Consider the following 71,328-nt stretch of genomic DNA (forward strand, 5'->3'; position numbering starts at 1 on the left):
CTCAGTTCAATCCGTGACTCAACCCGGGTCTCTCTTTCAAGACTGTCCCCTTGAAGACCATCCCCCTAGTGGGACAAAGTGTCACTTCTCTTTTCAAGCCTGTCTTCTCATTCTTTATTTCCTGTCCCTTCCTTCTCTTTACTGTCCCTCTCTTCTCTCTTTTTTACCAGTTAATAAATGTGGGGGTTTGAAGGAAGATGGACCCCATGAGCTCACAGGTTTGAATTTTGGTTCCAAGTTCAGTGGAGTGTTTTGGAAAGGACTATGAGGTGTGGCTTTGGTGGAGGAGGTGTGTCACTGCAGGTGGGCTTTGAAGTTTCAAAAATCCACACCATTCCCAATGGGCTTTCTCTGCCTCATGGTGGATCAAATACTCAGCTACTGCTCCAGCTCCACCCTTACCTGCCTGCTGCCATGCTCTTAGCCATGATGGTCATAGACACTAACCCTGTGAAACTGTAAGGCTCTATTTTAATCATGGTTTGTATTTCTGCACAAAACATCATAACCGAGAAGCAAGTTGAGGAGGAAAGGGTTTATTCTGCTTACACTTCCACCTTGCTCTTCATCACCAAAGAAGTCCTGACTGGAATTCAAGGAGAGCAGGAAGCAGGAGCTGATGCAGAGGCCATGGAGGGTTGTTACTTACTTGCTTGCTTCCCCTGAGTTGCTCAGCCTACTTTCTTATAAAACCCAGGATTACCAACCCAGAGATGGCACCACCCACAAAGGACCCTCCCACCCTCCATCACTAATTGAGAAAATGCCTTGTATCTGGATCTCATGGAGGTGGCATTTCCTTAAGGGTGGCTTCTTTCTGGGTAATAATCTAGCTTGTGTCAAGTTGACACACAAAAACCATCTACTACAGGCTCTTCTAAAAGTTGCCTTGGTCGTACCAGAGCAATACAAAAGTAACTAACACAACCAATATTTATGGGACTGGAGAGATGGCTCTGCACATAATTATAAGTGTTGCAGTAGGTAATTAATCCTACTTACATCAACCTGGTGTCGGTGGCAGGAGTTCCTCTGTCCAATGTTCTGGGTTCCCAAATGAAAGACACACGCACATCCTTATATTTTAATATGCCTTAAACAGCTCAATTGTTGGGCCACTCTCAAACGCTCACATGGATAGCACCTTTCCTCTGATACTCCGTAGCTATTATTTACTAAAATTTATACTCTACCTTTGCTGCCCTAGGGGCAGTGAGGGGAGGGGAGCTGGGGCCTTGCTTCCCTAGCTCTAACATCTCTTGTATTCTTTCTCTTCTGCACCTTTGAGACTTGAACCTTACTCCTTTTATAGCATTGTAGTTCTAAATCATCCTTCCTCTCTCTTTCTCTAGACTGAGAATCCTAAAGTCCCACCTCTGTTTCTCTGCTCAGTCATTGGCCCTCAGAAACTTTATCTACCTATCTAAACCAACTGGAGGCAAGGGCCCTCAGCATCTTACGTGTGGATACTCATGCATATGTCGGCACCCAATTTACATAATTCCAGCATTAGACCAAATCCATACCATATCAGGAACAGACTTTGGATCCCAATGCTAATGTAGACAGGACATCACATTGTAAATTTGACTCTGAGGGATATGACAGTCTCCACTGGCTTCTTTGTGCAAAGATTTGCACAGACACACACACACACACACACACACACACACACAGACCCCAAATATTAGCAGTAGGTTAGAATCCATGTGAGTCCTTAGATCCCTTGGCTCTGCACTGTTCAGGCATGGTGCTGATGGTACCCAGTACAACACAATGGACTCCTCCAGGGGTGCACATTAAGAGAGTTACCTGTAGTGAGTGCTGCCATCTCACAGACACACACTCAAGCCTCTTAGGGAACAGTACTTAGTTGAGTGTACACCATTCCCATATTCCCAGCTCACATAGCTGGCTGGAGACTACAGGTCAGCTGAGGTTTCCTCTGCATTGAATTCAGGAAGCCAGGGCTTTCCATGAGCTGGTATAGGATGTGAGTGTTTCACAGCCTTTACTTTCTGCCTCAGGATTCCAGATTTAAGAAATGACAAAGCCATCAGCATTTTCATTCCTATGAAACTCTACTGGAAAATCTGGGCTTCCTGGGGACCTGGTAATTCTTGGTTTTGGCTGTCTTTATTTTTGTTTTCTTAAGACAAAGTTTCTTTTTACAGCTCTGGCTGTTCTGGAACTCACTGTGTAGACCAGGCTGGCTTCAAATTCAGAGATCTGCCTGCTTCTGCTTCCTGAGTGCTGAGATTAAAGGCCTGTGCCACCACCACCTGCCATCCAGGTATTTTAAGTATGGTTGAGAAGAACAAGGTCTCAGGCTGCATGAGATCCCAACAATGGACATGAAAGGAAAGGTCACTGCACCTGATGTGTGTGTGTGTGTATGGGTGTAGGCCACAGGTCAAGCTTGGGTCTCATTCCTATGGTGCCTTTACCTTGATGTTTGAGAGGAGGTCTCTCACTGAACCCTGTGACTTTCAGGTTCAGCTAGACTGGAGACCCAGAAAGCTGCTATATTGGTGCTTGGAACTGAATCCCAGGCTTCTGGAAGAACAGTCCATGCTCTTAACTGCTGAGCCCCTGGTTCTCATAATTTTTAGGGTCAGCTCTCTGTTTTGTTTAAGCTGTGATTTTAAAAAATGCAGTACCAGGAATCCAATATCACGGTATAAATGACTGCTTCATAGCCACCCAATCTCCTGTCCCTTCCATTCTTTTCATAACTCCAGCCCCATTATTGCATCCAGGACTACATGTGGCTGTAGTTACCGATTGTGTCTCTAGCTGCATTGTTCACTCGGTCTTCTCACTTAGTCTGCCTGGTACCCATCACTCCCACTTTCAGCATCCTCACTGCCTTCCCATCTCTATCAGATTCTTTATTCACAAAGAAAACAAGTGATTTTCCTTTCCCCACCAAAGTGGATCATTCAGGGTCTATATTTGTGTGAAAGGAAACACTGTAAGAATCCAGCAAGTCCTGTTTACTTATGTTGTAAAGTAAAAATCAATATGTTTTTATCTAATGTGAATCTCTACTTCAAGTGACATTGTTAAATAAGGTGGTACATGCCTGTGATTCCAGTACTCAGGAGGCTGAGACAGGAGGAACATAGGTTTAAGGCCATCCTAGGGCACACAGCAAGTTCAAATCAGCCTAGTTACATTAGCAGATCTTGTCTTGAAAAAATGTAGAAAATGAAAAACATGAATACACACACACAGGGCTGTAGCTGTTGCTCAGTGATAGTATGCATAGGACTTGAGGTTTAATCCCCAGTTCTGCAAACAAACAAAATAAAGCAAAACGCACAACGCACACACACACACACACACACACACACACAGAGAGAGAGAGAGAGAGAGAGAGAGAGAGAGAGAGAGAGAGAGAGAGAGAGAAACATTATCTTAGTTAGGGCTTTACTGCTGTGACCAGACACTATGACCAAGGCAATGCATGTAAAGACAACATTTAATTGGGGTGGGCTTACAGCTTCAGAGATTCAGTTATCATCAAGGTGGAAATACGGTAGCATCAGGCAGACATAGGGCCTAGGAGCTTAGAGATCCACCTCTTATTCTGAAAGCAGCTATGGGAAGACTGATTCCAGGTACCTAGTATGAGGGTCTTAAAACCTATGCCCACAGTGACACACCTACTGCAACAAGGCCACACCTCCTAATAGTTCCATTCCCTGTGCCAAGCATATACAAATCAGCACAAACAAGAATACACAACTGATGAAAATACAAACAGCTTGTTCCCTTCAAAGTTTGCAGCTTCATGTGTTGAAACCCTGAGTCCTGAGTGTACCTAGTGTCTGGGATGTATTGCCACAGGGCTATTAGCTAAAACAAAATGGGGCTATTAGAGCAGATCTTACCCAATTGGAATGGTGTCCATTAAGAAGAGATCAGGGTATGGAGGTGTGCAGAGATAACCACCTGAACTGGGGGAGAAGATGCCACCTGTTGGCCAAGGAGAAGAACTACCTCTGTCCACAAGGCTCTCAGGCTCTTGCCTCCAATCCTCTGTAAGTCAGTCTGACCTTGAACTTGAGGTCCTTCAGTGCTGGATCACAGGTGTGTTCTCCACACCCTGCTCTCCACAGCCACTATTAAAGGATTTACCTGGAAATGCATAACCATCAATAAGGTCCTGTAATAAGTAGGAAGAGCTGAGTGGGAAAAGTCAGCCAAAATGCAGGATATGAGGTCAGCACACCAAGCCAGTGATTTTTTTTCTAGACTGCCAATGAAGAGAAAGAAGAAGTGAAGGCAACAGTTCTTTTTACAATAACTTAAAGAAGTAGACACCTAGGAATAAGTTCAAGGTGCAAGGTGGCACAAGCCTGGGACTTTTAAATCATGAAAGAAATGAAGGCAGCCTAAATAAATGGAAGGGTATTTGAGGCTTAAAAATAGGAAGGGTTTTAAAATTGTGTTTGTTAAGTAATTATTGATTAATTAATAATTTACTCATAATTTATTAATAATATATGTTTATATGCACTCATTCATGTGACAGGTGCACGCATGGAGGTCAAAAGGCAACTTACAGGATTTCTCTTTTACTCTGTGGAACCCAGGGCTCAAACTCAGATCGTCAGTAGGAGAGTGGAAAGTTGAAGGTGATGGTTCGAGGGTAGAGGTTGGAGGATGACAGTGTAACTGAGGAGGTAAAAAAAAAAAATCAGAAGCTTTGTGCTGTTGGAGGGAAAGGAAAATGGGGCAGCTTCTGTGGGGGAATAAAAAACCAATTATTATATCATGAAGTCTGCTTCTACACTCCAAAATATTTGAAAGCAGGGCATTGGCTAGGCAGTCACTCATGAATACAGTCAGTGCATACCTTTGTATGTAGCATCCATAACAAAAGGTGAAGGTTAGCCTAATGCCCATCCCTGGAGGAGTGTATATACATGGTGTGTACACATCAGGTCCACACTTATGCTGTGGCTAGTGAGGTTTGTCCCTCAAAGGTCCGAATGGGAGAAGTTTGGTTCCTGATGCTGGCAGGTGCTGGAACCAGTAAGAGATGAAGCTTGGTAGGAAGGTTAGGTCTTTCAGAGAATTGATTCTTGATTAGCTCTCTTGAATTCTATCTGCAAATGTCCAGCAGACACAACTACTTTGCTCCTGAACCAGCTTAATTATAAGCTAAAAAACAGAACAAACAAAACAAAAACAAGCAAAAAAAAAAAAAAACCAAAAACAAAAACAAAAAAAACTTCTTTCTTTTCATAGCAACACAAAATAGATCAGGACAACATACAATGAGATACTGCCCAGTCATAAGAAGGAAGAAGAATATGGTACACGTAACAGGAGGGACCTTTAGGAAGCTATGGTGAGTCACAAGAAGACAGGCCTGTGCAATGGCAGCTGTAGAAAGGTCTTAGAGGAGTCATGTCCCAAGAACATGGTTGCCAAGTGCTAGGAGATACCTGGAGGCAGTCAGTAGTAATGTTTTTCCCATCCAGGAGGACCTAGTTATTCCATGGGTCGAGGAGAACCGAGGCCTGCAAGAGAAGCAGGCGGAGAAAGGGGATAGAGACCAAGCAAAGAGTTGTCAAGGTCTGTTTAATGAAGGCTAGGAGCCTGATTATAAGCACACAGTGAGAGAAAATAGGGAGGGGTCGAGGGGGCATAATAAAATGCAGAGAAAGGGATGGACATCTGGAGCGAATGCTGATTACAGGCTTCTTGTAGCTTATCTTGGAATGTCGGCCCCCTAACAGTCCCGGACAGCCTTCAAACATTCTGCAGTTTATCTTGGAGTGCCATAAACAGTCCCAGGCACCAAAGGGAGACATGGAGGAGGAGGTGAAGCTGTCTTAATCTAAGCAGTTCTAGGTGCCAAGTGAAGGAGGGAGTGAAGCTGGCAGTCTCAGGCGCCAGGTGGAGGCAATGAAGGAGGGGGTGACATAATTCCCTTCAAAGGGTCAGCGTATCTTCAGGGTGAGAATTACTGAGGGTCTAGTTTCCCACCGTTTGGTCTCTCACAAATGTTGGCACCACAGGGCCAGTGAGCCCATGCCACTGAACTAGACACTTTAATATGGCTTCAAGATGAGTGTTTTGATATGTGTATCTTAGTAAAATTAAGAAAAGACACCTTGAGGAACATGGGACTAGTTACAAACTAGGAAGAGGCATGGAGCTGGCCAGCATCATCAAGTATGGTAGGGTTTCAAGCAAAGAGTCAGTGCAGAGCCGCTTTTTGTCTGCCTGATCAGAGACACTGACAAGTGTTGGAGGAATCCAGATCCCAGGCTGACCTTGAAACTAGTGAGGAATTGTTGGAAAAGGGCCTCACGAGGCAGTATAAAAGTGGGCAGCAACATGGGCATACACACTGCTTTGGGTTGCCCCACCTGTGATGAAAGTGGGGTGCATATAGCTAGAAACAACATCTCTAGTGCTATGGGATCAGCTTAGACATCTGGATTTTGGACCAGCTGGGAGGTTGGGGTTCCAGAGCCCTGTGATGGACATGAAAGAATTTCTGGACATTCTCAGTAAGACTCCAAGAGGGCACTGCTGATCCCACAGAGATAAACCTCTCTCTCCTGGGATCTTACAGCACCCTTCATTCAGGTTACCCTTGCTGTGTCAATCCTGAGGAAATGATGTCCTGTTGGTGCCACCTCCAGAAATGTTCTTTGGGTACAGTATCTTTCTTAAACAGTATAGGGATGCTGAGCCATCTACTTAAGGAGACAGTAGGATTGACAAGAGCTACAGTGTATGTGAGTGGACATAGGTGCCTCAGGCAGACCTTCATGTGGGAGCCAATCTCTTATGGGAAGAAATGTTACCCCTGCCCCTGCCCAGGCCATATAAACTTCTCTATAAGAACTTGCTCTGATCTGGGTGGGCTCTGAAGAAGCCACGCCACTGCCTCCCATTCCCATTCCCCTACCTAGGTTACCATGGATTCTATGCAGAGTATTGTGTTAGTCCTTGGGACAGAGGGCTCTCCACTGCCTGATAACTGAGCATTCAGCCACATATTGCTCACAGTGCTTACTGTGATGCAGGTTCCTGACTTCCACAGGTACAGAGACCCCTTTGGGCTGGTAGCATGACAGTTTTGTCAGATTAGGCCCCTCTGCAGGGTCTCATCTTTAGCTGTGATAAAACACCATGAGCAAAAACATCATGGGAGGAAAGGATTAAGTAAATCCTTAATCTTACAGATTACAGTCCATCATCAGGGGAAGCCAAGGCAGGAACCTGGAGGCAAGAACTGAAACAGAGACCATGGAGGAGTGCTGCTTAGTGACTTGTTCATCAAGGTTTGCTCAGCCTGTTTTCTTATACAACTCAGGATCCTCCCACACCCACCTAGCCTGGGATGGCACCATCCAAGTGGACTGGGCCCTCTCACTTCAGCCACTAAAGAAGAAAATGCCTCAAAGACTTGCTTATGGGCAAATCTAATGGAGGCATTATCTCAAAAGAGGTTACCTCTTTCCCAGATGACTCTGGCTTGTGTCAAATCGAGAAGAAGAAATTCTAACCAGGGCAAGTTCTTATGGAAAATTTATCCCGAGGTTCCTGCCATTTTCATGTCTATGGGACCAATGACAGGACATAAAGGACATCCTCTCTCTAGGGATCTTTCTCATAGAGGACTGATTCCACCACACAGTTCCATTAGAGAGGGGAAGGGATATGATTGAGGGAGGCTCAGCTCCAAACTGAGATGCTGTACCCAACTCAGGGTTCTGAATACTCTGTTGCTAGGGATCCTGTGATACAGGTTCTTGTAGCAGCAGGGAACCTTGATGCTAATGACCTTGAAGGGAGAGTCTCTGGCACAGTTATACATACAGGCCCTGTTGGTGTCCATCATTCTTTCCAGACATGGACACAGGAGGGAGCAGGTCTCTACAGTTTAGACCCTCAGGTCTCTGGATAGGAACAAGTCTTTCTGGAAGGTGATGAAAAGGCAGACATTGAGGCCATAGGGCTGAGGTTCTAGGGTAGGGCATGGTGGGCAGTTACCTGACTCTGCAGGTGTCCTGGGAGAGAGCCTTCAAGAAGGTTGGTCAGTTCTGGCTCCTATGTGTGCCTGCAGGTGGCAGTGACTTCCCAGACCTTAGTGTGTGGCCCCGGGTTGTTCCATCTCTGGCTTGTGTGCACCCACAGGAGCCAACAGAAACCTCTGCCTGAGTCTGTTTACAGGGCCCTCCTGACAAATCAGGAAGAACGACAAGCACAACACAAGGGCCTGTGGGCAGCAGAACTATGAAACTACTGATGGACCTGTCCTGACCCACACTAGCTCTGAGCTGTGGGTGTGGCAGCCATTTAGCACCCTTGAGGACTGCAGGATGCTTTGGGTCCTTCACACAGGTATGTCCATTTCACAAACTGGGGAATGTGTTCTGGGGCTTAGTAAAGACCCCTGTCTGAGACTAACCTTTGTTTTATTATTGCAGAAAGACAACTCCAGCATTCTCTATGAGTGCTGCCATTGGTGAGGGCAAGACTGAGAGGGAAGAGCCAGCCCATGACCCTAGGGTCTGCTCAGGCTCTGACTATGCAGCTGTTCTTCATAGACATCTAGTGCAGGTTGTAGGGTCAGCAGTTGCATAGTCTATCTCCTCTCTACAGTGATATGTTGGGGTATCCACGTGGCTTTTGGCACACACTTGGAGTATAAACAGGGGCCAGTTTATTTCAGAATTAGTCTGTGTTTTATTTCCATTCTTCATGATATCAATGTCAAAGGGCAGCTCTCATCTAGTTTATTCTGAAATCAAACATGAGTGATCATGGCCAAGCATCAGTTTCCAGTTACCCTGAGTACCACCCATGTTCAGTATGGTAACAGTTTCATGGAGGTTTATAATAACCAAACGAGAGAATCATAAACCAAGACTCTTCAAAGTCAGGCAGTGGTGACATATGCCTTCAATCCCAGCACCCAGGAGTCAAAGGCAGGCAGAGTTTGAGGCCAGCCTGGTCTACAGAGTGAGTTCCAGGACATCAGGGTACAGAGAAACCTTGGTTCAAAACATTCTCCTCTATGGTACTCAATAACCCTCCCTCCCCACTCCCCCCTCCAAAAAAAAAAAAACCAAACAAACCCTTTTCAAATATATTGGAGGACACATTGAGCAGGCATGTTAAAGCAAATATGGGAGAAATGTCAGGTTTGGGCTCCAACAGGACCTGATGATATGTTGAGCCTTTTAGTTGATCTGTTTGTACATTCCAAATGATTTTCCAATAGTCAAAAAGATGCTAGGTCACATATAAGAGGTCAATAATAAATGGCTATTAAGGGGTCTCAGAAGCCCAAGAAAATTAATAATTAGGGCCTGGATTTGTAACATTCAAACCTCTCTACAGTCACTGAAGTTCTTATTAATGGGTGATCAATCTGGTAAGCTATATTTTTAGGATTTTTTTGTCCACAATGAGACAAGGGACTCAATTGGCTAGTGGCAAAATGAAAGGTCAGGGTTGTGGAAGAATCCCAACACCATTGCAAACTCCAAGGAGTGTGTCTTGTAAATAAAAGAGGCCTGGGGTTCCTCAGGAACACTGGCAGGTGTGGCAAGACAGGACCTCAGAGTGTCCACGTCCCCAGAGCTGAGCAGCCTGGCAGAGCCGATGTGAGGACGTCACTGCTGCAGGCCCTGGGGACAGCAGGATGAACTGGATGACCCTGGCTCTCAGCGGTGACCACACCCAGTCATTCCAATGTCAGTGAGAACAACATACTTGCTGGAGATAGGAGAAAGGTGGCACCCAGAGGGTGTCCCAGCAAAGCAAGGTGGCTGGGGCACAGCAGAAGTTGCAAACAGGAACCGTGTGGCCCCTGTCTTTCAGCCTTCCTTCAAAACTGCAGGGAAACAGGCCCTCTGGCAGTAGTAGGTCACACAGTCCTTATTCAAAGGGGCTGCCACTGTCATTGTCCACAGCACCAGCCAGCACCCTTAGGTATAGAAACTCTCAGCATCCTTTGTGTTGGGGGTGTCCACATAGTTGTTGGCACTCCTTTGGACTAAATAATCACATTTTTCTTTTTCTTTTATTATTATTATTATTATTATTATTATTATTATTATTATTATTTTTAAATTTCAAATGCAATCCCAAATGTCTCCTATACCCTCAACCTGTGCTGCTCCCCAACCTACCCATGCCTGCTTCCAGGCCCTGGCATTCCCCTGTACTGGGGTATATGATCTTCACAAGACCAAGGGCCTCTCCTCCCATTGAGAGCCGACTAGGGCATCCTTTGCTACATATGCAACTAGATACATAGTTCTGGGGTGGTACTGGCTAGTTCATATTGTTGATCCTCCTATAGGTTTGCAGACCCCTTTAGCTCCTTGGGTACTTCCTCTAGATTCTTCATTAGGGGCCCTGTGTTCCATCCAATAGATGACTGTGAGCATCCACTTCTGTATTTGTCAGTCACTGGAATTGCCTCACAAGTGATAGCTATATCAGGGTCCTGTCAGCAAAATCTTGTTGGCATATGCAATAGTGTCTGGGTTTGGTGGTTGAATATGGGATGGATCCCCGGGTGAGGCTGTCTCTGGATGTCTTTCCTTCTGTCTCATCCCCAAAATTTGTCTCTGTAACTCCTTCTATGGGCATTTTGTTCCCTATTTTAAGAAGGAACGATGTATCCACACCTTGGTCTTCCTTCTTCTTGAATTTCATGTGTTTTGCAAATTTTATCTTGGGTAGTATATGTTTCTGGGCTAATATCTGCTTATCAGTGAGAGCATATCTGTGTGTTCTTTAGTGATTGGGTTACCTCACTTGCCTACAAAGTTCATAAATTCATTTTTTTAAATTGCTGAGTAGTACTCCATTGTGTAAATGTACCACATTTTCTGTATCCATTCCTCTGTTGAGGGATATCTGGGTTCTTTCCAGTGTCTGGCTATTATAAATAAGGCTGCTATCAACATAGTGGAGCACGTGTCCTTATTACAAGTTTGGACATCTGAGTATGTGCCCAGGAGAGGTATTGCTAGATCTTCCAATAGCATTATGTCCAATTTTCTGAGGAAATGCCAGACTGATTTCCAGAGTGGTTGTACCAGCTTGATATCCCACCAACAATGGAGGAATATTCCTCTTTCTCCACATCCTCACCAGCATGTGCTGTCACCTGAATTTTTGATCTTAGCCATTCTGATTGGTGTGAGGTGGAATCTCAGGGTTGTTTTGATCTGCATTTCCCTAATGACTAAGGATGTTGAACATTTTTTGAGGTGCTTCTCAGCCATTCGGTAGTACTAAGTTGAGAATTCTTTGTTTAGCCTTGTACCCCATTTTTTCATAGGGGTATTTGATTTTCTGGAGTCTATCTTCTTGGGTTCTTTATTTATATTGGGTATTAGGCCCCTATCTGATTTAGGATTGGTAAAGATCCTTTCCTAATCTGTTGGTGGCCTTTTTGTCTTATTGACAGTGTCTTCTGCCTTATAGAAGCTTTACAATCTCATGAGGTCCCATTTGTCGACTCTCACTCTTACAGCACATGCCATTGCTCTTCTGTTCAGGAATTTTCCCCTGTGCTCATATATTCTGGACTTCCCCCCACTTTCTCCTCTATAAGTTTCAGTGTCTCTGGTTTTATGTGGAGTTCCTTGATCCACTTAGACTTGAGCTTTGTACAAGTAGATAAGAGCAGATCAATTCCCGTTCTTCTACATGATAAGCGCCAGTTGTGCCAGCACCCTTTGTTGAAAATGCTGTCTTTTTTTCCACTGGATGGTTTTAGCTCCCTTGCCAAAGATCACGTAAACATACCCTTGTGAGTTCATTTCTGGGTGTTTGATTCCATTCCAATGATCTGATGTCTGTCATTGTACCAGTACCATGCAGTTTTTAATCACAATTGCTCTGTAGTACAGCTTGAGGTCAGGCATGGTGATTCCCCCAGAGGTTCTTTTGTTGTTGAGAAGAGTTTTTGCTATTCTAGTTTTTTTTTTTTTTAATCCCAGATGAATTCTCAAATTGCCTTTTCTAACTCAGTGAAGAATTGAGTTGGAATTTTGATGGGGATTGCACTGAATCTGTAGAATGCTTTCAGCAAGAAAACCATTTTTACTATATTAATCCTGCCAATCCATTAGCATGGGAGATCTTTCCATCTTCTGAGATCTTCTTCAATTTCTTTCTTCAGAGACTTGAAGTTCTTATCATATATATCTTTCACTTCCTTAGAGACTCATCAAGGTATTTTATACTATTTGTGACTATTGTGAAGGGTGTTGTTTCCCTAATTTCTTTCTCAGCCTCTTTATCCTTTGTGTAGAGAAAGGCCACTGATTTGAGTTAATTTTATATCCAGCTACTTCACTGAAGCTGTTTATCAGGTTTAGGCGTTCTCTGGTGGAATTTTTAGGGTCATTTATATATACTATCATATCATGTGCAAATAGTGATATTTTGACTTCTTTCTTTCCAATTTGTATCCCCTTGATCTCCGTTGGTGTGTGATTGCTCTGGCTAGGACTTCGAGTACTATATTGAATAGGCAGGGAGAAAGTAGACAGTCTTGTCTAGTCCCTGGTTTTAGTGGGATTGCTTCAAGTTACTCTCCATTTAGTTTGATGTTGGCTACTGGTTTGCTGTATATTGCTTTTAATATACTTAGGTATGGGTCTTGAATTCCTGATCTTTCCAAGATTTTTATCATGAATGGGTGTTGGATTTTGTCAAATGCTTTCACAGCATCTAACGAGATGATCATGTGGTTTTTGTCTTTGAGTTTATTGATAGTGGATTAAGTTGATGGATTTCCAAATATTAAACCATCCCTGCATCCCTGGAAGGAAGCCTACTTGATCATAGTGGACAATGGTTTTGATGTGTTCTTGGATGCGGTTAGCGAGAATTTTATTGAGTATTTTTTCATTGATATTCATAAGGGAAAATTGGTCTGAAGTTCTATTTCGGCGTTGGGTCTTTATGTGGTTTAGGTATCAGGGTAATTATGGCTTCATAGAATGAATTGGGTAGAGTACCTTCTGTTTCTATTTTGCAGAATAGCTTGAGGAGAATTGGAATTAGGTCTTCTTTGAAGGTATGATAGAACTCTGCACAAAACCCATCAGCTCTGGGGTTTTTATTGGTTAGGAGACTATTTATGACTACTTCCATTTCTTTAGGGGATATGGAGCAGTTTACATCATTAATGTGATACAGATTTAATTTTGGTCCCTGGTATCTTTCTAGGAATTTGTCCATTTCATTCTGGTTTTCCAGTTTTGTTGAGTACAGCCAATTGTAGTAGGATCTGATGATGCTTTGGATTTCCTTGTGTTCTGTTGTTATGTGTCCCTTTTCATTTCTGATTTTTAAAATTAGAATGCTGTCCCTGTGCCTTCTAGTTAGTCTGGCTAAGGGTTTATTTATCTTTTTGATTTTTTCAAAGAACCAGCTCCCGGTTCTGTTGATTCTTTGATTAGTTCTTTTTGTTTCCACTTGGTTGATTTCAGCCCTGAGTTTGATTATTTCCTGCCATCTACTCCTCTTGTGTGTATTTGCTTCCCTTTGTTCAAGAGCCTTTATGTGTGCTGTCAAGCTGCTAGTGTATTCCCTCTCTAATTTCTTTTTGGAGGCACTCAGAGATATGAGTTTTCCTCTTAGGGCTGCTTTCATTGTGTCCCATAAGTTTCAGTATGTGTGGCTTCATTTTCATTAAACTCTAAAAAGTCTTTAATTTATTTCTTTATTTCTTCCTTGACCAATATATCATTGAGTAGAGTATTGTTCAGCTTCCACATAAATGTTGGGTTTTTATTATTTATGTTGTTATTGAAGATCAGCCTTATTCCATGGTTATCTGATAGGAAGCATGGGATAATTTCATTATTTTTGTATCTGTTGGACCTGTTTTGTGGCCAATTATATGGTCAAGTTTGGAGAAGGTACTGTGAGGTGCTGAGAAGAAGGTATATCCTTTTATTTTAGGATAAAATGTTCTGTAAATATCTGTTAAAACCATTTGTTTCATAACTTCTGTTAGCTTCCATGTGCCTCGGTTTAGTTTCTGTTTCCAGGCTCTGTGCATTCATGATAGTGGGGTGTTGAAGTCTCCCATTATCATTGTGTGAGGTGCAATGTGTGCTCTGAGCTTTACTAAAGTTTCTTTAATGAATGTGGCTGCCCTTGTATTTGGAGCATAGATATTCAGCATTGAGAGTTCATCTTGGAAGATTTTCCCTTTGATGAACATGAAGTGCCCCTCCTTGTCTTTTTTGATAACTTTGGATTGGAAGTCAATTTTATTCGATATTAGAATGGCTACTCCAGCTTGTTTCTTTGGAACATTTGCTTGGAAAATTGTTATCCAGCCTTTTACTCTGAGGTAGTGTCTGTCTTTTTCTCTGATGTGGGTTTCCTGTACACAGCAAACTGTTGTGTGCTGTTTGTGAAGCCAGTCTTTTAGTCCATGTCTTATTATTGGGGAATTGAGTCCATTGACATTAAGAGATATTAAGGAAAAGTAATGGTTGTTTCCTGTTATTTTTGTTGTTAGAATTGGGATTCTTTTCTTCAGCACTCTTCTTTTAGGTTTGTTGAATGTTTACTTTCTTACTTTTTCTAGGGCATAATTTCCATCCTTGTTGTGGTGTTTTCCCTTTATTATCATTTGAAGGGCAGAATTCATGGAAAGATACTGTGTGAATTTGGCTTTGTCATGGAATACTTTGGTTTCTCTGTCTACGGTAATTGAGAGTTTTGCTGGGTATAGTAGCCTGGGCTGGCATTTGTGTTCTGTTAGGGTCTGTATAACATCTGTCCTGGATCTTCTGGTTTCATAGTCTCTGGTGAGAAGTCTGGTGTAATTCTGATAGGCCTGCCTTTATATGTTACTTGACCTTTTTCCCTTACTGCTTTTAATATTCTATCTTTATTTAGTGCATTTGTTGTTCTGATTATTATGTGTCAGAAGGAATTTCTTTTCTGGTCCAGTCTATTTGGAGTTTTAGGCTTCTTGTATGTTCTTGGGCATCTCTTTCTTTAGGTTATGGAAGTTTTCTTCTATAATCTTGTTGAAGATACTTACTGGCCCTTTAAGTTGAAAATATTCATTATCAACTACTCCTATTATCCATAGGTTTGGTCTTCTCACTGTGTCCTGGAATTCCTGGATGTTTGAGTTAATATCTTTTTGTATTTTGCATTTTCTTCCATTGTTGTGTCCATGTTCTCTATGGAATCTTCTGCGCCTGAGGTTTTCTCTTCCATATCTTGTATTCTGTTGCTGATATTTGCATCTATGGTTCCAGATTATTTCCCTAGGTTTTCTATCTCCAGAGTTTTCTCCTTTTGGGTTTTCTTTATTGTTTCTACTTCCACTTTTAGATCTTGGATGATTTTGTTCAATCCATCACTTGTTTGTGTGTTTTTATAATTCTTAAAGGGATTTTTGTGCTTCCTCTTTAAGGCCTTCTACCTGTTTAGCTGTGTTCTCCTGTATTTCTTTAAGTGAGTTATTAATGTCCTTCTTAAAATCCTCTACCAGCATAATGAGATATGATTTTAAATCCGAATGTTGCTTTTTCAGGTGTGTTAGGGTATCCAGGACTCGCTGTGGTGGGAGTGCTGGGTCTGATGTTGCTGAGTGGTGTTGGTTTCTGTTAGTAAGAATGTTATGTTTGCCTTTTTCCATCTGATAATCTCTGGTCTTAGTTGTTATAAATGTCTCTGACTGGAACTTGTTCCTCCTGTGAGTCTGTTAGCCTCTATCAGCACTCTTGGGAGTCCAAAGCTCTTCTGAATCTCAGTTGTCAGCATACGCTCCACAGGCAAGTACACAGAAGTCTGGAGTGCAGCTCTGCCTCCTGGCTGAAGATTAAAGCCAAAAAGGGCCCCTATCCCAGAAGATATGTTCCTTCTGCATCCACCATGCTCTCCTTGCAGACTGGTCTCTTTGGGGCCCAGGATACAAGATGGCGCTCTCACGTGGCTCCCCAGAATGTGCTCTCCCTGGAGCCCACCTGTCCTCTTGCAGGAAAAGTGCACAGAGGACTGGGTCCCAGCTCTGTCCCCTGGCCGAAGATGAAGGCCTGAAAGGGACCCTGTCCCTGAAGCTGTGTCACCCCTGCTGCCCTAGCACTCTCTTGCACAGACTGTTCTATATGGGACCCATGATACAAGATCGACAGTCCAATTTCAAAATGGTCTTTTAACTAGACTAGCCACCAGGTGTGCATAAATGCCTCAGGCAGCACCACAGGCTGCCCAGGAGTCAGGAGGAGGGCACCATCCTACTGACCTTGACTTAATGAACTGGAGGCAAAGCCTGGCTAGCTGGGCTTTGAGCCTGTGGTAATGAGAAGCCAGCTCTGCCTCTGCTGGTCTTGAAAGTATCAGAGCAAGAGAAGAGGAACCTTAAAATAGAGCATGGGTCCCTTTGGACCTGAAAATCAACCCTGAACAGTAACCAGAAGCCTTAGGACTTAACTAACAACCTTCAACCCCTGGACCAACGGCTGGGAGGTTATTGACACCTGGACTCCTTCCATAGAAACAAGAACACAAATACACATTTTCATTTATCTGAGCCCTCTGGGTCTTCCTGGAAAGATCCTCCCCTCCAGCCTGACCCCATCCTAGAAAGCCTATAACTGCTCTCCTGACTTCCCTGTCCCATGAGTGGTTCTTGCAATCAGAAGTCTAAATAATTTGAGTTTTCTAAATGGGCATGGGGGAACAGAACTGAAATCCCAACACCCAGGAGACTTAGGCAGAAGGATCCTAATTTCAAGAGCAACCTGAGCTACAGAACAAGAACTTACTGGGGGAGGGGGAGGATCATAAGAAAAGAAGATGAAAACAACCAGGCTTCGAGTAGAAGTAGCAGAAAGGCCATTGTAGGTCCACAGTTGGGTTTGCAATGGAGGAAGGCTACTCAAGTTGGTGTCCTTACAAGCAAGAAGAGCCAGGATACCAGGAAGGAGCTCAGGGGAGCCTCTAGCTCAAAAGCCAGCCTAACCTCTTCAGAGTTGTCTAGGTAAGGCACCCTGGCAGTTTGCTAATGATAATGTTGCATGGGTGTTCTATGCTCTGAAGATGAGTCTGCAGGCCATGGATGGTATTGTGGAGAACTGTGGCCCTGAAAGCTATTGTCTGGCGAGGGCAGGCTGCAGTCTGAAGGTACTATGGAGGTCACAGATCTCCAATGGGCACCCCACCCTGAGACCTGAACATCTTGGACCTGAAGCTGTCATCTATACCTCTGGGCTAACACTATATGATCACCTCCCCTTCGGGAAATGCAACCAAACGTACCTGAACACTGAATGTCTGACCAGATTGTTCTTAAAGAAGACCTTGCTCCATGAAATGACTTTGCCTCACACTCCAAAGAAACCAACTGTTAGACCCAGGAAAATAACAAATATTTTATTACTGTTTGATTAAGCAAGCTTTATTTACACTGATCAGACAGCTGCTTCTCCCTAAATTGAAATTTCAGAGAATGGTCCCTCACTGCCTTTGAAGTCCCTTTTACTGGGGAAGTGATAAGGATGGTGGAAAACATCTGTTAACATCTGGACAGAAGACAGGGAGACTCAGGGCTCAAGGCTGTCTGTGGGGTAGATAAGTGCAAGAATACAACACCTGGAGTGGGTGTGTCATCACAGTGTTCAGGAGTTTAACAAGTCAAAGGGGTGGGTATACATCATGGGTTACAAATTCAGCATGGAAACCCTCTGCAGAATTCATTAGGCTTCAGAAACAGAAACTTTAGGTTTGTAGGTTATGGAGACTTGGTAACAATGTATAACAATGTTGCTCCTTTAACAGCAATGTAGCTCCTCTTTTGGTTTTGCACAACTGTCCACCCTAACTTGCTTACACCTTCCTCCCCCTATTAAAGTCTGATCACACAGGCCCTTTTAGGCTGTGTGTGGTGAGGCCTTATCTCCAACCTTCTGCTCCTTGGATGTTCCTTGGAAGCTCCATGGGATGTTCCTCCCAAGAACATCTACCACCCCAACCCTGGCCTTGGGCCATGTGAGTATGCTCTGTATGGTACAGTACCTGACTCACTGTGTCATAAGACAACCACAATGCATTTTTTAACCTGCCTGGGGCCTGGTAGAGGAAAGAAGGTTCCAGGAGGCTTCCTGAGTTCTTAAGTTGTACCCACTGGGGCTGGCAGGAGGGACAGCTGAGTCCCAAAGCACCTAAAACCAGCCCCAGCCCCAGCCCCCTCCTCCACTCCTCTGGGACGCTACTCTGAGTTTGGGTTCCTAAGTCCACCTAAGTAAGGATGTGTGTGCAGGAGGTCAGCAATGCCCCCTACCCAGGCCTAAGGGGGTGGGGCCAAGGATCGAGGACCCTGAGGGCAGTTTGCTTTTTATCAAATTCATGTTCAACAGAACAAACTGCTCAGGTGGTCCCCTCAGGCTCTCACCGTGCAGGCGACTGAATGCCCCTGGTGCTCAGTCAGGTCTGTGAAGAGGACACTCGGTGGTGACCTTCCAGTTCACTGCTTCCACTTTGTGTCCAGATCTTATCGCCTCTGAGCTTTAAGTTGGAAATTAATACTGAAAAAGGCAGCTGCAGTTTCTCAAATTCAACACATTTCCAATGAGAACATCTGTAAAGTAGTTTGAAGGAATGAGTGAGAAAAATCTGGCTTCTAGAAGCCTGGGAACCTCACTTATCGGGAAGAATAATAATATTCAGTTGAGGGGTTCATTTTTAAATTTTGAAATAACAGATTTATTTTAAAAATAAGTTGCATAAAAAGCTGAATGCAGAAATCCATGTCCATAACCCCAGCATTGGGGTGGAGGCAGAGGATCAGAAGTTCAAAACCTGCCTTGATTATATGACGCCCTGACTCTAAAAACGAAACAAAAGTGTTGGAAAATAGACCCAAAAGATGTGTGATTATTCTGAACTTTTCTGTTCATATTACATACACTGACATTTCACATAACTATTGTGCAATTATCAAAATCACAAAATTAAAAATATAATCCTAATTCTTATTTAGCCGTGCTTGGATCCTCCCCATTCTCTGACACATGCACCCCACACCTCCTCTAGGTTCCATCTCACTAGCTTGTCCAGCCCCAGACTCTTAAATTCAGACCAGGACCTTGGACTTGACTTTTGTGATGATTTCCACCCTTAAGAATTCCAGCTTTCATCTCTGGCTCTGCCCTCTAAATGCCACCCCAGACTCCCACCACAGCTCACTTGGTGACATGGCCATGACCTTCCCCCACAGCACACTTTCTCTTCTCTCCATTAAAACCCGGAGCTTGTGATTATGATATGTCCTACATCATATTTGTGTTTCTTTAACACATGTAGATTTAACCTGTCAAGGGCTCACTGATTCTGGAACACTCTGGTGTTTACTTTATGTCTTACTCAGAGATGAGAAAAATTTCCTTCTCTCCTGCTTTTTTTTCTTCCTTAGGTCAGGGATCCTCCTCAGACTCTCACAGGCTGGGAGAGCCACTCCACTACTCAGCTACCTCCCACCCCACCCCACCCCACCCCACCCCACCCCACCCCACCCCATCTTTCATTTCTTCAAATGTTTCTTTCTACTGCAGTGTTACTTCTCCACTGCCTCCAGGATACCTGCTACACACATGCCATGATCTCTGGTGCTACCCTGCTCATGTCTTCCCTGTTTCTTCTGTCTGTGCTCAAGTCAGCTGTCACCGCAGAACCGATGTTGGGCTCCCCCTTGTTTTCCTGTACTTTGGCAGTGGTGCTCTATATGGTTTGCGGACATCCAGTCATATTTTGATGTCCTACTACTTTGCTGGGTTTTACTTTTTCCTATTCACACCTAAAGTGCTTGCCGTATGTGTGTGTGTATGTGTGTGTATGTGTGTGTGTGTGAGTGAATATCTATGTGTATATATGTGTGTATACATATTGTATATATGTGGCATTCATATATATGAGTATATATATTTATATATATACATTTTACATAAACATATATACACATATATATGATACACACATAAACACACACATATATGCGTATATATGTGCATATATATGTGTATGTATGTATATATACATATATATGTGTGTATGTATGTGTGTATATATATATGTATATGTATGTATATATATATATATATATATATATATATATATATATGCTATGTTGTCTCAGCATCCCAGCTCCCATGTCATCTCAGCACTGCAGTAAGTTATCAGTTACTTTTTGTTTCTGCGATAAAACATCCTGAGCAAAAGCAACCTACAGAAAAAAGAGTTTATTTGGGCTTACAATTCCAGAGGGAGAGTCTAGAATGGAAGGAGAGGCATCACTGTAGGCAGCTGGAGCCAGAAGCTGAGCAGTCACACATTCACAATGCAGACAGTGGGGAGGAGGAGAGGGAGGGGGAGTAAAGATTTGGAGGGGGGACTAAACCATGAACTCTGAAAACCTACCAATCCCCCCACCCCCCAGTGACATCCTTCCTCCAGGAAGGTTGTACCACCTCAATGTTCCATCTCAAACATCACTGCCAACCTGGAACCAAGTGTGCAATACCGGATCCTATGGGGATGTCTCTCACTCATGCCACCTCAACATCTATTGAGCACCCTTGTCCTTGCTGCTGAGGTTTTCATGATCTTTAGTCTAAGGAGTGATTTTGGTGCTGTGAAGCTGAACCCTCTTTGATTCTGATGGAACAGGCAGACCAGTACCTTTGCTTCAGCAGCTACTGAGTTCTGTCACAGGTACTGATCTACCTGCTATGGATGATGACACCGAGCAACTCAATTTCCTGTGCCTTGGTAATGCTTGGACCCGCTGCTAGCTTCAAGCCTCCTGATGGGATTGCTTCCCAAAGACACATTCCTTGACTGCTTCAGGAATTTTGATGTTATCTAAATTCTCTCCTTTTGGCTGGAGTACTGGAGCTGTAGATACCACACAAGGACACTTCCCACCCATGAAGAAGTCACTTCAGGTCCATGGGAAAGTCAAAGAGGGAAGGCAACCCAGAGTTGATTGCAGCCTGCATGGATGGTCCTCACTACTTGGAGGTGTGAGCTCCCTTCCTTAAGAGCTTAGGCATTTGCTTTTCGGTTTGGTAGTAGCCACTGCTGCCTAGATGCATGAAGATCCACCTTCCTCTACCTCCTGAGTGGCTGGGATTAAAGGCTTGTGTCTGAGTTTTGTGTTAAAACCTTGATGGCTCTGTGCCACTCACAGGCTATCAGAAGCTTTGGATATGGTTCCTCTGCCAAATGAATGGCCCTGGCTTTTGACACTTAGTTTAACCTCATGTATAACATGTGGCACATGACCATAGATCCAGTTTTACTATCACCAAATAGCTGCTTACTCTGTTCAGAAAAGGAACATAGACCTCAACTCCAATTGGTTTGGTGTAACTGATACAGAGACTGGGTAGGTGAGCTTGACTAGTGGCCAACACACCCAGTGATAGAGCAGTCAGCTGTCTATATGCAGTAAAGGTGAAAGGCTATGGTACAACTACAATCTGATCATGTAAACATGAAAACAAAGGGAGAATAATTTATCAGTGACCATCAAACATAAGCTAAAGTTGTGGACCAGCACTACTTGCAAATTCTGTGACTTTGCAGTGCCTGTTAAGATGAATGTGGTGAGCAAGAGTCACAGTGAGGACCTAAGGAAGTAAGGTAGAGATGAACAGGAGGAGGGTTTACCATGTGATTATTCCAAGTTGGGCAAGAAGTGTGTGATTATCTCCTGGCTGAGCTTGGCCAATGCAGTATCTGGAGGATTAATTCATCAAGAAAATTATCCTAATCTTTGCCTCGTTCTAGCTATAACTCTTATTTTAAAAAGTCCCCACACAGGGATCCTCATGTTGTCTTCTCTGGCTCTTCTCCATTCAGCCACTCATGTGTCCACATCCTTAGTCATCATTGATGTGAGACAGAGAACTCCAAAGCATCTGTCTCAATTTGATTTTGATGACTGTTGCTTGCCTTACACCTTAGTACCTGGGTCAAGCAGATCTGGGCTGAGAAAGGCCTTGTCCATCTCAAATACCTGCCTCACCAGTACAGGACCTGGGTAGCACTTACATGTAATGTTTTCCAGGAGAATTTAGCTCCAAGGAGCGACCCACCCCATGCTATCATGGCAAGATGGTCCTCTTAGTACCTGCTTCCTTAGCATAATCCAAGGAGGATATCCCAAACATTGTACCCAGAGACCCCCAGAGGCCTTACTGTCCATGCTAGGTCACTAAGCAGTGCATATGACACTAGTGTTTGTCCAGTGTGGGGAGTGAGTAGGGCTAAAACTCAATGTGAAACCCATATGTGCAGAGAAGGTCTTGTTTAGTCAGGGACCTTGGGAACAGAGATGCCAGACCACTGACAGGCTACAGGATATAACAATCACTGGTTAGGAAGAAACTGCAGAATGCTAGGTGGAGGGTGTAATTCACTCCCCACCCCAGCCAACTCAGATGAGAGTGTGCTGCAGGATCCTGGAGATCAGGGTCAGGGAGGCAGGCAGGGGTGTGTGGACCAGAGTGGGCAGATGTAAGCATCTGGGAATGAGATACCACACCTACCCATAACTTTACTTGTTGTAGGGACTGAATCAGAAATGTCCCTTCTGGGGTCAGATTTTAAACCCTATCTACCAGTTGGTGGGAATATTTTTGGAGGCTGTGGATCTTTTAGGAAGTTTGGCATGGGGCTTGAAGGTTCCTTCTGAACCCTGGTCCAAGCTCTCCTTAGAGCTTTCTAGTCCACCCTGATATCAGAAGTGTCATCATACACCCCTACTGCAGGGCACTGGGCTGCACCGAGTCTTCCCCACATTACAGGCTGAAACCTTGAAGCAAATACATCTTCTCTAAGTTGTTGCTGTCCAGTCATGTGGTCACAGCAAGGCTACAGTAGTAGACTGTCCCATACCAAGGGCCTTCCAGCAACATCCTTGTTCTCTTGGTCAGCCCCTTCATGCCCAGTGTAGCCCACTGAGCCTGGCTAGCCTTAAACTGACAATCAGTCTCCTCGACCCTTTCTGTGCTCCTTACCTTTGCCTGTTCTTAGGGACTCTTCCAAGGCCAGGTAACCAGTCATGTCCACCAGGCCTCGCTTCCTGCAGTGAAGCTTCAACCATTTGTGATTTTACACCACCTTGGCTTTCTCTCCTGTTCTTGTGGCACTCCAGACTCTGTCCCCTCCCCTTCCTCATACAGTGACCAGTGAGCCCTCCTAGAGCTCCAGATCTGAGTTTGGATTGCATGCTCACCCTATGATGGACCTCAGGCTTCAGGGACAGCTCTATGTTGAATATAACAGTTTGTCTCCTGACTGGATGGTTCCATGCAGATCTTGGTTGCTCTAGTTACAGAAGGCTGTACTGAAAGATGGAAGAGGGATGAGTCTCTGGGGCAGAGGTACAGCAAAGGAGCAGGAGCCAGGCTGTGGGGAAGCAAGAGTTTACTGTCTCTGAGTGAGATGCCCAGTTCAAGTGCATGAACAGGGGACACAAGTATAGTAGTGTCAGAGAGTGTATTCACCTCTGGCTTCATCAGGTCCATCTGCCACTCATGGTGCATGACAGTGTGCCAAGTGTCAAGGGATTTTTTTGAAGAAGCCTGTGGTCTGCATTGGAAATACTCCTTGTCTGTCTCCATGAGGAGCATCAAGGTTTTATTTCTACTTCTTGGGCCAGGATATCAGGGAGGAGCAGACTGCTAAGTCCTAAGCAAAGGGTATGGTGTCCTCCCTTCTACCCCATGGACAGAGCATTGCCGTGCAAGTGCTGGAATTGATGAAGGTGGGATTTGAGGTGAAAGACAGGATGTGCTAGAAGGATGACTATGTTGGGACAGGGTGTCACAGCACAATGGTTCTCACAACAGGGTGCAAAAGAGGGCCAGACCCATTGGCAGCAGGAGCCAACCTGGTAAGGACCAGAACCCCTCCCAACTTCCAGGTGCTCTGTTGCAATGATCCCATGAACAGCATCTTCTGATGATTGTGTCCTGAATACCGCTCAATGACAACTGATTGAAATCATTGGTTTTGGGACAAGTGGTGGCACAGCGCTTGGTGATCTCAGTTTTTCTGTTTTTACCTGCAGAAGAAAAGAGACAGCATGCGGTCCTAGAACCTTGAGGTTAGACGGGCAAAGAAGGGGAAAGCATCTAGTGTGCATGGCTGGATCTGACCCTGCTGGGCCACCTTCTGCAGTCCTTTCAGAGTCAAGAGCCACAGAGGGTCAGGAGCTCTGCTACACAGAGCCACCACCAACCTGGGATATGGCAAAGAGCCGAGAGTTCTCTGCAGCAGACCCAGCTGACCTAGGATGGTCAAGGGGAAAAGTAGAAGAGGCCTGGTTGCCAAAATTACATTGCTTGGTGGCCCAGAACTCGGGATGGCTAAGCATGTTCTAACAGAGCCTCTGGCCTCCTTGGAAGCCCAGAACAGGCCTCCCGTCATGAGTGCATCAGATCTTCCCAGAACACTTAGCACCCAAAGGAGTCCTGAGAGTCCACTCCCTGCACAGAGCTACCAGTTGTTACCTTCCAGCTCCAGATAAACTGAACATAAAGCTGGGGGTGGGTGGGGCAAAGGTGAAAGGCTGGAAGAAAACTTGAGAAAGTTATACAAAATCCCTTAGCTTCCAAATCTTCACCTACAACAAATCCTTTTAGTGTGATAAGAAAAAAGACCCTAGAGGCAGGACTACCAATGATGAGAACAGGGGCCTCACCCTGGGAAACCCACTACTCTCTTTGGGAAAATTCCACTTGGGAAATGGTGGCTTCAACCTGCCATAACTACACAGGAGGAAACACTTCAGTAAGAGGCACTCAGAGGCAGGACTCAGTGCTGTGGGTACTACTGCAAAGGACAGTCTATCCGGTCTCCCTGCCTAAAGCTCACACTGAACCACTCCTTCTGGGGCTTGTCCTAGACCAGCAAGGCGTTGTTGTAAGGAATAGGCTTGAGGACACAGGAGATGCCTAAAGTATAAGAATTAGTCTGTAACAAGGCTCAGGTCATTTAACTCAGCACAGAGGTAGTTCTGAGGTGTCTGCAGCGTCCCAGGCAACTAGAGCCAGGCCCAAGCAACTACTACAACCATGGTTGTGCTCACAACAGGTCTGGACATTTTCCTATTTTCTCCTTTCTGTGGAGATGGGACAAGTAATATTTTGGATTTTCTTTTTTTTTTCATTATCCTAAGCCTGACCTTAACTAAGGTCCCACTGCCTCAGCAACCCCATGTGATGTCCCAAGTGAATGAGTGGTCTTGGAAAAAGCATCCCCGACTCACTGGCTCCCTTGGGAATTCAATGTCACAGCAGAGCTTTTGTCCTAGGGGGAGTTCTAGAAGCAGTGACATAGGAACAGATATGGCAATTAGGAGAGAAAAAGATTGGACAGAGTTCTGACCACACTTTTCTGCATTGTCCATCATCTAGAGGACTTGTTGGGCCTGCGGGTGTGGAACCAGGACTCAGCCTTGCCAGTGGTTCTGGAGACATCCAGGCTAGAGAACAGACTCACGCTTGTTAAGGAGAACCTCTCTGCTCACACAGACTTTTTCGTTGGACTGACACTCTGTTGGCCGACACTGGCTGGCCTGGGAAACATTGAAGCAGTGGAAACAGGTCAGGTTTCGGGCTATGAAAAAGCACACAGAGCAGTGGGTGGGTAAAATAAGCCAGAACCGCCTCCCTCCCCCTGCCCCATCTGCCTTTACCTCTGCCCAGGCCTTACCTGGTCCCTTGTAGATGATCATGCCTCGTGCGAGGTCCACAGACACCATCGATGCCCAGAGTACCAGGAGAAGTCGGGTCATGTCTCTTTGGAGCCTTAGTCTTGCCTGGATCCTACACAACCTGGTACCTTGCCCTGCCACAGCCCAGTGCACCCGGACTGTGGTGCCTGGAGGAGGAGGTGGAGCACTGGTTGGAGTCTGCAGTCCCTCCTCAAAGGTTTCCAGATGAAGGAACAGTGAAGGGTACGTGTGTGTGTGTGTGTGTGTGTGTGTGTGTGTGTGTGTGTGTGTGTGTATGTGTATAAAGAGAGACACAGAGCAAGAGAAGGGAGTATTGGTGTGTTAGCTTCTCCTCTGGAGATATCAGGACACCTTCTGTGTCCTCTACTTTGGGACCAGCCACCTTTGCAGACCTTACAGACCTTACCTAGATCCATTTTACCTCAGGAAATGCTGCCTTAATCTGGAGCTGTGACTCAGTTCAATCTCTGACTCAACCCAGGTCTCTCTTTCAAGACTGTCATCTTGAAGACAATTCTCCTAGTGGGACCAAGGGCCACTTCTCTTTCCAAGCCTGTCTTCTCATTCTTTATTCCCTGTCCCTTCCTTCTCTTTACTGTCCCTCTCTTCTCTCTTTTTACCAGTTAATAAATGTGGGGGTTTGAAGGAAGATAGACCCCATGAGCTCACAGGTTTGAATTTTGGTCCCAAGTTCAGTGGAGCTGTTTGGAAAGGATTGTGAGGTGTGGCTTTGGTGGAGGAGGTGTGTCACTGCAGGTGGGCTTTGAAGTTTCAAAAATCCATACCATTCCCAATTGGCTTTCTCTGCCTCATGGTGGATCAAATACTCAGCTACTGCTCCAGCTCCACCCTTACCTGCCTGCTGCCATGCTCTTAGCCATGATGGTCATAGACACTAACCCTGTGAAACTGTAAGGCTCTATTTTAATCATGGTTTGTATTTCTGCACAAAACATCATAACTAAGAAGCAAGTTGGGGAGAAAAGGGTTTATTCTGCTTACACTTCCACATTGCTGTTCATCATGAAAGAAGTCAGGACTGAAAATCAAGCAGGGCAGGAAGCAAGAACTGATGCAAAGGCCATGGAGGGATGTTACTTACTCGCTTGCTTCCCTTGGCTTCCTCAGCTTGCTGTCTCATAAAACCCAGGATTACCAGCCCAGGGATGACACCAACCACAAAGGACCCTCCCACCCATGATCACTAGTTGAGAAAATGCCTTGTAGCTGGATCTCATGGAGGTGGCATTTCTTCAAGGGTGGCTTCTTTCTGGGTAATAATCTAGCTTGTGTCAAGTTGACACACAAAACCATCTAGTACAGGCTCTTCTAAAAGTTGCCTTGGTCATGGTTGTACCAGAGCAATACAAAAGTAACTAACACAACCAATATTTATGGGACTGGAGAGATGGCTCTGCACATAATTATAAGTGTTGCAGTAGGTAATTAATCCTACTTACATCAACCTGGTGTCGGTGGCAGGAGTTCCTCTGTCCAATGTTCTGGGTTCCCAAATGAAAGACACACACACATCCTTATATTTTAATATGCCTTAGACAGCTCAATTGTTGGACCACTCTCAAATGTCCACATGGATAACATTTCTCCTCTGATACTCCTGAGCCATTATTTACTACAATCTATACTCTATCTTTGCTGCCCAGAGGCAGTAAGGGGAGGGGAGCTGGGGCTGCTCTTCCCTGGCTCTTACATCTCTTGTATGCTCTCTCTTCTGCACCTCTGAAGCCCGGACATTACTCCTTTACCAGCATGGTGGTTCTAATTTCTCTTTCCACTAGTCTAAGAATCCTAAACTCCTGCCTGTGTTTCTCTGTCCTGCCATTGGCCCCCAGAATCTTTATCTACCTATCAAAACCAACTGGAGGCAAGGGCACCCAATTTACATAATTGCAGCATTAGACCAAATCCATACCATATGAGGAACAGACTTTGGATCCCAATGCTTATGTAGGCAGGACATCTCATTGTAAATTCGACTCGACAAATATAACACACTCCACTGGCTAATTCATGCAAAGATATGCATATCTAGACACACATGCACACACAAACACAAACACACAACCAAATATTAGTTATAGGTTAGCATCCATGTGAGTCTCTAGATGGTGACCAAGACCAATGGGAAGGCTTATTTGGCTCTCCACTATTCAGGCATGGTGCTGATGGTACTCAGTACAACCAAATGGACTCGTCCAGGGGTGCACACTAAGGGAGTTACCTGTAGTGAGTGCTGCCATCTTCAAACACACACTCAAGCCTCTTAGGGAACCGTACTTAGTTGAGTGTACACCATTCCCATATTCCCAGCTCACATAGCTGGCTGGAAGCTATAGGTCAGCTGAGGATTCCTGTGCATTGGATTCAGGGAGACAGGGGGTAGCCCTGAGCTGGTATGGGATGTGAGTGTTTCACAGCCTTTACTTTATGCCTCAGGATTCCAGATTAAAGAAATGACAAAGGCCATCAGCTCTTTCATTCCTATGAAACTCTACTGGAAAATCTGGGTTTCCTAGGGACTTGGGAATTCTTGGTTTTGGCTTTGATTATTTTTGTTTTCTTGATACAAAGTTTCTCTTTATAGCTCTGGCTGTTTTGGAACTCACTATGTATACCAGGCTGCCTTCAAATTCAGAGATCTGCCTGCCTCTGCTTCCTGAGCGCTGAGATTAAAGGTCTGTGCCACCACCACCTGCCATCCAGGTATTTTAAGTATGGCTGAGAAGAACAAGGTCTCAGGATGCATGAGATCCCAACAATGGACATGGAAGGAAAGGTCACTGCACCTGATGTGTGTGTGTGTGTGTTTGTAGGCCACAGGTCAACCTTGAGTCTAATTCCTATAGTGCCTTTACCTTGATGTTTGAGAGGAGGTCTCTCACTGAACGCTGTGACTTTCAGGTTCAGCTAGACTGGAGAGCCAGAAAGCTGCCATATGGGTGCTGGGAATTGAACTCCAGTCTTCTGGAAGAACAGTCCATGCTCTTAACTGCTGAGCCCCTGGTTCTCATGATTTTTAGTGTCAGGTCTCTGTTCTGTGTAAGCTGTGATTTTAACAAATGCAGTATCAGGAATCAAATATCACACTGTAAAAGACTGCTTCATAGCCACCCGTTCTCCTGTCCCTTCCATCCTTTTCATCCCTCCTGCCCCATAACTGCATCCAGGACTACATGTGGCTGTGGTTACATGTTGTTCAGCTGGGTTTTCTCATTTAGTCTGCCTGGTACCCATCACTCCCACTTTCCAGCATCCACACTGCCTTCCCATCTCTATCAGATTCTTTATTCACAAAGAAAACAAGTGATTTTCCTTTCCCCACCAAAGTGGATCAATTCAGGGTCCATCTCTGTGTGAAAAACAAAACAAAACAAAACAAAACACTGTCAGAATCCACCCAGCCCTGTTTACTGGCATTGTAATTTAAAAATCAATATGTTATTATCCAATGTGAATTGTTACTTCAAATGACATTGTTAAATAAGGTGGTACTTACCTGTGATTCCAGCACTCAGGAGGCTGAGACAAGAGGAACATGGGTTTAAGGCCATCCTAGGCCACACAGCAAGTTCAAATCAGCCTAGTACATTAGCATAATTTGTCTTGAAAAAAAAAGTAGAAAAAGAATAACATAAACACACACACAGGGCTGTAGCTGTTGCTCACTGGTAGTATGCCCAGGAATTGAGGTTTAATCCCCCATTCTGCAAACAAACAAACAAACCAACAAACCAAACAAAGCACAAACCCATACACACACACATACACAAAGAAACAATGTGTTATTTAGGGCTTTATTGCTGTGACTAGACACCATGACCAAGACAATTCTTATAAAGATAACATTTAATTGGGACTGGCTTACAACTCCAGAGGTTCAGTTATCATCAAGGTAGGAACATGGCAGCATCAGGCAGACATAGGGCCTAGGAGCTTATAGTTCCACCTCTTATTCTGAAATCAGCTATGGGAAGACTGATTCCAGGTACCTAGTATAAGGGTCTTAAAACCTTTGCCCACAGTGACACACCTACTGCAACAAGGCCACACCTCCTAATAGTTCCATTCCCTGGGCCAAGCATATAAAAACCAGCACAAAAAAGAATACACAACTGATGAGAATTCAAAGCAGCTTGTCCCCTTCAAAGTTTTCAGCCTCATGTGTTGAAACCTTGAGTCCTGAGTGTCCCTAGTATCTCAGATGTATTGCCTAGGTGTCTACTTCTTCTTTAGGACACAGGGCTATTGGCTAAGACAAAATGGGGCCATTAGAGCAGATCTTACCCAATTGGAATGATGTCCAGTAAGAAGAGATCAGGACATGGAGGTGTGCAGAGATAACCACCTGAACTGGGGGAGAAGATGCCACCTGTTGGCCAAGGAGAAGAACTACCTCTGTCCACAAGGCTCTCAGGCTCTTGCCTCCAGTCCTCTGTAACCCAGTCTGACCTTGAACTTGAGGTCCTTGAGTGCTGGATCATAGGTGTGTTCTCCACACCCTGCTCTCCACACCCATTATTAAAGGATTTACCTGGAGATGCAGAACCATCAATAAGGTCCTGTAATGTGTAGGAAGAGCTGAGTGGGAAAAATCAGCCAAAATGCAGGATATGAGGTCAGCACACCAAGCCAGTAATTTTTTTTAAATAGATTATCAATTAAGAGCAAGAAGAAGTCCAGGCATCAGTTCTTTTTACAACAACTTAAAGAAGAAGTAGACACCTAGGAATAAGTTTAAGCATGGTGGCACAAGCCTGGGACATGAAGGCAGTCCTAAATAAATGGAAGGGTATTTGATGCTTAAAAATAGGAAGGGTTTTGAATTTGTATTTGTTAAGTAATTATTGATTAATTAATAATTTACTTATATTTATTAATACTATATGTTTATATGCACTCATTCATGTGACAGGTACATGCATGGAGGTCAAAAGGCAACTTACAGGATTTCTCCTTTTACTCTGTGGAACCCAGGGCTCAAACTCAGATTTTCAGGTGGAGAATAGAAGGTGGAGGGTGAAGGTTGGAGGGTGGAGGTTGGAGGGTGGAGAGACAGAGGAGAAGGTGGAACAACAATATGAACTAACCAGTACCCCCAGAACTCATGTCTCTAGCTGCATATGTATCAGAAGATGGCCTAGTCAGCCATCAGTGGAAAGAGAGGCCCCTTGGTCTTGCAAACTTTATATGTTCAGTACAGGGGAACACCAGGGCCAAGAAATGGGAATGGGTGGGTAGGGGAGTTGTGGGGAGGGTATGGGGGACTTTTGGGCTAGCATTTGAAATGTAAATGAAGAAAATACCTAATAAAATATATATTAAAAAGAAAGAGTATGTGAGAATGGCCATGAGGCTGTGGAGGGAGGGATCTAGTGCTTGTGTCTGGCCAGGACTCAGCACCAAGCACCAACACATTATTCACATAAAAGGCTCCTGCCAAGATGCTTCCCCATGGCTGCAGAACCTCAGACTGATACACACTGGTGTTGAGGGTTCAAGGATCAGTGTTGGGTGCCAGAGTGGATTACATGAACTTCTCTCTCCAAACACAAGTAAGCAAGTAGACAAATGATAGCAAGACCTTCTCTTAAGCTGGTCCAGACATCTGAAAAATCCATAGATGGATTACCTTAACACCTGGAGCCCTGCAAACATACTGATGCCATTTCATTCAGCAATTAAGTAGGATGCTATTACAAAATAACACAAAAGCAGGCTGGCGAGATGGCTCAGCAGGCGAAAGGCACTTGGTGCCAAGCTTGATGACCTAAGTTTGATCCCTGAGACCCACATAGTAGGAGAGACCTGACTCACACAAGTTGTCCCTCACCCCCACACATGCTACAACATGTGCACACACACATAAATATGTATTTACATTTTTAAGGAGACCATGAACACAAAGACATAGAAGCTGAAATGGGAGAAATTAAAATATCACCACCATTTGTGGGGTGCAGAAGGGATCGGTCAATTGCACATCTGGCAACATCTGGCCACCTCCTGCTTCCAGTGAAGGACATAATGTTGAGGCCTCTCCAAATTTACTAACTCCTGAATTATAGGCTCCTTTCCACCAAAAGGACGGGCAATGGCAGGAGCTCACTCATCAACAATGGTGCTTTCTGCAACTGTGGCCGGGAAACAGTTTGAGATTAATTGGAAAGTTACAGAAGTGAGTCACTCATACTTTCAGAATGTGGGGGGAGTGTGATGATTTCAGTGACACTAGGCTGTGACTGAAGTTCACAGATAGCTCATGACCTTAATGGTTCTAAGCTTGGCTGTTGCAGGACCACAAAGCCTGGCTTGGCGACCTTGCTCAGTTTATAATGGTCCAAAGCAAGGGCGCAGCAGCACTGGCCATTTGGAACTGACAGAGAAGAGCTGGAAATACATGTTAGTGAAAGGGAGAAAGAAAAAATCTTATGTTGACTCTAATAAACTTTACTGAACAATACATTATTTTAGAAGAAGGAAAGAAGCCAGGTATGGGAGTGCACGCCTTTGATCTCAGCACTCAGGAAGCAGAGGCGTGTGGATCTGAGTTAGAGGTCAGCCTGTTCTGCAGATTAAGTTCCAGAGGGGCCAGAGTTACATTAAGATATATATATATATATATATATATATATATATATATATATATATATATAATCTACTATTTACTATCTACTATGTGATACAAGGGACTTAAATGCAAAAATAAAATATTAAATAGTATAGGAGTATAAATAGTTATTGTTCTGCTCCAGAGAGCACAACATTAACTAAAAGACATTAAGGGAGGGGCTTAGTATGTGGATGGTGAGTGGAAGGCTCGCCTAGCTTATTCAAAGTCTTGGGCAGCATCCCCATTACCTAAGTGGCCATGATTCCAGCAACTGGGAATTGGAGGCAGAAGGATCAGATGTTCAAGGTCATACTCAATGACTTAGTTTGAGGCATCCTGAACAGTAAGAACACAAATGACTCAGTGAACTTATCATTAAAGGTTGGTGAAACCTGGTAAACTCATCAATACAAAAATAAACATATCTGGGGACTGGAGAGATGGCTTAGTGGTTAAGAGTGCTGTCTGCTCTTCCAGAGGTTGTGAGTTCAATCCCAGAAACCTTGCTGTGGCTCATAATTATTTTAATGTGATCTGATCCCCTCTTCTGGCATATAGGTGTACATGAAGATACAGTACTCATATACATACATATGTACATACATACATATTAAAAATAAACATAACTAACTAAAAGACATCTTAAAGAGATTTCCTGGGCTGGTGAGATGGCTCAGCTGGGTAAGAGCACCAACTGCTCTTCCGAAGGTCATGAGTACAAATCCGAGCAACCATATGGTGTCTCGCAACCATCCCTAACGAGATCTGACACCCTTTTCTAGACTGTCTGAAGACAGCTACAGTGTACTTATATATAATAAATAGATAAATCTTTAAAGAGAGAGAGAGAGAGAGAGAGAGAGAGAGAGAAGAGAGAGAGAGAGAGATTCCCTGCTGGCTCTACAATTTTTCCCTGGGGGGGGGGCAGGAAGAGTTTTAAAATATCTACCACCCGCCTTCTAAGGTCAGTATTACAAACCAAAGTTTGAGTCCACCAAAGTTCCTCTAAAGAGCCAATGAATGTATTGGGCTTAGTTAGAGAGCATGAGCAAGGACTGAAAAAGCAATGGAGGGTCAGTACCCATCATGGATAATGGCTTTTCTTCTCCTTCCGTGAGGGTCAACTGCACAGTCAGGTGCAGATGAATCTGTTCAAGAAGGCACAGATGAATGCCTAAGATAGTGGTTACTTGGCTCAGCAGCTAGCCCTGTACAACACCAGTGTCCTCCTTTCTCTGCTTACTGACCCACCATGAAGGGATGGATGAGATGCTTTTAGATAACAAGTCTGAATAGAGGTTGGTACTGATCCTATGTAAAGAGCTGCTGTCACTCAAAAATAGAGAAACAAACAAAAATAGACTTTTCTTCAGGGGACATGTAGGAGTAACCAAAAAGCAACAAGAAGACACCTAGCATTGCTTGTAGTTAGCGTGATGGTTCATCTCCATTGTCAGCTTGGCTGGATCTAGACTCACTTAGAAGGCACACCTCTAGATGTGTCTGCAAGAACTCTCCTGGATGTGGGGGGCACCATTGAAGGGGAAATTTCTGGTTTCATTAGACACTCAGTTGTGTCATATGATGTTTTTCTGGAAATTGCCTTATGAGAGGATGTTTTTGTTGAGGCAGACACTTGGGAGGATGTTTTGCTGAGAATAGAGATGTTGTGTTTTTCTGGAAACTGACTGGAAAAGCATGTGAGATATTTTGCTAGAGCAGATGCTTGAGAGAACACATGATGTTTGGAAAGGATGTAAGTATTATCCAACAGACAGTGGATGGAGCTGTGGCATTGGTTCACCTTGCCGCTCTTTGCTGGTCTTCATTGGGCTTTGCCGGTGCTGGCCTTTGCTTAAGATGCTGTGGCTTTGGTTTGGTTTGCCTTCTTCACTGATATAGCTTGTAGTGACTTTGTAGAGAGAGATGCTCCAACAAATTTCTTTTTTTTTTTTGGTTTTTCGAGACAGGGTTTCTCTGTGTAGCCCTGGCTGTCCTGGCACTCACTTTGTAGACCAGACTGGCCTCGAACTCAGAAATCCGCCTGCCTCTGCCTCCCGAGTGCTGGGATTAAAGGCGTGCGCCACCACGCCCGGCTTTCCAACAAATTTCTAGTGATAATCTGGCAGCTTCTTGCTGCTTCCACAGACTCGGGCCAAATGGCAGAACCTCATGTTTTTTTCTGTATCTAACTGCTGTTGCTGATTCATGAATGGTTTTTTCAAGTGGATCAAGCTACTGCTGCTGATTTTTCTGAACTGAACTGCTGATATCCTGACAAGGGAGATTGTAATTGCTATTTCTAAAGAGGTGCACATCCTCCATTGCCCTATTAAAATTTCCTTTCCACTACCTCTGGTGGGTGGTTGCCTAGTAGGGAGGTTAAAAGCATTTAAGAACCCTTATTAAAGTAGGTTTTGAAAAACCTAAGTCTACACACCATCTCAGAAAGATAGGGACTCTAATGGGATAGGAGAGGAAAGGGGGCATAAGCTAGCAGTCTGTGTTCCCATCTCTTCACTTCTTGACCCACCACAAAGGGAACTATAAAACATCCCTTCCCTACTATGATGGCTGAACCCCTAAAACTAAATAAAATAGGCCTTTCCTCTCTTCAGCTGCCTATGTTGGGATTTTTGGCTCCTGGTGATGTAGAAGGTAATATAATTGGGAAATGTGAATCTCAAATAACAGCCATTAGAATAGCCAGTATGAAAACTGACAGTGTAAGCGAGGAGGTAAAAAACAAAACAAAACAAAACAAAACAAAACAAAACAAAACCCAGAAGCTTTGTGCTTTTGGAGGGAAAAGAAAATGGGGCAGCTGTTGTGTGGGAATAAAAAAACAATAATTATATCATTCAAGTCTGCTTCTACGCTCTGAAAGAATTGAAAGCAGGGCATTCGCTAGGCAGTCACTCCTGTATACAATCAGTGCATACCTTTGTATGTAGCAGCCAAAACAAAAGGTAGAGGCTAGCTAAATGCCTATCCCTGGAGGACTGTATATACAGGATGTGTACACATAAGGTCCAGACCTAGCTGTGTTTGGTGAGGCTTAACTGTCAAAAGTCAGAATGCTAGAAATTTGGTTCGTAATGCTGGCAGGTGCTGGGACCAGTAAGAGATGAGGCCGGGTAGGAAGGCTAGGTCTTTCAGAGGATTGATTCTTATTTAGCTCTCTTGAATCCTATCTGCTAATGTCCAGCAAACACAACTACTTTGCTCTTGAACCAGTTTAATTACAAGCTAAAAACAGGACAAACAAAACAAAAACAAATAAACAAAACAAAACAACAACAACAACAACAAAACCCTCCTTTCTTTTCATAGCAACACAAAATGGATCAGGATAATATACAACGAGATACTGCCCAGTCATAAGAAGGAAAAAGAATATGGCACACAGAACAGGAGGGACCTTTAGGAAGCTACGGTGAGTCACAAGAAGACAGGCCTGTGCAATGGCAGCTGTAGAAAGGCCTTAGAGGATTCATGTTCCTAGAACATGGTTGCCAAGGGTTAGGAGATACCTGGAGGCAGTCAGTAGTAATGGTGTCACCGCAGGGCCAGTGAGCACATGCCATTGAACTAGACACTTTAATATGGCTCCGAGATGAGTGTTATGATATGTGTATCTTACTAAACTTAAGAAAAAACACCACGAGGAAATGAGACTAGTTACAAACTGGGAAGAGGCATGGAGCTGGCCAGCATCATCAAGAGTGGTAGGGTTTTAAGTAAAGAATCAGTGCAGAGCCGCTTTTTGTCTGCCTCATCAGAGACACTGACAAGTGTTGGAAAAATCCAGATTCCAGGCTGACCTTGAAACCAGTGAGGCATTGTTGGAGAAGGTCCTCACGGGGCAGTATAAAAGTGGGCAGCAACATGAGGCATACAACTGCTTTGGGTGGGCAGCTCTGGTGAAAGTGGGGTGCGTGTAGCTAGGACCAACATCTCTAGTGCTATGGGCTCAGCTTAGACATCTGGATCTTGGACCAGCTGGGAGGTTGGGGTTCCAGAGCCCTGTGATGGACATGAAAAATTTCTGGACATTCTCAGTAGGACTCCAAGAGGGCACAGCTGACCCCACAGAGAGAAACCTCTCTCCCCTGGGATCCTACAGCACCCTTCATTCAGGTTACCCTTGCTGTGTCAATCCTGAGGAAATGATATCCTGTTGGTGCCATCTCCAGACATGTTCTTTGGGTACAGTCTCTTTCTTAAACAGTCTAGGGATGCTGAGCCATCTACTTAAGGAGACAGTAGGATTGACAAGTGTCTACAGTGTATGTGAGTGGATATAGGTGCTTCAGGTAGCCCTTCAGGTGGGAGCCACTCTCTTATGGGAAGAAATATTACCCCTGCCTGTGGCCAGGCCATATAAGCTTGTCTATACGAACTTGCTCTGATCTGGGTGGGCTCTGAAGAAGCCAAGCCACTGCCTCCCATCCCCATTCCCCTTCCTAGGTTACCATGGTTTCTATGCAGAGTATTGTGTTAGTCCTTGGGACACAGGGCTCTTCACTGGCTGATAACTGAGCATTCAGCACCAGATTGCTCACAGTGCTTACTGTGTTGCAGGTTCCTGACTGCCACAGGCACAGAGACCCCTCCCTGGGCTGGTCAGATGACAGCTTTGTCAGATGAGGCCCCTCTGCAGGTTTCTTTTGTTATGATAAAACACCATGACCAAACCATCATGGGAGGAAAGGATCAAGTAAAGCCTTAATCTTACAGATTACAGTCCATAATCAGGAGAAGCCAAGGCAGGAACCTGGAGGGAAGAACTGAAGCAGAGACCATGGAGGGGTACTGCTTACTGACTTGTTCCTCAAGGTTTGCTCAGCCTGTTTTCTTCTACAACTCAGGAGCCTCCCACACCCACCTTGCCCATATGTGGCACCATCCAAGTGGAATGGGCCCTCTCACTTCAGCCACTAAAGAAGAAAATGCCTCACAGACAATGGGCAAATGTAATGGAGGCATTTTCACAATAGAGGTTGCCTCTTTCCCAGATGACCTGGCTTGTGTCAAATTGAGACAAAGAAATTGTAATCAGAGCAAGTTCTTATAGAAAAAACATCTTGAGTCTCCTGGCATTTTCAAATCTATGGGACCAATGACAAGGACAGGAAGAACATCCTCCCACCAGGGAGCTTTCCTATAAAGACTGATTCCACCACACAGTTCAATCAGAGAGGGGAGGGGACATGACTGAGGGAGGCTCAGCCCCAAACTGAGCTGCTGTACCCAACTCAGGGTTGTGGATACTCGGGTGCTAGGGACCTTGGAGCTAGGTGACACAGGTTCTTGGAGCAGCAGGGAACATTGATGCCAATGACTTTGAAGGGAGAGTCTCTGGCACAGTTATACATACAGGCTCTGTTGGTGTCCATCATTCTTTCCAGACCTGGACACAGGAGGGAGCAGGTCTCTACAGTTTAGGGCCTCAGGGCTTTGGAAAGGAACAAGTCTTTCTGGAAGGTGATGAAAAGGCAGACATTGAGGCCATAGGGCTGAGGTTCTAGGGTAGGGCATGGTGGGCAGTCACCTGACTCTGCAGGTGTCCTAAGAGAGAGCCCTCTAGAAGCCTGGCCAGCTCTGGCTCCTATGTGTGCCTGCACGTAGCAGTGACTTCCCAGGCCTTAGTGCCTGGCCCCGGGTTGGTCCATCTCTGGCTTGTGTGAACCCCCAGGAGCCAACAGAAACCTCTGCCTGAGTCTGTTTACAGGGCCCTCCTGACAAATCAGGAAGAATGACAAGCACAACACAAGGGCCTGCAGTCAACAGAACTATGAAACTACTGATGGACCTGTCCTGACCCACACTAGCTCTGAGCTGTGGGTGTGGCAGCCATTAGCACCCTTGAGGACTTCAGGATGCTTTGGGTCCTTCACACACGTATGTCTATTTCACAAACTGGGGAATGTGTGCTGGGGCTTAGTAAAGACCCCTGTCTGAGACTAACCTTTGTTTTATTATTGCAGAAAGACAACCTCAGCCTTCTCTATGAGTGCTGCCATTGGTGAGGGCAAGACAGAGAGGGAACAGGAAGGAACCTATACCCTGGCACTAGGGTCTGCTCAACCTCTGACTATGCAGCTGTTCTTCATTGACATCTAGTGTAGTTTGTTGGGTTAGCGGTGGCATAGTCTATCTCCTCTCTACAGTAATGTGTTGCGTGTATCCATATGGCTGTTGTTGAACTATGAACAGGGGCCAATTTACATCAAAACTAGCCTGTGTTTTATTTCTATTCCCCATGATATCAATGTCAAAGGGCAGCTCTCACCTAGTTTATTCTGAAATCAAACATGAGTGATCATGGCCAAGCATCAGTTTCCAGTTACCCTGAGTACCACCCATGTTCAGTATGGTAACAGTTTCATGGAGGTTTATAATAACCAAACAAGAGAATCATAAACCAAGACTCTTCAAAGTCAGGCAGTGGTGGCACATGCCTTTTATCCCAGCACCCATGAGGCAAAGGCAGGCAGAGTTTGAGACCAGCCTGGTCTACAGAGTGGGTTCCAGGATTAGCCAGGGCTACACACAGAACCTTGGCTCAAAACATTCTCCTCTATGGTGCTCCCTGACCACCCCCCCCCAAAAAAAAATCTTCAAATATATCGATGGATACATTGAGCAGGCATGTTAAAGCAATTCTGGGAGAAATCTCAGGTTTTGAGTTCTAACAAGACCTGATGACATGTTTAGCCTTTTAGTTGATCTGCTTGTATATTCCAAATGATTTTCTTAATAGTCATAAAGATGCTAGGTCCATAATAGATGGCCATTAAGGACTCCCAGAAGCCTTAAAAATTTATAATTAGGGCGTGGATCTATAACATTTCAACCTCTCTACAATCACTGAAGTTATTATTAGCTTGTGGTTGATAAGGTAAGCTATATTTTTAGGATTTTTTTGTCCACAATGAGACAAGGGACTCACTTGGCTAGCGGCAGAATGAAAGTCAGGGTCATGGAAGGATCCCAACACCATTGCAAACTCCACGGAGTGTGTCTTGTAAATAAAAGAGCCCCGGGGTTCCTCAGGAACACTGGCAGGTGTGGCAAGACAGGACCTCAGAGTGTCCAAGTCCCCAGAGCTGAGCAGCCTGGCAGAGCCGACGTGAGGATGTTACTGCTGCAGACCGTGGGGACAGCAGGATGAACTGGATAACCCTGGCTCTCAGCGGTAACCACACCCAGTCATTCCAATGTCAGTGAGAACAGCATACTTGCTGGAGATAGGAGAAAGGTGGCACCCAGAGGGTGGCCCGGCAAAGCAAGGTGGCAGGGGCACAGCAGAAGTTGCAAACAGGAACCACGTGGCCCCTGTCTTCCAGCCTTCCTTCAAAACTGCAGGGAAACAGGCCCTCTGGCAGTAGTAGGTTAGACAGTCCTTATTCAAGGGGGGCTGCTACTGTCATTGTCCACAGCACCAGCCAGCATACTTAAGTTTAGATAGCATAAACATTGTTTGTGTTGGGGGTGTCCACGTGACTGTTGGCACTCCCTGAGACTAGATAGTCACATTTCAAAATGGTCTTTTAACTAGACTAGCCACCAGGTGTGCATAAATGCCTCATTCAGAACCACAGGTTGTGCAGGAGTCAGGAGGAGGGCACCATCCTACTGGCCTTGACTTAATGAACTGGAGGCACAGCCTGGCCAGCTGGACTTGGAACGTGTGGTAGTGAGAAGCCAGCTCTGCGTCTGCTGGTCTTGAAAGTATCAGAGCAAGTGAAGAGGAACCTTCAAACACAGCATGGGTCCCTTTAGACCTGAGAGTCAACCCTGAACAGTAACCAGAAACCTTAGGACTTAACTAATATCCCTCAACCTCTGGACCACCAGCTGGGAGTTTATTGACACCTGGACTCCTTCTATAGAACCAAGAACATGTATACACATTTTCTTTTTATCTGAGCCCTCTGGGTCTCTGGTCTTCCTTGAAAGATCCTTCCCTCCAGGCTGATCCCATCCTAGAAAGCCTATCACTGCTCTCCCAACTTCCCTGTCCCATGTGTGGTTCTTGTAAGTAGCAGTCTAAATAATTGGGGTTTTTCTAATTGGGCATGGGGGAACAGAACTGTAATCCCAACACCCAGGAGGCTGAGGCAGAAGGATCCCAATTTCAAGGGCAACCTGAGCTACAGAGCAAGAACTTGTTGGGGGTGGGGGGGAACATCAGAAAAGAAGATGAAAACAACCAGGCTTCGAGTAGAAATAGCAGAAAGGCCATTGTAGGTTCACAGTTGGATTTGCAATGGAGAAAGGCTAACCAAGCTGGTGTCCTTACAAGCAAGAAGAGCCAGGATAACAAGAAGGAGCTCAAGGGAGCCTCTAGCTCAGAGAGTTCTAGGTAAGGTACCCTGGCAGTTTGCTAATGATAATGTTGCATGGGTGTTCTATGCTCTGAAGATGGTCTGCAGGCCGTGGGTGTTAGTGTTGCAAACTGTGTCCTTGAAGGCTATTTATTGTCTGGGAGGACAGGCTGCAGCCTGAAGGTACTATTAAGGTCACAGCTCTTCCATGGGCACTCCACCCTGAGCCATGAACATCTTGGACCTGAAGCTGACATGTATACCTCTGGGCTAAGGCTACATGATCACCTCCACTTGGGGCAATGCAACCAAACATACCTGAACACTGAATGTCTGCCCAGATGGTCCTTAAAGGATCCCTTCCTCTGTGAAATGGCTTTACCTAACATTCAACAAAACAAAACAAAACAAAACAAAACCAAAAACAAAACAAAACAACTGTTAGAGCCGGGAAACAAACAATTCCATGAATGATTAAACAAGCTTTATTTACACTGGCCAGACAGCTTCCTCTCCCTAAATGGAGATTTCAGAGAAGGGTCGGTCCCTCACTGCCTTTGAGGTCCCTTTTACTGGGGAAGTAATAGGGTTGGTGGAAAACAGGTGTTAGCATCTGGACAGAAGAGAGGGAGACTCAGGGCTCAAGGCTTTCTGTGGGGTAGATAAGTGCAAGAATACATCACGTGGAAGTGGGGATTCATCACAGTGTTCAAGAGCTGAACAAGGCAAAGGGGTGTGCATATATCACCGGTTACAAGTTCAACATGGAAACACTCTGTTTGCAGAATTCATTAGGCTTCAGAAACAGAAACTTAACGTTTGTAGAGTATGGAAACTTGGTAAAAATGTATAACAATGTTGCTCCTTTAACAACAATGTAGCTCCTATTTTGGTTTTGCACAACCCGCCACCCCAACTGGCTTCCACCTTCCTCTGCCCATTAAAGGCTGACCACACAGGCCCTTTTAGGCTGTGTGTGGTGAGGCCTTATCTCCAACCTTCTGCTCCTTGGATGTTCCTTGGAAGCTCCATGGGATGTTCCTCCCAAGAACATCTACCACCTCAACTCTGACCTTGGGCCATGTGAGTATGTTCTGTACGGTACAGTACCTGACTCACTGTGTCATAAGACAACCACAACCCATTTCTCAACCTGCCTGGGGCCTGGTAGAGGAAAGAAGGTTCCAGGAGGCTTCCTGAGTTCTTAAGCTGCACCCCCTGGGGCCTGGCTGGAGGAACAGCAGAGTCACACAGCACCTAGAACCAGCCCCAGTACCCTCCTCCACTTCACTGGGGCTCTAACCTGAGTTTGGGTTCCTAAGTCCACCTAAGTAAGGATGTGTGTGCATGAGGTCAGCAATGCCCCCTACCCAGGCCTGAGAGGGTGGGGCCAAGGATTGAGGACCCTCAGGGCAGTTTGCTTTTTATCAAATTCATGTTCAACAGAATAAACTGCTCAGGTGGGCCCCTTAGGCCCTCACCGTGCAGGCGACTGAATGCCCCTGGTGCTTAGTCAGGTCTGTGAAGAGGACATTCGGTGGTGACCTTCCAGTTCACTGCTTCCATTCAAAGTGTCCAGATCTTATCTCCTCTGAGCTTTAAGTTGGAAATTAATACTGAAAAAGGCAGCTGCAATTTCTCAAATTCAACGCATTTCCCATGAGAACATCTGTAAGGTAGTTTGAAGGGATGAGTGATAAAAATCTGGCTTCTATCTGGAAGCCTGGGAGCCATACTTATCGGGAAGAATAATAATATTGAGTTGAGGGGTTCATTCTTTTATTTTGAAATAACCTTAGATGTATTTAAACAGTGAGTTGCAAAAAAAGCTGGAGGCAGAAAACCATGCCCATAACCCCAGCATTTGGGTGGAGGCAGAGGATCAGAAGTTCAAGACTGGCCTTGGCTATATGAGACCCTGACTCTAAAACCAAAACAAAAGAGTTGAAAAAAAAAACCCAAAAGAAAAGTAATTATTCTGAACTCCTTCTGTTCATTTTACAAACACTGACATTTCATATAACTATGGTGCAATTATCAAAATAACAAAATTTAAAATATGATCTTAATTCTTGTTTAATCCTGCTTGACTCCTCCTCATTCTCTGACACATGCACCCCACACCTCCTCTAGGTTCCATCTCACTAGCTTGTCCAGCCCCAGCCTCTTAAATTCAGAGCAAGACCTTGGACTTGACTTTTTTGATGGTTTCTACCCTTAAGAATTCCAGGTTTCTTCTCTGGGTCTGCCCTCTAAATGCCACTCCAGACTCCACCACACCTTACTTGGTGACATGGCCATGGCCATCCCACACAGCACACCTTCTCTTCTCTCCATTAAAACTCATAGCTTGTGATTATGGTATGTGGTACATCATATTTGTGTTTCTTTAACACATGTAGATTTAACCTGTCAAGGGCTCACTGATTCTGGAACACTCTGGTGTTTACTTTATGTCTTTCTCTGAGATGAGGAAAGTTTCCTTCTCTCCTGCCTTTTTTTTTTCTTCCTTGGGTCAGGGATTCTCCTCAGAGTCTAACAGACTGGGAGAGCCACTCCATTACTGAGCTACCTCCCACCCCACTCCACCCTCACCCCCAGCTGTCATTTCTTCAAATGTTTCTTTCTACTGCAGTGTTACTTCACCACTGCCTCCAGGATACCTGCTACACACATGTCATGATCTCTGGTGCTACCCTGCTCATGTCTTCCTTGTTTCTTCTGTCTGTGCTCAAGTCAGCTGTTTTCCTGTACTTTGGCAGTGGTGCTCTATACGGTTTGCTGACTTGCAGCCATTCTTTGATGTCCTACTCCTTTGCTGAGTTTTATGCTTTCCTATTCATAACTAAAGTGCTTGCCATATGTGTGTGTCTGAGAGAATACATATTTGTATAAATGTGTGTATACATATTGTATATATGTGGCATTCATAGATATGTGTATATATACATTTATATATATATATTTCACATATACATATATACACATATATGTGACATATATACATATATATATACACACATACATATGTATGTATCTATGATGGTATGTTGTCTCAGCATCCCAGCTCCCATGTCATCTCAGCACTGCAATCAGTTATCAGTTACTTTTTGTTTCTGTGATAAAACATCCTGAGCAAAAGCAACCTACAGAAAAAAAAAGATTTTATTTGGGCTTACAATTCCAGAGGGAGAGTCTAGAACGGAAGGAGAGGCATCACAGCAGGCAGCTGGAGTCAGAAGCTGAGCAGTCTCTTATTCACAGTGCAGAGAGTGGGGAGGAGGAGAGGGAGGGGGAGTGGAGATTTGGAGGTGGGACAAGACCATGAACTCTGAAAGCCTACCACCCCCTCCCCCCAGGGACATCCTTCCTCCAGCAAGGTTGCACTGCCTCAATGTTCCATCACAAACATCACTGCCAACCTGGAACCAAGTGTGCAATACCAGATCCTGTGGAGATGTCTCTCACTCAGGGCACCTCAGCATCTATTGAGCACCCTTGTCCTTGCTGGTGAGGTTCCACTATCTTTAGTCTAAGGAGTGATTTTGGTGCTGTGAAGCTGAACCCTCTTTGACTCTGATGGAAAAGGCAGACCAGTGCCTTTGCTTCAGCAGCTACTGGGGTCTTTGTCACAGGTACTGCTTCACCTGCTATGGATGATGGCACTGAGCAACTCAATTTCCTGTGCCTTGGTAATGCTTGGACCCACTGCTAGCCTCAAGCCTGGTGATGGGTTTGCTTCCCAAAGACCCATCCCTTGACTGCTTCAGGCATTTTGATGTTATCTAAAATCTCTCCTTTTGGCTGGAGACCTGAAACTGTAGATGCCCCACAAGGACAATTCCCACCCATGAAGAAGTCATATCAGGTCCATGGGAAAAACAAAGAGAGAAGGAAGTCCAGAGTTAATTGCAGTCTGTATGGGTGGTCTTCACCACTTGGAGGTGTGAGCTCCCTTCCTTTAGAGCTTAGGCATTTGTTGTTTGGTTTAGTAGTGGCCACTGCTGCCTAGACACATGATGATCCACCTGCCTCTACCTCCTGAGTGGCTGGGATTAAAGGCTTGTGTCTGAGTTTTGTGTTAAAACCTTGATGGCTCTGTGCCACTCACAGGCTATCAGATACTTTGCATATGGCTTCCTCTGCCAAATGGATGGCCCTGGTTTTTTGACATTTAGTTTAACCTCATGTATAACATGTGGCACATGACCACAGATCCAGTTTTACTATCACCAAATAGCTGCTTACTTTGTCCAGAAAAGAAACTTAGACCTCAACTCCAAAGGGTATAGAGTAACTAATACAGAGACTGGGTAGATGAGCTTGACTAGGGGCCAACACACCCAGTAATAGAGAGTAAGCTGTCTATATGCAGTAAAGGTGAAAGTCCTACATTAAAAGAACAGTCTGATCATGTAAACATGAAAACAAAGAGAGAATAACTTATCAGTGACCAGCAATCAAAAGCCAAAGTTGTGGACCAGCATTACCTCCAAATTCTGTGACTGGCAGTGCCAGTTAAGATGAATGTGGTGAGCAAGAGTCAAAGTGAGGACCTAAGGAAGTAAGGTAGAGATGGACAGGAGGAGGGTTTACCATGTGATTATTCCCAGTTGGGCAAGAAGTGTGTGATTATCTCCTGGCGGAGCTTGGCCAATGCAGCATCTGGAGGATTAATTCATCTCAAGAAAATTACCCTCATCTTTGCCTCGTTCTAGCTCTAACTCTTATTTTAAAAAGTCCCCACACCAGGCTCCTCAAGATGTTTTTCCTGGCTCATCTCCATTTGGCCACTCATCTGTCCACATCGTTAGTCATCACTGATGTGAGACAGAGAACTCCAAAGCATCTGTCTCAATTTGATTTTTGATGACTGTTGCTTGCCTGGCACCTTAGTATCTGGGTCAAGTAGATCTGGTCTGAGAAATGTCTTGTCCATCTCAAATAAAAACCTCACAAGCACAGGACCTGGGTGGCACTTACATGTAATCTTTTCTAGGTGAATTTAGCTCCAAGGAGCCACCTAGCCCATGTTACCATGGCAAGATAGTCCTCATAGTACATGATTCCTTAGCATAATCCAAGGAGGATAGCCCAGGCCTGTTAGCCAGAGACTCCCAACACCCTAACAGTCCACCCTAGGTCACTAAGCAGTGCATATGGCACTACTGTTTGACCAGTGTGGGGAGTGAGTGGGGCTAAAACTCAGTGTGAAAACCTTAACTGCAGGGAAGGTCTTACTTTATTTGGGGACCCTGGGAACAGAGATGCCAGACCACTGACAGGTTATGGGACATATCAATCACTGGTAAGGAAGAAACTGCAGAATGCTAGGTGGAGGCTGTAATGAACCCCCAATCACAGCCATGTCAGCTGAGAGTGTGGTGCAGCATCCTGGAAATCAGGGTCAGGTAGGCAGACAGGGGTGTGTGGACCAAAGTGGGCAGATGTAAGGATCTGAGAATGAGATACCACATCTAACCATAGGCTCACTTGTAGGGACTGAATCAGAAATGTCTCTTCTGGGGTCAGGTTTTAAACCTTATTCACCAGCTGGTGGATATATTTTGGGAGGCTGTGGAACTTTTAGGAAGTTTGGGATGAAGTTTCTTCCTGAACCGTGGTCCAAGCTCCCTTCAGAGCTTTCTAGTTCACCCTGACATCAGCAGTGTCTCCATACACTTCCACTGCATGGAGCTGCGCTCCACCAGACCTTCCCCACCATGACAGGCTGAAACCTTGCACCAAATACATCTTCTGTAAGTTGTTGCTGTCCAGTCATTTGGTCACAGCAAGGCTACAGTAGTACACCTGTCCCATACCAAGGGCCTTCCAGCAACATCCTTGTTCTCTTGGACAGCCCCTTCATGCCCACTAGAGGCTACTCAGCCTGGCTAGCCTTAAACTTGCAATCAGTCTCCTAATCCCTCTCTGTGCTCCTTTCCTTTGCCCTTACTCAGGGACTCTTCCAAGGCCAGGTAACAAGTCATGTGCACCAGGCCTCGCTTCCTGCTGTGACGCTTCAACCATTTGTGATTTTGCACCACCTTGGCATTCTCTCATGTCCATGTGGCACTTTAGACTTTGTCCCTTCTTCTTACTCATACAGTGGCTAGTGAGCCCTCCTAGGACTTCAGGTATGAGTCTGGATTGCATGCTCACCCTATGCTTCGCCTCAGGCTTCAGGGACAGCTCTATGTTGAGTATAACTGTCTGTCTCCTGCTTGGATGCTTCCATGCAGATCTTGGCTGCTCTAGTCATAAAAGGCTGTACTGAAATCTGGAAGAAGGATGGGTCCCTGGGACAGACGGGTAGCAAAAAAGCAGGAGCCAGGCTGTGGGGAAGCAAGTTTACTGTCTCTGAGTGAGATGCCCAAGTTCAAGTGCATGAACAGGGGACACAAGTGGAGCAGTGCCAGAGTGTGGTTGCACCTCTTGCTTCATCAGGTCCATCTCCCACTTACAGTAGTGCATGGCACTGTACCAAGGTCAAGGGGTTTCTTGAAGAAGCCCGTAGTCTGCATAGGAAATACTCCCTGTCTGTCTCTACGGGGTGCAGCAGGGTTTTATTCCTACTTCCTGGGCCAGGATGTCAGGGAGGAGCAGACTGCTGAGTCCTCAGCAAAGGGTATGGTGTCCTCCCTTCTACCCCAGGGAAAGACCATTGCCTTGCAAGTCCTGGAATGGATGAAGGTGGGATTTGAGGTGGAATACAGGAGGTCCAAGAAGGATGAGTATGTTGGGGCAGGGTATCACAGGACAGTAGTCCTCACAACAGGGTGCAAAAGAGGCCCAGACTCATTGGCAGAAGGAGCCTCCCTGGTAAGGACCAGAACCCCTCCCAACTCCCAGGTGCTCTGTTGCAGCGATCCCCAGAACAGCATCTTCTGGTGATCCTGGCCTGAGTATTGCCCAATGACCATTCAATGATAGTATTGGAGTTTGGACAAGCGGTGGCACAGCGCTTGCTGATCTGAGTTCTTCTCTTCGTACCTGTAGAAAAGAGAATGCATGTGGTCATAGAACACTGAGGCTAGGGGGGTGAAATGGGGCAAGCATCCAGTGTGCAAGGCTGGATCTGGCCTTCCTGGGTCACCTTCTGCAGTCTGTTCAGAGGCAAGATCCACAGAGTCTCAGGGGCCCTGCTACTCAGTGTCACCACAAACCTGGGATATGTCAAAGAGCTTAGAGATCTCCCCAGCAACCCCTCTCTCCCAGGATAGTCAAGGGGAAAAGTAGAAGAGTCTGGTTGCCAAAAAGTACATTGCTTGGTGGCACAGAACTAGGGATGGCTAAGCATGTTCTGACAGAGCCTGTGGCCTCCTTGGAAGCCCAGAACAGGCCTCCCGTCATGAGTGCATCAGATTTTCCCAGAACACTTAGCACCCAAAGGAGTCCTGAGAGTCCACTCCCTGCACAGAGCTACAGGTTTTACCTTCCAGCTCCAGATAAACTGAACATAAAGCTGGGGGTGGGTGGGGCAAAGGTGAAAGGCTGGAAGAAAACTTGAGAAAGTTGCACAAAGTCCCCTAGCTTCCAAATCTTCTATTAAAACTAATCCCTTTACTGTGAAAAGAAAAAGAGACCCTAGGGGCAGGACTGCCCCTGATGAGAACAGGGGCCTCACCATGGGAAACCTACTACTCTCTTTGGGAAAATTCCACTTGGGAAATGGTGGCTTCAATCTGCCATAACTACACAGGAGGAAACACTTCAGTAAGAAGCAACCAGAGGCAGGATTCAGTGTTGCGGATATTACTACAAAGGACAGTCTGTCAGGCCTCTCTACCTGAGGATCATGCTGTACCACTCCTTCTGGGGCTTGTCTTAGGCCAGGAAGGCATTATTCTCAGGAATAGGCTTGAGGAAACAGGAGATGCCCAAAGTATAAGAATTAGTCTGCAACAAGGCTCAGGGTGTTTAACTCAGTGAGGAGGTAGTTCTGAGGTCTGCAGCATCCCAGGGAACTAAAGCTAGGTCAAAGCAACTACTACTACCATGTGTGTGCTCACAGCAGGTCTGGACATTTTCATATTTTCTCCTTTCTGTGGAGATGGGACAACTAATATTGGCTTTCCCCCCACTATCCTAAGGCTGACCATAACTAAGGTCCCACTGCCTCTGTAACAGCATGTGATACCCCACATGAATGGGTGGCCTTGTAAAACTTGTCCCTGACTGGCTGCCTCACTTGGGAATTCAATGTCTCATCAGAGCTTTTGGCCTGGGGAGAGTTCTAGAAGCAGTGACATAGGAACAGATATGGCAATTGGGAGAGAAAAAGGAGAGGTCACAATTCTGACCACACCTTCCTGCATTGTCCAGCACCTAGAAGACTTGTTGAGCCTGCAGGTGTGACCCAGCCTTGCCAGTGGTTCTGGTGACATCCAGGCTAGAGAACAGACTCACTCGTGTAAAGGAGAACCTCATTGCTCACACAGACGTTTTCGTTGGGCTGACACTCTATGGGGTGACACTTGCTGGCCTGGAGAACCTTGAAGCACTGGAAGCAGCTCAGGTTTTGCGCTATGAACAAGAACACACAGAGGTGGTTGGGCAAAACAGGCCAACACCCCCACACTACCCCTGCCCCATCCCCCTCCACTCCTGCCCAGTCCTTACCTGGTACCTCATTGACAATCATGCCTCCGGTGAGCTCCACAGACACCAGCAATCCCCACAGCACCAGGAGAAGCCTGGTCATGTCTCTTTGGAGCCTTAGTCCTGCCTGGATCCTGCACAGCCTGGTACCTTGCCCTGCCACAGCCCAGTGCACTCAGACTGTGGTGCCTGGAGGAATCTGCAGTCCTTCCCCAAAGAAGGAACTTTGTTCTCCATCTGGAACGCTGTTCCAGATGAAGGAACAGCGAAGGGTGTGTGTGTGTGTGTGTGTGTGTGTGTGTGTGTGTGTGTGTGTGTGTGTATGAGAGAGAGAGAGACAGAGGGAGAGGGGTGTGTTGGTGTGTTAGTTTCTCCTCTGGAGATATCAGGACATCTTGTGTGTCCTCTACTTTGCGACCTGCCACCTTTGTAGGCCTTACAGACCTTACCTAGATCCATTTTACCTCAGGAAATGCTGCCTCAATCTAGAGGTGCAACTCGGCTCAATCTCTGACTCATCTCATTCTGTCTTTCAACACTGTCCCCTTGAAGACAGTCCTCATAGTGGGACAAAGGGCCACTTCTTTTTCCAAGCCTGTCTGTTCATTCTTTATTCCCTGTCCCTTCCTTCTCTTTACTGTCCCTCTCTTCTCTCTTTTTACCATTTTATAAATGTGGGGGTTTGAATGAGATTGGACTTCATAAGCTCACAGGTTTGACTATTGGTCCCAAGTTCAGTGGAGCTGTTTGGAAACGATTATGAGGTGTGGCTTTGTTGGGGGAGGTTTATCACCGCAGATGGCCTTTAAAGTTTCAAAAATCCATACCATTTCCAATTGGCATTCACTGCCTCATGCTGGTGGATCAAATATAAGCTCTCAGCTACTGTACCAGCCCCACCATTACCATCTGGCTGCCATGTTCTGAGCCATGATGGTTATAGACTTTAACCCTGTAAAACTGTCAGGCTCTGTTTTAATCAGGATTTCTGTTTCTCCATAAAACATCATAAATAAGAAGCAAATTGAGGATGAAAGGATTTATTCAGCTTACATTTCAACATTGCTGGAAACTTCCACATTGAGGACTGGAACTCAAGCAGGGCAGGAAGCAGGAGCTGATGCAGAGGCCATGAAGGGATGTTACGTACTGACTTGCTTCCCCTGGCTTGCTCAGCTTGCTTTCTTATAGAACCCAGGACTACCAGCTCAGGGATGGCCCCACCCACAATGGGCCCTGTGATGGTTTGTATATCCTTGGACCAGGGAGTGGCACCATCTGAAGGTGTGGCCTTGTTGGAATAGGTGTGACCTAGTTGGAATGGGTGTGTCACTGTGGGTGTGGGTATAAGATCCTCACCCTAGTTGCCTGGAAGTCAGTCTTCCACTAGCAGCCTTTGGATGAAGACATAGAACTCTCAGCTCCTCCTGCGCCATGCCTGCCTGGATACTGCCATGCTCCCACCTTGATGATAATGGAATGAACCTCTGAACCTGTAAGCCAGCCCCAATTAAATGTTGTTGTTTTTTATAAGACTTGCCTTGGTCATAGTGTCTGTTCACAGCAGTAAAACCCTAACTAATACAGAAGTTGGTACCAGGAGTGGGGTATTGCTGTGATAGGCCTGACCATGCTTTTATTTGAAAGAATGTGGATTTTGGGACTTTGGATTTGGAAAGCAGTGGAATGCTTTAAATGGGGCTTAATGGGTCATCCTAATAGGAATATGGAAGAGTTTGTTGCTGGGAGTAATTTGAACTGTGTTGACCTGGCCCAAGAGATTTCAAAGGAGAAGAATTTCAGAATGTGGCATAAAGACTGGTTTTGTGGTATTTTGGTGAAGAATGTGGCTACTTTTTGCCCTTGTCTGAAAACTTTGCCTGAGGCTAAGGTGAAGAGACTTGGATTAATTGCATTGGCAAAAGAAGTTTCAAAAAAGCCCAGCAGAGACTTTGTTCTCTGGTTAAGTCTTATGAAGAAAAGTTTGAACAAGCATAGCAAGCTTAGAAAGGAAAAATATAAAATATATGGTTTGAGTATTAAAGGAGTACCAGGAAGTGAAATGGAGCAAAATCTTGTGTTTTAGGAGATAAAGATTAAGGGAGTGGGACCTTGGGGCAAGATCCTACCCAGCTAAATTAGATCCAGGCATGGTGGTACACACCTTTAATCCCATGAGACAAGCATGCTGATCTCTACATTCAAGGTCAATCTACAGAGCAAGAACCAGGATAGCCAAGCTTAGGTAGTGAAGGATTTAGAAAACATAAAGCTAGTGATAATGTAATAATACAAAGGGATCATGTTCTAGTTCCTGTAAGCAGCAGAACTCGGCAGCTTCAGCCATGTGCCTCTGGCTCTAGAGTTAAGAATGGAAGGAACTACTGGGAAAATTGATGCTGGTTAGCTGGAGCTAAGGAATTAGCGGTGATTAAGAAGAGACCAGCATCGTTGAGGTGAAATCTTCTGGAAATTGTTTTCTGGGAGCACAAAGAAGCTGTGTTCCAGAGATACCCAAGGTTGTACCTCATGCTGCGGCTGGACTTGGTAATGTGTAAGAATCACTCAGGTGGTACTGCTTGTGAAGGAATGAAGGGATCATGGAGAGAAGCTGAGGCTTAGCACTGTGAGAGGCTAGGGAAGCCCATTGGAGAAGGTAAAGCCTCAGCTGTAGTTGATGGCCCAGGATTGAAGGGGTCATGCAAAGGATTTGAGGCTTGTCACCCTGAAGAGAGCCTATGAGAGGCTATTGGTGAAGCCTAGTTGGAGTGGAACACCCCAGTGTATTGGAGATGTCAGTACCATGGGATGATCACCAAGAACAGCAGCTGTCATGGAGTGGATCAACCTGAGCATAGAGTGCTACAGAGGACAGAGATGGAGAAGTGATGCCAGTCCTTAGGAGGAGTCCAAAAGATCAAGTGGAATCCCAGACACTGAAAGAAGAAGCTGTAACATTGAAATTGCCTTGGAGACTCAAAGATGTCAAAGATACCAGAGCCATGGGATACATGCTGAGGAAAGCTGCTAACAGGGAGTGGAACCAGCCCAGGAGAAAGCAGTTTGTTGCAGTCAACAGAGGTGAAAAAGGAGTGGAGATCTGAAGACAGCTTTGACATCAGCCATGGAGATGCAGAGTTTGGAGTTTGCCCAGCTGGTTTCCTGCCTTGCTTTGAGATTACAGTTAATTAAGTTGGATGAATCTCAGAAGAGACCTTGAACTTTGGACTTTTAACATTGTTGTGACTGCTATAGACTATGAGGACTTTGAAAGTTGGACTAAATGCATTTTGCATTATGCTATGTTTAAGTGTGGCCCCCATAGACTCATGTTTTTGAACAAGTCTATGGGGACCAGGGAGTGGAATGTGATGGTTTGTATATCCTTGGACCAGGGAGTGGCACCATCTGAAGGTGTGGCCTTGTTGGAATAGGTGTGACCTAGTTGGAATGGGTGTGTCACTGTGGGTGTGGGTATAAGATCCTCACCCTAGTTGCCTGGAAGTCAGTCTTCCACTAGCAGCCTTTGGATGAAGACATAGAACTCTCAGCTCCTCCTGCGCCATGCCTGCCTGGATACTGCCATGCTCCCACCTTGATGATAATGGAATGAACCTCTGAACCTGTAAGCCAGCCCCAATTAAATGTTGTTGTTTTTTATAAGACTTGCCTTGGTCATAGTGTCTGTTCACAGCAGTAAAACCCTAACTAATACAGGCCCTCCCCCTTTTTGATCACTAATTGAAAAAATAGTTTACAGCTGGATCTCATGGAGGTGGCATTTCCTCAAGGGAGACTTCTTTCTCTGTGATAATCTAGCTTGTGTCTAGTTGGCACACAAAATCAGCTACTACAGGCTCTTCTAAAAGTTGCCTTGGTCTTGGTCGTACCAGAGCAATACAAAAGTAACTAACATAACCAATATTTATGGGACTGGAGAGATGGCTCTGCACATAATTATAAGTGTTGCAGTAGGTAATTAATCCTACTTAAATCAACCTGGTGTCAGTGGCAGGAGTTCCTCTGTCTAATGTTCTGGGTTCCCAAATGAAAGACACATGCTCATCCTTATATTTTAATATGCCTTAGATAGCCTAATTGTTGGGCCACTCTCAAATGCCCTCGTGGATAAGAACTGTCCTCTGATACTCCTGAGCTATTATTTACTACAGTCTATACACTATATCTTTGCTGCCCTAGAGGCAGTGAGGGGAGGGGAGCTGGGGCAGCCCTTCCCTGGCTCTTACATCTCTTGTATGCTCTCTCTTCTGTACCTCTGAGGTCTGGACCTTACTCCTTTCCCAGCATGGTGGTTCTAAATCCTCCTTCCTCTCTCTTTCCACTAGCCTGAGAATCCTAAAGTTCTGCCTCTGTCTCTCTGTCCAGTCATTGGCCCCCAGAAACTTTATCTACCTATCCAAACCAACTGGAGGCAGGGACCCTCAGCATCTTACATGTGGATTCTCATGCAAATTTGGGCATTAGATCAAATCCACACCATATGAGGAACAGATTTTGGATCCCAATGCTTATGTAGGCAAGATATCTCATTGTAAATTCAACTCTGAGGGATATGAAACTCCCCACTGGCTTCTTCAAGCAAAGATGTGCTCATCTAGACACACACACACACACACACACACACACACACACACACACACACACACAAACACAAATAGCAATCGGTTAGAATTCATGTTAGTCCTTTGATCCATGTGGGACCAACCCAATGGGAAGGCTTACTTGACTCCCCACTGTTCAGGCATGGTGCTGAGGATACCCAGTACAACACAATGGACTCCTCCAGGGGTGCACACTAAGAGAGTTACCTGTAGGGAGTGCTCCTATCTCACAGACACGCACTCAAAACTCTTAGGAAAAGGTACTTAGGTGAGTGTACAAAATTCCCATACTCCCAGCTCATACAGCTGACTAGAGGCTACAGCTCAGCTGAGGTTGCATCTGCATTGGATTCAGGGAGACTGGGGGTAGCCCTGAGCTGGTATAGGATGTGAGAGTTTCACAGCCTTTACTTTCTGCCTCAGGATTCCAGATTTAAGAAGTGACAAAGCCATCAGCATTTTCATTCCCATGAAACTCTACTGGAAAATCTGGGCTTCCTGGGGACCTGGGAATTCTTGGTTTTGGCTGTGTTTATTTTTGTTTTCTTAAGACAAAGTTTCTCTTTACAGCTCTGACTGTTCTGGAACTCACTGTGTAGACCAGGCTGCCTTCAAATTCAGAGATCTGCCTGCCTCTGCTTCCTGAGCGCTGAGATTAAAGGCCTGTGCCACCACCACCTGCCATCCAGGTATTTTAAGTATGGCTGAGAAGAACAAGGTCTCAGGCTGCATGAGATCCCAACAATGGACATGGAAGGAAAGGTCACTGCACCTGATGTGTGTGTGTGTGTGTGTGTGTGTGTGTGTGTGTGTGTGTGTGTGTGTGTGTTTGTAGGCCACAGGTCAACCTTGGGTCTCATTCCTATGGTGCCTTTACCTTGATGTTTAAGAGGAGGTCTCTTATTGAACCCTGGGACTTTCAGGTTCAGCTGGACTGGAGACCCAGAAAGCTGCCATAAGGGTGCTAGGAATTTAACAGTCCATGCTCTTAACTGCTGAGCCCCTGGTTCTCATAATATTTAGGGTCAGCTCTCTGTTCTGTGTAAGCTATGATTTTAACAAATGCAGTATCAGGAATCCAATATTACGGTGTAAAATACTGCTTCATAGCCACCCGTTCTCCTGTCCCTTCCATCCTTTTCATCCTTCCAGCCGAATAACTTCATCCAGGTCTACATGTGCCTTGGCTCCCATTGGCACCCTGGGCTGCTGTGTTCATCTGGATCTTCTCACTTAGTCTGCCTGGTACCCATCACTCCCACTTTCCAGCATCCACACTGCTATCAGATTCTTTTTAAAAAAAATATATTATTTTATTACGTATTTTCTTCAATTACATTTCCAATGCTATCCCAAAATTCCCCCATACCCTGCCCCCCACTTTCCTGCCCACCCATTCCCATTTTTTGGCCCTAGTGTTCGTCTGTACTGGGGCATATAAAGTTTGCAAGTCCAGTGGGCCTCTCTTTCCATTGATGGCCGACTAGGCCATCTTTCGATACATATGCAGCTAGAGACAAAAGCTCCGGGGTACTGGTTAGTTCATCATGTTGTTCCAACTATAGGGTTGCAGATCCCTTTAGCTCCTTGGGTACTTTCTCTAGCTTCTCCATTGGGAGCCCTGTGATATATCCAATAGCTGACTGTGAGCATCCACTCCTGTGTTTGCTAGGCCCCTGCATAGTCTCACAAGAGACAGCTATATTTGGGTCCTTTCAGCAAAATCTTGCTAGTGTATGCAATGGTGTCAGCGTTTAGAAGCTGATTATGGGATGGATCCCTGGATACGGCAGTCTCTAGATGGTCCATCCTTTCATCACAGCTCCAAACTTTGTCTCTGTAACTCCTTCCCTGGGTGTTTTGTTCCCAATTCTAAGAAGGGGCACAGTGTCCACATTTTGGTCTTCATTCTTCTTGAGTTTCATGCGTTTAGCAAATTGTATCTTATATCTTGGGTAACCTAAGTTTTGGGCTAATATCCACTTATCAGTGAATACATATTGTGTGAGTTCCTTTGTGATTGTGTTACCTCACTCAAGATGATGCCCTCCAGGTCCATCCATTTGGCTAGGAATTTCATAAATTCATTCTTTATAATAGTTGAGTAGTACTCCATTGTGTAAATGTACCATAATTTCTGTATCCATTCCTCTGTTGAGGGACATCTGGGTTCTTTCCAGCTTCTGGCTATTATAAATAGGGCTGCTATGAACATAGTGGAGCATGTGTCCTTCTTACCGGTTGGGACATCTTCTGGATATATGCCCAGGAGAGGTATTGCTGGATCCTCCGGTAGTACTATGTCCAATTTTCTGAGGAACCGCCAGACTGATTTCCAGAGTGGTTGTACAAGCTTGCAATCCCACCAACAATGGAGGAGTGTTCCTCTTTCTCCACATCCTCGCCAGCATCTGCTGTCACCTGAATTTTTGATCTTAGCCATTCTGACTGGTTTGAGGTGGAATCTCAGGGTTGTTTTGATTTGCATTTCCCTGATGATTAAGGATGTTGAACATTTTTTCAGGTGCTTCTCTGCCATTCGGTATTCCTCAGGTGAGAATTCTTTGTTCAGTTCTGAGCCCCATTTTTTAATGGGGTTATTTGACTTTCTGGAGTCCACCTTCTTGAGTTCTTTATATATATTGGATATTAGTCCCTTATCTGATTTAGGATAGGTAAAGATCCTTTCCCAATCTGTTGGTGGTTTTTTTTTGTCTTATTGATGGTGTCTTTAGCCTTGCAGAAGCTTTGTAGTTTCATGAGGTCCCACTTGTCAATTCTCGACCTTACAGCACAAGCCATTGCTGTTCTATTCAAGAATTTTTCCCCTGTGCCCATATCTTCAAGGCTTTTCCCTACTTTCTCCTCTATAAGTTTCAGTGTCTCTGGTTTTATGTGAAGTTCCTTGATCCACTTAGACTTGACCTTAGTACAAGGGGATAGGACAGGATCGATTCCCATTCTTCTACATGATAACAACCAGTTGTGCCAGCACCATTTGTTGAAAATGCTGTCTTTCTTCCACTGGATGTTTTTAGCTCCCTTGTCGAAGATCAAGTGACCGTAGGTGTGTGGGTTTATTTCTGGGTCTTCAATTCTATTCCATTGGTCTATTTGTCTGTCACTATACCAGTACCACGCAGTTTTTATCACAATTGCTCTGTAGTAAAGCTTTAGGTCTGGCATGGTGATTCCCCCAGAGGTTCTTTTATCCTTGAGAAGAGTTTTTGCTATCCTAGGTTTTTTGTTATTCCAGATGAATTTGCAGATTGCACTTTCTAATTTGTTGAAGAATTGAGTTGGAAATTTGATGGGGATTGCATTGAATCTGTAGATTGCTTTTGGCAAGATAGCCATTTTTACAATGTTGATCCTGCCAATCCATGAGCATGGGAGATCTTTCCATCTTCTGAGATCTTCTATAATTTCTTTCTTCAGAGACTTGAAGTTTTTATTATACAGATCTTTCACTTCCTTAGTTAGAGTCACGCCAAGATATTTTATATTCTTTGTGACTATTGAGAAGGGTGTTGTTTCCCTAATTTCTTTCTCGGCCTGTTTATTCTTTGTGTAGAGAAAGGCCATTGATTTGTTTGAGTTAATTTTATATCCAGCTACTTCACCGAAGCTGTTTATCAGGTTTAGGAGTTCTCTGGTGGAATTTTTAGGGTCACTTATATATACTATCATATCATCTGCAAAAAGTGATATTTTGACTTCATCTTTTCCAATTTGTATCCCTTTGATCTCCTTTTGTTGTCGAATTGCTCTGGCTAGGACTTCAAGTACAATGTTGAATAGGTATGGAGAAAGTGGATAGCCTTGTCTAGTCCCTGATTTTAGAGGGATTGCTTCAAGCTTCTCACCATTTACTTTGATGTTGGCTACTGGTTTGCTGTAGATTGCTTTTATCATGTTTAGGTATGGGCCTTGAATTCCTGATCTTTCCAAGACTTTTATCATGAATGGGTGTTGGATCTTGTCAAATGCTTTTTCCGCATCTAACGAGATGACCATGTGGTTTTTGTCTTTGAGATTGTTTATATACTGGATTACGTTGATGGATTTCCGTATATTGAACCATCCTTGCATCCCTGGGATGAAACCTACTTGGTCAGGATGGATGAATGTTTTGATGTGTTCTTGGATTCGGTTAGCAAGAACTTTATTGAGGATTTTTGCATCAATATTCATAAGGGATATTTGTCTGACGTTTTCTATCTTTGTTGGGTCTTTTTGTGGTTTAGGTATCAGAGTAATTGTGGCTTCATAGAATGAGTTGGGTAGAGTACCTTGTTTCTATTTTGTGGAATAGTTTGTGAAGAACTGGGATTAGATCTTCTTTGAAGGTCTGATAGAACTCTGCACTAAACCCATCTGGTCCTGGGCTTTTTTTGGTTGGGAGACTATTAATGACTGCTTCTATTTCTTTGGGGGATATAGGGCTGTTTAGATCATTAACCTGATCTTGATTCAACTTTGGTACCTGGTATCTGTCTAGGAACTTCTCCATTTCATCCAGGTTCTCCAGTTTTGTTGAGTATAGCCTTTGGTAGAAGGATCTGATGGTGTTTTGGATGTCTTCAGGATCTGTTGTTATGTCTCCTTTTTCATTTCTGATTTTGTTAATTAGGATGCTTTCCCTGTGCCCTCTAGTGAGTCTGGCTAAGGGTTTATCTATCTTGTTGATTTTCTCAAAGAACCAGCTCCTTGATTGGTTGATTCTTTGAATAGTTCTTCTTGTTTCCACTTGGTTGATTTCGCCCCTGAGATTGATTATTTCCTGCTGTCTACTCCTCTTGGGTGAGTTTGCTTCCTTTTTTTCTAGTGCTTTTAGGTGTGTTGTCAAGCTGCTAATGTGTGCTCTCTCTAGTTTCTTTTTGGAGGCACTCAGAGCTATGAGTTTTCCTCTTAGAAATGCTTTCAATGTGTCCCATAAGTTTGGGTATGTTGTGGCTTCATTTTCATTGAACTCTAAAAAGTCCTTAATTTCTTTCTTTATTCCTTCCTTGACCAAGGTATCATTGAGAAGAGTGTTGTTCAGTTTCCACGTGAATGTTGGCTTTCTATTATTTATTTTGTTATTGAAGATCAGCCTTAGTCCATGGTGATCTGATAGGATGCATGGGACAATTTCAATATTTTTTATCTCTTGAGGCCTGTTTTGTGACCAATTATGTGGTCAATTTTGGAGAAGGTACCATGAGGTGCTGAGAAGAAGGTATATCCTTTTGTTTTAGGATAGAATGTTCTGTAGATATCTGCCAGATCCATTTGATTCATAACTTCTGTTAGTTTCACTGTGTCCCTGTTTAGTTTCTGTTTCCATGATCTGTCCATTGGTGAAAGTGGTGTGTTGAAGTCTCCCACTATTATTGTGTGAGGTGCAGTGTGTGCTTTGAGATTTACTAAAGTTTCTTTAATGAATGTGGCTGCCTTTGTAATTGGAGCATAGATATTCAGGATTGATAGTTCCTTTTTGAGGATTTTACCTTTGATGAATATGAAGTGCCCCTCCCTGTCTTTTTTGATGACTTTGGGTTGGAAGTCAATCTTATCAGATATTAGAATGGCTACTCCAGCTTGTTTCTTCATACCATTTGCTTGGAAAATTGTTTTCCAGCCTTTCATTCTGAGGTAGTGTCTATCTTTTTCTCTGAGATGTGTTTCCTGTAAGCAGCAAAATGTTGGGTCTTGTTTGTGTAGCCAGTTTGTTAGTCTATGTCTTTTTATCGGGGAGTTGAGTCCATTGATATTAAGAGATATTAAGGAAAAGTAATTGTTGTTTCCTGTTATTTTTGTTGTTAAAGTTGGCATTCTGTTCTTGTGGCTGTCTTTTTTTAGGTTTGTTGAGGGATTACCTTCTTGTTGTTTCTAGGGCGTGGTTCCTGTCCTTGTATTGGTTTTTTCCTGTTATTATCCTTTGAAGGGCTGGATTCGTGGAGAGATAATGTGTGAATTAATTTTGTCGTGGAATACTTTGGTTTCTCCATCTATGTTAATTGAGAGTTTGGCTGGGTATAGTAGCCTGGGCTGGAATTTGTGTTCTTTTAGTGTCTGTATAACATCCGTCCAGGATCTTCTGGCTTTCATAGTCTCTGGTGAAAAATCTGGTGTAATTCTGATAGGCTTGCCTTTATATGTTACTTGGCCTTTTTCACTTACTGCTTTTAGTATTCTATCTTTATTTAGTGCATTTGTTGTTCTGATTATTATGTGTCGGGTGGTATTTCTTTTTTGGTCCAGTCTATTTGGAGTTCTGTAGGCTTCTTGTATGTTCATGGGCATCTCTTTCTTTAGGTTTGGGAAGTTTTCTTCTATAATTTTGTTGAAGATGTTTGCTGGTCCTTTGAGTTGAACATCTTCATTCTCATCCACTCCTATTATCCGTAGGTTTGGTCTTCTCATTGTGTCCTGTATTTCTTGGATGTTTTGAGTTAGGATCTTTTTGCGTTTACATTTTCCTTGATTGTTGTGCTGATGTTCTCTATGGAATCTTCTGCACCTGAGATTCTCTCTTCCATCTCTTGTATTCTGTTGGTGATGCTTGCATCTATGGTTCCAGATTTCTTTCCTAGGGTTTCTATCTCCAGTGTTGCCTCATTTTGGGTTTTCTTTATTGTGTCTACTTCCCTTTTTAGGTCTAGTATGGTTTTGTTCATTTCCATCATCTGTTTGGATGTGTTTTCCTGTTTTTCTTTAAGGACTTCTACCTGTTTGATTGTGTTATCCTGTTTTTCTTTAAGGACTTCTACCTGTTTGATTGTGTTATCCTGTTTTTCTTTAAGGACTTCTACCTGTTTGATTGTGTTATCCTGTTTTTCTTTAAGGACTTCTACCTGTTTGATTGTGTTATCCTGTTTTTCTTTAAGGACTTCTACCTGTTTGATTGTGTTATCCTGTTTTTCTTAAGGACTTGTAACTCTTTAGCCATGTTCTCCTGTAATTCCTTAAGTGAGTTATTAAAGTCCTTCTTGATGTCCTCTACCATCATCATGAGATATGCTTTTAGATCCGTGTCTAGCTTTTCCAGTGTGTTGGGGTGCCCTGGACTGGGCGAAGTGGGAGTGCTGGGTTCTGATGATGGTGAGTGGTCCTGGTTTCTGTTAGTAAGATTATTACGTTTACCTTTCGCCATCTGGTAATCTCTGGGGTTAGTTGTTATTGTTGTCACTGTTTAAAGATTGGAGCAGACTCTGTGTTCCACTCACCCGAAGTCTCAAAATCCTGTGGCGGGTGTCGTGGGTAGCTGGCGAGTGTCAGCCGACCCTGTGCCCTAGCTACCCCGGTGCTTTTCTGACCGGAAGAGGCTTGTGGCCCTACTCAGGCTGGATTTCTGCCTCCCCACCCAAAGCAGTCTCAGGTCCCACTTGGACTAGAGCAGAAGTTGTGTTCCACTCACCAGAAGTCTCAAAATTCTGTGGCGGGGGTCGTGGGTTCCTGGTGGGTGTCAGCCGACCCTGCGCTCTAGCTACCCCGATGCAAGTCTTAAGATCCTGTGGAGGGTGTGTGGGTAGCTGGCGAGTGTCAGCCGACCCTGCGCCCTAGCTACCCCGGTGCTTTTCTCAGGATTTTACCTTTGATGAGTATGAAGTGTCCCTCCTTGTCTTTTTTGATAACTTTGGGTTGGAAGTCGATTTTATTCGAATTAGAATGGCTACTCCAGCTTGTTTCTTCAGACCATTCTATCAGATTCTTTATTCACAAAGAAAACAAGTGATTTTCCTTTCCCCACCAAAGTGGATCAATTCAGGGTCCATCTCCGTGTTAAAGGAAACACTGTTAGAATCCAGCCAGCCCTGTTTACTTATGTTGTAAAGTATAAATCAATATATTATCTGAAGTGAATCCTTACTTCAAATGACATTGTTAAATAAGGTGGTATATGCCTGTTATTCCAGCACTCAGGATGCTGAGACAGGAGGATCATAGGTTTAGGCCATCATAGACCACACAGGAAGTTCAAATCAGCCTAGTTACATTAGCAGATCTTGTCTTTAAAAAAAATGTAGAAAAAGAAAAACATGAACACACACACAGGGCTGTAGCTGTTGCTCAGTGATAGTATGTACTGGATTTGAAGTTTAATCCCCACAAAGGAACAAACAAAGAAAACAAAACACACACATAAACACTCACGGGCACAAAGAAACAGTGTCTTAGTTAGGGCTTTACTGCTGTGACCAGACACTATGACCAAGGCAACTCTTGTAAAGACAACGTTTAATTGGGGCTGGCTTACAACTTCAGAGGTTCAGTTATCATCAAGGTGGGAACATGGCAGCATCAGGCAGACATAAGGCCTAGGAGCTTAGAGTTCCACCTCTTATTCTGGAGGCAACTAGGGGAAGACTGACTTCCTTGCAGCTAGGATGAGGGTCTTAAAGCCTATGCACACAGTGACACACCTACAGCAACAAGGCCACACCTCCTAATAGTCCCATTCCCTGGGGCAAGCATATACAAACCAGCACAAACAAGAATACACAACTGATGAAAATTCAAAGCAGCTTGTTTCCTTCAAAGTTTGCAGCCCCATGTGTTGAAACCGAGTCCTGAATGTCCCTAGTGTCTGGGATGTTTTGCCACTGGGCTATTAGCTAAGACAAAATGGGGCCATTAGAGCAGATCTTACCCAATTGGAATTATATCCAGTAAGAAGAGATCAGGGCATGGAAGTGTGCAGAGATAACCACCTGAACTGGGGGAGAAGATGCCACCTGTTGGCCAAGGAGAAGAACTACCCCTGTCCACAAGGCTCTTAGGCTCTTGTCTCCAATCCTCTCTGTAAGCCAGTCTGGCCTTGAACTTGAGGTCCTTCAGTGCTGGATCACAGGTGTGTTCTCTATGCCCTGCTCTCCACACCCACCATTAAAGGATTTACCTGGAAATGCAGAACCATCAATAAGGTCCTGTAATAAGTAGGAAGAGCTGAGTGGGAAAAGTCACCCAAATTCCAGGGTATGAGGTCAGCACACCAAGCCAGTGATTTTTTTATAGATTATCTATGAAGAGCAAGAAGTGAAGGCAACAGTTCATTTTACAATAACTTAAAGAAGAAGCAGACACCTAGGCAGAAGTTTAAGCAAGGTGGCACAAGCCTGGGACATTAAAAGTCATGAAAGAAATGAAGGCAGCCTACATAAATGGAAGGGTATTTGAGGCTTAAGATAGGAAGGGTTTTTAATTTTTTCTTGTTAAATAATTATTGATTAATTAATAATTTACTTATTATTTATTAATAAAATATGTTTATGTGCACACATTCATGTGACAGGTGCATGTATGGAGGTCAAAAGGTAACTTACAGTAGTTCTCTTTTTACTCTGTGGAACCCAGGGCTCCAATTCAGATTGTCAGGGGGAGAGTGGAAGGTGAAGGGTTAAAGTTGGAGGGTGGAGGTTGGAGGCTAGAGAGACAGGGGAGAAGGGATGAAGAGAGGGAGGAGAGCAAGGAGTGTCCAGAAGTCCACACTCATGTCCATGCTGGGGTGATTTTTAATAGTTTTTCCATGTCTGTTTGTATCGAGAATAATAGTGTTTGCACAGCTGGTTCTGGGACAGCTGGGTAGCATCAGAATTGAGTGATTGTTACCGAACTCACCACACCAAAGAAATAATAAAATAGAATAAAATAAGTCAACCCAAATACGTCCACAGTGTCATCTCAAGAGCTAAGCAGTAACTCAATGACACATCCTTCAGCTTTTAAGGAGGAATGCTGCTCCTCCCTCAGAATTTTCAGTGTTTGCTCTTATTTGTTTCAGATATTGCCCTTCAAAGAAAGCCACTTAGAATCATCCCAAAGCTCCTGTCCTCACTCATCCAGACCATAAACATGCTGGTTGTCATGCTACATTTGGCCTCTAGGGGCGCTCCTCTCTGCAGTTGAATTTGGGATTGAGGCTGGTCCCATTCTGCCCTGACAGAGAGCTCAGTCTCCAAAGTATAAGTGTTTCACTTACCCTCCAGCTTTGTTTAGAAAGATGAGCTTTGGGACTCTCATTTCCTCGTTTCCTGGCACACCTGAGCTGTTTCTTTAGTACAAGCTCACTGCATTCACTTACAAAACTACAGTTGTTACAAAACAGGAGAACTCCATGGACCTAGATTTGGTGATGGTGTCTTACACCAGAATGCAAGCAATAACAGAGACCCCGGACTTAAGAAAAAAGCCTTAAGCCGGCTGTGGTTGTGCCGACCTGCAGTCCCAGCACTGGGAACAGGCAAGCAGGAAGAACATGAGTGTGAGCCCAGCCTGGGCTGGAGAAATGGCTCCTGAAGAAGAGCACTTACTGTTCAAACAGGAGGACGCATGACCATAATCCCTGTGCCCAGGTAAAAAGCCTAGCGCATCTGTGCTCTCTGTAAGACCACCTTTCCATACTTCTACAGAAAATGTCACCATCCCTCCACAGGAAATTTCATTCAGACACTCTTCACCCCTCCCCCAACACCTGACAGTCTTCCCTCCATCTTTACAAATTCATCTGTTCTGGTTACTTTGGGTAAACAGTGCCAAGCAGTGCACACCTTCTGGGCCTGGCTTCTTTCACATAGTCTTGTGTGCATGCCAAGTTCTGACCATTCAGCATTCGGTTCCTTTTTATCACAGAATCATGTCCCATTGTAGCCTGACTTTAGGTGAATCTGCCTTCCCAAGGGGACTAGAATATAGAGTTTTTAAAGGCTGAAAGCACATCCTGGCATCTCAGGCACAGGGGCTTTGAAGAAGCAAGCAGTCTGAAGCAAGCAGTTTTAACAGATGCCAAGAAGACCAGTTAGTAGCAGGGGTAGGAGGTTGTTTCACACAAATCATCAGTTTTATTAAAGGCTAGGATAAGTTAGCTAGAACATCCAGAACTTTGGTTCCTAGAATAAAGCAAGGTAGTTTTCAATGGATTTGCCATTAAGGAGATCAGATTCTGGTTAAACCTGGAAATGGTCTTAACAAGGGAACAAGTTGGAGGGACCTCAGCACTGTTTTGCCTGATCACACAGATGGATAGAGATATAGAGCAAGTGTTTTCAGGACTAAAATGGACTGACATTTATAAAGCTCTAGCTCATATAAATAACAAGGAAAAGAGCATATGAAAAATGTCCATGAGGCTGTGGAGGGAAGGATCTAGTGCTTGTGTCTGGCCAGGACCCAGCACCAAGCACAGCACATTATTCACATAAAAGGCTCCTGCAAAGATGCTTCCCCATGGCTGCAGAACCTCAGACTGATACACACTGTCAGGGAACTTGGGAGAGGAAGTTCACTACCACAATTTGGAGCCAAATTTTAATCATGCTTAATATTTATTGGGTGCATATGAGAACTGGGTAGTGACTGTTATATTTTATAAAAAGAAATAGAAAACTAGGGATATGTTTGGTGGAGGCTTGATATAGTGTCAGGGAAAGGTGTGCCTCTGTGAGCCCATACTGAGGCATCCCTTACTCCGAGGTACCATCCACAGAACTTCATAGTACAGAATAAAGTTTATTTAGGGCATGGGGAGGGTAATTAAGAGAGTAGAGACAGAGAAAGGCAGAGAGAGAGAGAGAGAGAGAGAGAGAGAGAGAGAGAGAGAGAGAAGAGAAGAGAAGAGAAGAGAAGAGAAGAGAAGAGAAGAGAAGAGAAGAGAAGAGAAGAGAAGAGAAGAGAAGAGAAGAGAAGAGAAGAGAAGAGAAGAGGAGTAGCATAGGCCAGCTATGAGCACATGAAAAGAGAGGGAGGGGAAAGGTGAGAGAAGAGAAAGAGGGGGAAGAGAGGAAGAGAGCAAGAGAAGAGAATGAGGAGGGGGCAAGCAGCCCCTTTTAGAGTGAGTCAGGCATCCCTGGCTTTTGCCAGGTAACTGGGACTGGAGCCTTGAAGAAATGCTAACACACCGCCTCATACCCCTGGTCAGCTCTCCTAGAGCACTGCAGGAGCGGGGTTGTTCACTACCCAAATTAGGCTTGGGCCTACTTAACTCCACAGAGACAAAAGCCAAGTCATGATAAAGCCAGTTAGGCTTCGGTTTCCAAACCAGAGAATTGTCTTAGAAATCATGTGATTGTCAGTCTGATAATGTACCTGATACACTTCGAATCACCCTAACCCAATGTGGCACTTCCTAAACTATCCCATTTCTCCCCTGCCACTGACTCAAGCTATATAATCTAGCCCCTCTATTTCAATAAAGGAGATGTCCTCCAACACAGTCTTCCGAATCATTTATACCCACCATCTGTGCAACACCCTGCTCCCAGCTGCTCTGCGTCCTGAAAAAACAGCCCATGGGGGAGGGGCAAGTGGCATTTGGAGGAAGTACACTTAGTTAACATGAAACATTTGCTGTGTGACTCAAGGTGGTGAAGGAGGCATATGTGACCTTGGCGACTTCACAGAGTCATTCATTCTCTGAGGAGAGGAATGAGTTTGGCTAAGGTTGGGTGTATTCAGTGTGACAGTAGTCAGGCTTCTTATTGAGTTGCAAGGCTGGACAGAGGGCTGGGTTTGTTTTTGTCTTGCATATAGCTTTCTTTGTAGAGTGCCTGGCTTCTCTAACCCAAGCCTGGCAACATCTGGTATCTCTAACTCTAAGATTATACAAGTACACTGTAGCCCTCTCCCTTAAGCGTTAATGTGAGTGGTCTGTCAGTAATTTGCCCAGGAGTCCACCACTAAGGGAAGCTAACTCCCCAACAGTGGTGCTGGGTGGAAAGTGGAGGACACATGAGAACCCCTAGTTTGAGACTTTTAGAAAAACAGTGCTCTGCCCTGTGGTTATATAACCGTTTCCTCCAAAGAGAAGGTGATAGCCCCATTGACATCCTGGAGTAGGGGTAACGTTGGCCCAGGAGCCCTGGCAATGGAGTCAGAAGAGCAAAACACCAACAGGTCTGTGATAATGGACAGAACTCTCTATACTCAGAAGGGAGGACTGTCACCTGGGGTTCCAGCCACGACTCCCTCCTGTTCTCCTCCAAGCACAAGTGGTCTCAGAAGATGCTAGAATATAGAAGAAGTAGAAGATTAACTGAAAGAGGGACTCTATGACACTGCTTTTATGATGGGGTAAGAATTGGTAGTGACTTAGCTGCTCAGAAATTATGCATGTTTCTGTAAATGATCTTGCCCATCCTCCGTAAATCAATTCCAAAAACTCATTGGGTGGTTACATTGGGAGCGATTGTTCCTTGAGTCTTTCATAGATGCCCTATGTTTGTTTGCAGAGGCTTGCTGTCTGCTGCTCTGTTGGGCATTGGGCTATACACAAACAGCCTGGTCTCCAGTTGAGCTGAGGCCTGAACCCCAGGACCCGGTAGTGATAATTCACCTACATGGGACGGAAGGAGTACGCTAATGTAGCCTGGAACTCTTGCTCCTGTCTAGGTTACCACCCCCTACAGCCTCCACAGAAGAAGCATTGTTATCAGTCAAGTAGGCAAAGTCCCAAGCTTCTGACCTTCAGGTTAAACTCCTCCCCCATTACCTAGCAACAGAAAAGATAGCAGCATACTTTAAGAGATGCTGTTTGGCCCCTCCTCACTCTCTCCTCACTCTCTCGCTCTCTGTCTTCTCCTCTCCTCTCTCTCCCTCTTACTCTCTAGCCTTTCTTCTCTCTTTCTCTTTCTTTTTCTCTCCTCTTGTCCATGGCCAGTCTCTCTCTCTTTTACCTTTTCTCTTTCCCCCTGCCTTTCTATAATAAAGCTCTAAAACCATAGACTGTCTCTGCTTATCAAGGCCCACTGTGCAGACTCTTGCCTGTGTGGGAACTTCTCTCCTTAAGTCCTCTCTCCCATAACCCTGGGGCACAGGGTGTTGCCCCGGGACTCCCTGGTCAGAGGCTGCCCCTTGTCCACCTCCCCACCCCCTAGTGGGGTCAGTGGCTTAGATGCCCACCTGGGGAGTGGAAAGTGCCTGGCAGCTCTCCCTCATTCACCTGCCCAGAGCATAGGAGGAACTCTGGCTGGCCGTGGGCTATCCTCCCTCCCCCCTCTTCCCCCAGCCCCTTTTAGTTCCCACACTGCTCTTTGCTTCACATACACTTGTTCATGAGCCAATGCCTAGGGCTGCATGTGAAGGAATTACAGAGACAACTTTTCTTGCTTGCTCTCTTCCTCCTCCTACTGTGCTGGGTTATGCGGTGTTGGTGGCAAATGTGGTCTACTTGCATCATAGATTATAGGGTAACAGGGAAGGGATTTTATAATGGTGCTAGGATATAGGCCCTGGACTGTAACAGAATTTTAACAGAATCATTGCATCTTGCATGAATTCCGGAGAGTTGACCCCGAGGATTTGAAACAGTCTTCAGGTTTGATTTTCAGTCCTAGAAAGGGTGATTCCCCACTGCTCCTTGAGGATCCTGACTTGAGCCTACATTGTGTCTCTTACTTCGATCAATTGTCTTGCATAACCCAGAACATTGACACTGAAGTTGGATGTACATGTGGATCCAACCAGAGATGATAGCAAGACTGAGACACTTCGGTCTGCCCTGTGGCTTCCATCAGGAGAATCTGCCTGATGTTCTCTGAGCCTCTGGCTTCCTTTCATTTGTAGCCTTGCCTGCTTAAGTGGATGTGCTCAGCTCCATTTTGTGACCCAGTTGTCCTCTGAACATAGCTGTTCTTTTGCTGTGGTGTCATCTCAGGATGTTTTCCAGCTCAGCTCTCATTTTGTGCCCAGCCTTCCCACTCTAACCTGTATCAGTACCTTGCAGACACTTAAGCAGGGCTACTCACTGTGCTCTAAGCTCTGTGAGGTTAGGAAACTCAGACTCTGGCTTGCTGTGGGGGGTCCCTACTATTCATCCCAGGGCTGGGTCACAGATGCCATCAATATTTGGCTAATTAGTAAGGTTCTTAGTTATTAGAATACTATGCCACATGGTGGTGACATAAAGATCAGGGAGTCCTTTGTGGGAAATGGTAGACTAGGACCTCATAGGTGTAGGGACAGGCAACATACAAACTAGAGTAGGAAGAATGAGCATGTGGTATGTTCATGGAGGCTTCTGGGCAGCAGGGACATCGTCTGGATAAGACTGCATCATCCTCTGGATAAGACTGCATTGTGCCATGAAAAGTGTCCCTGGCTCTAGTTACCAGATGCTAATAACACCTGCAGGCCCATACATCCCCCAAACACATCAGACACTGTCTGTAACTTCCATCCCAGTTGTCAGTTAGTTCTTGGCTCAGGACTCTCACTTTGTGGATGCAAGCGCCTGTTGGGGGCTTCCTCACCAGAGCCAGCCTCTCAGTATGTGTCAGTTGTTTGTCTGTTGATAGGAAGGAGGTTCATGGGCTCTGAGCCACTGCAACCCATACCTTCTATTTAGAAACCAGGTGGTGGTGACAGAAGCAGAAGCAGCAGCACCTTGCTACCTCTTAACCAATAAACATGATGGCCTGGAGGAAGTAAGTATAGAAACCCCTCCTTCTTCAGGATGTCAGCTGGGAGGAGCTAAAGGAAATTAAAGTACTTACTTCAGTGCACATCTGACAGACCTTGCCACTGTGCCTGCAACTAGGTCAGAGCAGAAGTAAGGACTGGTGTCAGGAGGGAGCTGCTAGGTGACAAAGGGAAGAGCCCTCAGGATAGGGCTGGGGTTGGGAGTGTGGGATTAGGAAGGAAACGCTGGGTGGGGGGGGGGGGAGGAGAGAAGTAGGCAGACTTGTATTCCTTGGGGAAAGCTGGGGGGGGGTTGGAGGGAGGGAAATTGGATGCCTCAGCTTTGTGAGATTGAAGGGATGTGATTGGTGATCTATTAACTGGCTCCTACTTCCAAGGTTTTATCTGTGCAGCTCTTATCCCAGGATGGACAATTCTCATGCTACAAAGTCCTGTGTGCTCATCCTTCTTGTGGTCCTATTGTGTGCAGAAAGAGGTGAGATGGAAAATGAGAGAGGGGCAGGAAGGTACAATGGAGATGGAGATGGGCCTCAGGGTTGTGGGTAAACCTGTACCTCCATTGTGTGCCCAGTGACTGAAGTGTGCTGGTGTCATGGGATTGGGAATCGGCTTGTGGTAGGTGAAGCCTCCTGTGCTAGGATGCTTTACTGGGTCTGTAATCCTGGCAGCACCTGCCTTGCAACCATCACCAAGTGCCAGCAGGACTCTTGGATGTCATTACCTCTGCCACAAACCCTGGCCTCCACAATAGCCTATCCTTAGACTCTACCCTGCTGCCCTGGCCTCTTAGTCAGGACTCTGGCCTGTGTGCACCCAAACTGTGCCAGAGGCTTCTTCTCCTGACCCAGCTGCCAAGTCAAGGGGTTAGGAATCCTTAACTCTTGGCATTTGACTTTTTCTTATGCCCAGCCCATGCCACATGAGGCCCCAGTGCTAGAACTTCCCTATTCTAAAAGGTCTGATCTCTCAGATACCCCCTATACTTGTAGTTACATCTGTGTTGTGGTAAGCCTCATGGTGTGTGCCTTTCCCTGCGCCTTGAGCAGGCTAAACAGATCTTAATTGTTTGCCAAAGTTGATCTTCCACTGACCTAACAGACCTAGGGTGGAGTCTTTGACCTAGGTGGAGGTTTTCCTCCTTGCAGTGCCTGCAGTTCCAACAGGAGCAGCAGACTTCCTGTTGAGCTTGCTTTGCAACATAATCCAACTGAAACAAAGGATGGGTTTGTGGGGTTTCCATATATAAATACACAGCTGAATATTAAGCTTTGAGCCTTGATCAGGAAACTTTGTCTTGGCTTCATCCAAATGCATGCCAGTCCTTTTTCATTTTCAGTCTCCTTTTCAAGTACCCAGGTCATCCATGGCTGCTGGACAGCTACAATGGTGAGCCTCACCTTTGAGCTGGACTCTGGGAAGATCCGTGTTTTGCCATGCTCCAACATCCAGGGCTCAGCTCTGCAGGATTGGGGTAGGATAGGTCAGAACAGCCCACCCCATCTGGTGGTCCCAGCAACTACTTATACACCTACTCACCGCTTCAGCAGACATTTGGTATCCGTGTCTTCCCAATATGGTGAATGTCTCTCTAATACCTCTCAGGGTGCAGGTCTTTCCTGTGGGGCTGGCTAGCTGAGACAGCAGTACTAAGCATATTTGAACAACAGTGGCTCTTAGTTCACATTTGCCTTCGGCTGAAGTGCCTGGACAGTAATGTCCTTTCTCTGTCCTCCTGGCCAGCAGCTGTGTGGAAGTAAAGACACTCGAGAGGAGGGGTCTGGGCTAGGAAGGGCATACCCTAACCCTCATGTATTGGCTTCTTTCTCAGTTCAGGGACTGGAATGCTACCAGTGTTTTGATGTCCCACCTGAGACTTCCTGCAATACAACTACCTGCCCGTACCCTGATGGACGGTGTGTTATTCAGATGATAGAAATTATTGAGGGTAAATTTCCTGTGGCC

General features: G+C 44.9%; 2 protein-coding genes and 1 pseudogene across 3 annotated transcripts in view; 1 reads left to right on the forward strand and 2 right to left on the reverse strand.

The window, feature by feature from the left end:
- Window positions 1-23,885: 23,885 nt before the first annotated feature.
- On the reverse strand, window positions 23,886-25,843 carry LOC110289063 (lymphocyte antigen 6L-like). The gene is made up of 3 exons (XM_021155265.1): window positions 25,762-25,843; window positions 25,549-25,665; window positions 23,886-24,109 (listed from the first exon to the last, which is right to left on the reverse strand). The coding sequence occupies exons 1-3, from the start codon at window positions 25,841-25,843 to the stop codon at window positions 23,886-23,888; spliced, it is 423 nt and encodes a 140-aa protein (XP_021010924.1).
- A 21,274-nt stretch (window positions 25,844-47,117) lies between these two features.
- LOC110289062 (lymphocyte antigen 6L) lies at window positions 47,118-49,514 on the reverse strand. Its single transcript, XM_021155264.3, has 3 exons — window positions 49,370-49,514; window positions 49,157-49,273; window positions 47,118-47,740 (listed from the first exon to the last, which is right to left on the reverse strand). The coding sequence occupies exons 1-3, from the start codon at window positions 49,449-49,451 to the stop codon at window positions 47,517-47,519; spliced, it is 423 nt and encodes a 140-aa protein (XP_021010923.1). The 5' UTR covers window positions 49,452-49,514; the 3' UTR covers window positions 47,118-47,516.
- A 20,257-nt stretch (window positions 49,515-69,771) lies between these two features.
- Window positions 69,772-71,328, forward strand: part of LOC110288142 (lymphocyte antigen 6G-like) — a 3,505-nt pseudogene continuing 1,948 nt past the window's right edge. Inside the window, exons 1-2 of the transcript XR_015045572.1 lie at window positions 69,772-69,841; window positions 71,195-71,311. The product of XR_015045572.1 is annotated as a lymphocyte antigen 6G-like (transcript). The remainder of the gene's footprint in view (window positions 69,842-71,194; window positions 71,312-71,328) is intronic.

The sequence above is a fragment of the Mus caroli genome, unplaced genomic scaffold (genome assembly GCF_978045245.1).
Source record: "Mus caroli unplaced genomic scaffold, Mus_caroli_1 scaffold_16, whole genome shotgun sequence".
Lineage (NCBI taxonomy): Eukaryota > Metazoa > Chordata > Mammalia > Rodentia > Muridae > Mus > Mus caroli.

Coding starts and splice junctions, on each gene's coding strand:
- LOC110289063 (XM_021155265.1), bottom strand. CDS start 25,843: ATGACCCGACTTCTCCTGGTACTCTGGGCATCGATGGTGTCTGTGGAC. Junction 25,666..25,761: donor GATCATCTACAAGGGACCAG/GTAAGGCCTGGG, acceptor GCTTTTTCATAG/CCCGAAACCTGACCTGTTTC. Junction 24,110..25,548: donor AGAGGTTCTCCTTAACAAGC/GTGAGTCTGTTC, acceptor TTTCTTCTGCAG/GTAAAAACAGAAAAACTGAG.
- LOC110289062 (XM_021155264.3), bottom strand. CDS start 49,451: ATGACCAGGCTTCTCCTGGTGCTGTGGGGATTGCTGGTGTCTGTGGAG. Junction 49,274..49,369: donor GATTGTCAATGAGGTACCAG/GTAAGGACTGGG, acceptor TCTTGTTCATAG/CGCAAAACCTGAGCTGCTTC. Junction 47,741..49,156: donor TGAGGTTCTCCTTTACACGA/GTGAGTCTGTTC, acceptor TCTTTTCTACAG/GTACGAAGAGAAGAACTCAG.